This window comes from Mus caroli, unplaced genomic scaffold, assembly GCF_978045245.1.
Source record: "Mus caroli unplaced genomic scaffold, Mus_caroli_1 scaffold_8, whole genome shotgun sequence".
Classification (NCBI taxonomy): Eukaryota; Metazoa; Chordata; class Mammalia; order Rodentia; family Muridae; genus Mus; species Mus caroli.
In genome coordinates this window covers 114,325,608-114,395,889 of record NW_028227263.1, presented here as the reverse complement: position 1 = coordinate 114,395,889, position 70,282 = coordinate 114,325,608, and the positions used below count along the sequence as shown (strand labels likewise).

At 48.2% G+C, this 70,282-nt stretch overlaps 4 protein-coding genes across 5 annotated transcripts in view; all 4 read right to left on the bottom strand.

Annotated features, from left to right (window-relative positions):
• Positions 1-19,180: 19,180 nt before the first annotated feature.
• Ffar2 (free fatty acid receptor 2) lies at positions 19,181-21,449 on the bottom strand. Of its 2 annotated transcripts, none has more exons than XM_021166634.3 (2): positions 21,009-21,449; positions 19,181-20,619 (listed from the first exon to the last, which is right to left on the bottom strand). In XM_021166634.3, the coding sequence occupies exon 2, from the start codon at positions 20,441-20,443 to the stop codon at positions 19,451-19,453; it is 993 nt and encodes a 330-aa protein (XP_021022293.1). In that variant the 5' UTR covers positions 20,444-20,619; positions 21,009-21,449; the 3' UTR covers positions 19,181-19,450. The 2 variants fall into 2 exon arrangements, with proteins under 2 accessions (XP_021022293.1, XP_085698065.1); XM_085841939.1 differs by having other exon boundaries at positions 19,181-20,444.
• Positions 21,450-49,116: 27,667 nt separating this feature from the next.
• Ffar3 (free fatty acid receptor 3) lies at positions 49,117-50,076 on the bottom strand. The gene has a single exon (XM_021166640.2). The coding sequence runs from the start codon at positions 50,074-50,076 to the stop codon at positions 49,117-49,119; it is 960 nt and encodes a 319-aa protein (XP_021022299.1).
• A 4,913-nt stretch (positions 50,077-54,989) lies between these two features.
• Ffar1 (free fatty acid receptor 1) lies at positions 54,990-55,892 on the bottom strand. Its single transcript, XM_021166642.2, has one exon. It carries the CDS (start codon positions 55,890-55,892, stop codon positions 54,990-54,992), a length of 903 nt encoding a protein of 300 aa, XP_021022301.1.
• Positions 55,893-60,571: 4,679 nt separating this feature from the next.
• Cd22 (CD22 molecule) overlaps positions 60,572-70,282 on the bottom strand; it is a 13,932-nt gene continuing 4,221 nt past the window's right edge. Inside the window, exons 5-15 of the mRNA XM_021166581.3 lie at positions 69,651-69,971; positions 67,221-67,502; positions 66,822-67,085; positions 64,790-65,047; positions 64,301-64,564; positions 63,955-64,218; positions 62,503-62,599; positions 62,322-62,397; positions 62,002-62,120; positions 61,554-61,638; positions 60,572-61,198 (exon numbers count right to left, since the gene is read on the bottom strand). Coding sequence (XP_021022240.1) covers positions 61,067-61,198; positions 61,554-61,638; positions 62,002-62,120; positions 62,322-62,397; positions 62,503-62,599; positions 63,955-64,218; positions 64,301-64,564; positions 64,790-65,047; positions 66,822-67,085; positions 67,221-67,502; positions 69,651-69,971 — 2,162 coding nt within the window. The 3' untranslated portion in view covers positions 60,572-61,066. The remainder of the gene's footprint in view (positions 61,199-61,553; positions 61,639-62,001; positions 62,121-62,321; positions 62,398-62,502; positions 62,600-63,954; positions 64,219-64,300; positions 64,565-64,789; positions 65,048-66,821; positions 67,086-67,220; positions 67,503-69,650; positions 69,972-70,282) is intronic.

The window sequence follows — 70,282 nt, the reverse complement described above, 5'->3', positions numbered from 1 at the left end:
TGTCTGCTTCAGTAAAACATCCTCTCATAAGACAGTTTCCAGAAAAACATCACATGGCACAACTGAGTCTCCAAAGAAACCAGAAATTTTTACGGCAATTTCTGTTACTCATCTATTTAGTTGGTTTCTTGACTGTGGCTGAGCCCAGCTCCTTAGAGCTGCCAAGGGCAGACACTCTGACCTTAACAGCTCTAAAGGCATAGAGGGGTTCCAGTTTCTTGTGTGCCAGGATAGAGAGAAGGAAAAAAATAAACATGATAAGTCAATGTCATAGAGGATTTACTGATTCACTTGCTTAAGAAATAGTAAATTACAAGCTGAAGGGGGGCTGGGGCTCTGCCTCAGATCCAACTCAAAGTAAGTCATGTGCTAACCAGCCTTCTTAGAAACTCTAAGTTAGGGAACACAGGCCTGGAGTCCTACCATAGCTCGAGCTTAGCTTCGCTGAGAGTGTGTTTCTTTTGAGATTTGCTTGACAAGGATGCTCATTAATCCTCTCATCAGGAAAAGCATAAATCTGCCAGGCTAGCCACTACCTGGAAAAACAGTTCTGGTCTGTGTCAAAGGTAACGGCGACAGGCCTCTGTCCTGTGACTCCTCCCATTTGTCCAGTTGTGACAACAAACAAAAGCCTTGTACTTTCGGCTTCAGTAAAATCTATTTAGTTGGGGCTGAAGAAATAGCTCAATGGTTAAAAGCATTGGATGATGCTCTTGCAGAGGACCCAGGTTCAGTTCCCAGCACCTTATGGCCGCTCATAACCATCTGTAATTCCAGTTTCAGAGATCTGGTGCCCTCTTCTGGCCTCCCCAAGTACTGCATGCACATGATGCACTGACATACATACAGGCAAAACATCCATATACATCAAATAATGATAATAATAATAATAATAACAAGATATTTTAACGGATTCCTGCCTAATTGCTCAGATCATAACTTGGGGTGGGGACTTTAAAAAAGCCACCTGCAGATGCCTATATAAGTGGTAACAACTTTCTATTGGGGATGGTTCCTCTTTGGGCATTAGTGAGAAACAGCCACATGACTATTATTAAAGACTTTTTTCCTTATTAATAATCTTTGAGTGCTTGGAGTGAGTCCTCACTAGGAGGGTTTAATGTGCCAATTGCAAAGGACTCTGACAAAGACAAGCGGACATTTCAAAAGGAAGAACGGTGTATTAGCAAATGATGCAGTTCCCAGGGAGAAGGCCTGCGGAACAGGGAGAAAGCTCAGCAGCTCAAAGGTAAAGACAGAGCCGTCACATCACATCCTGAAGACTTTCTGGCTTTTGCATGGCTCAGAGTTCTTGCTCACTAGCTCGCCACTGCATGTCGTTCTACATACAATGTCACGCACCCTTGTCTTGTTAGCATCCTAAGACACCCCAAGGATAGCCGCTCAAGCTGTATGTTTTAGGATTACAAAAAGCCGCAGGTCCCTCAGGAGTTCTGTGTGCACGTGTGCATTGGAGAGCATCATAGTGTGCATGTACAGTCAAGAGGACAGCTCTGGGGCTTTGGGGACCGGTTTTCTCTTCCCAATGCCAGCATCAGAGATCAAAGCACATTGTCGGTTTTGTGTGTCAAGCCCTTTTATGTGCTGTGTGACCTTGCTGGACTCAGTGGTGTGCTGAGATCAGGCAGTGCCCTGCCCTAAATGAGCCCATATGTTGTAACATGGGAGTCTTTCAGACTGTTTCTTGCCCTGAGGGACTTCATTTTACAAGCAGTTTGGTTTGTTCCAGTCTTCATCGTGTGTGTGTGTGTGTGTGTGTGTGTGTGTGTGTGTGTGTGTGAGAGAGAGAGAGAGAGAGAGAGAGAGAGAGACTTTTTCCACCTTATTTTACCTCACAGTGACCCACACTCAAGTCCATGCTCAGGGTCCTAACAAAGGGTTTAAGCTTCAATCAAAGGTAAGAGGTCTTCGCAACTAAGCAACAGACCTATTCAGGGCTACTAGTCCATCACTGACCCATCTTCCTCTTGGCTTTGGTCTATAAAAATCAAGAAGAACATTCAATTGCATAAAGATCTTCTGTACCTTTTTTTTCAGGCTTATTTATTTTATATATTAGAGTACACTGTAGCTGTCCTGGAACTCACTCTATAGACCAGGCTAGCCTGGAACCCAGAGAGATCTACCTGTCTCTGCCTCCCAAGTATTGTAGGCATTTGCCACCACTGCCCAGATGCAAACTACCTTTGATTTCATTAAAAATCATTTCTAGATTATTAGCCTTGCAGAATTGCCTGTTACTACCGTGTATTTGACATCATGCCTCTTGTGAACCTCCATATGAGATATTTTTTATTTATAATTACGAGCGTGTGCTTTTGTGTGTGTGTGCTATGTACTCAGGCCCACAAGTATTTAGGGCCTATGTCAAAGTCTAAGAATGTGCAGCTTAGAGTCTTTAGCAGCTTAAGTCTGAGGGGGTTGGGGTTGTGTGGCTCAGTGGTAGAGCTCCTGCCTAGAAACCTCTAGTGAGAGGCAGGGGTGTGACTTGGTGGTAGAGCCCTGCCTAGAATCCTCCAGTGAGAGGCAGGGGTGTGACTCAGTGGTAGAGCCCTGCCTAGAATCCCCAGTGAGTGATGTGGCTCAGTGATAGAGCACCTATCTTGTATGTAGATGGGCCGGAGTTGACTCTCCTATGGCATATACATATACACAGACACACAGACACATAGACAGACACACACACATACACACACAGAGATATTATTAATTTTAAGAGTTATTATAGTTTTAAAATGAGTCTTTAACCTTAAGAGTTTATAATAATACAATTTACAGATCTAGTGACAAACTGATTTTGTGTCACAATCATCTGGAATGGTGAAGACACTGAGCTAAGTTGCTAATTATGGACGCTGCATGGCAGATACACAAAGGCTCACCACGCTGTGGTCTAACATTTGTGTATTTTAAATTTTCAAAAATTAAAGTTTTGATATACATTATTTTGAGACAGGATGTAGCTGCGCAGCCAAGGGTGTTCTGGAACAATCTATGTAGCCAGGTTGGCCTCAAATGTATTATTACCCTTCCATAGCCTCCGGGTGCTGCTGGGTGTGGTAGGAAGCACCACTGGTCTTACCTTATAACAAAAGGGTAAAGAGCACCAGGGCCTGGAGAGATGGCTCAGTGGCTAAGTGCACCAGCTGCTCCCGCGCAAGAGACAGGACGGACCTGGTTTACAGCACCCATGTGGCCGCTCACAACCTCTGTAACTCCAGTTCCAGGGATCTGACACCCTCTTCTGGTCTCTTTGGAAACTGCATGCGTGTGGTACACAGACATACATGCAGGCAAAGACTCATGTACATTTAAAAAAAAAAACTTAAAAAAAAGATTTATTTATGTATTTTATGTACCTGAGTGCTGCAGATAAACCAGAAAAGGGCATCAGATCCCATTACAGATGGTTGTAAGCCACCATGTGGTTGCTGTGAATTGAATTCAGGGTCCTCTGGAAGAGCAGACAGTGCTCTTAACTTCTGAGCCATCTCTCCAGCACCCCCCACCCCCCCACCAGCAAAAAAGAAAAAAAATCTTAAAAAAAGAAAGACTTTGACGACCAGAAGAGGAGACAGACAGGCATGAACACACATCACACTCACACTATAAATAGAGTCAGAGCTTTCTTATGTAGCTCAGGTTAGCCTTGACTTTTCTTGCCTCCTGCTTTAACCTCCCAACTACAGCATCACTCCCCACGTCTAAACAGCTCTTTATCAAATACATTCTGAAGTGGCACCTCAGGACACATTGGGTTCTATATGATTAGTTTTAATTTCATCTCTCTCTCTCTCTCTCTCTCTCTCTCTCTCTCTCTCTCTCTCTCTCTCTCTCTCTCTCTCTCTCTCTCTCTCTCTCTCCACCTGTTGATATGACAATTAGACAACTAAAGACTGGAGAACAGCTTTCACTGGTGGCTGGGGCAGTGCCGGGCTTCATTGAAGACTCTTAGCCCAGTGACGGGTGTGGAAAGAAAGCTGTGTAAACATCCTATACAGACTGCTTCCGTGGGAAGAGCCGAGTGCCTCCTGGAGCCCTGCTGGCAGGGTGGGAACGCACACCCTGCCCCTTAAGGAAGTGAGCTTAGCAATGGCTGTGGCCTGGAAACACAGATCTAGCTTGCCCCAGATTCCACGGTCCAATGCGGTCACAGCTTTGCAGTTGCATAACCAAAGAAAGTCATAAATCAAGATAGCTATTGAATATATTGCTGGAAGTGTCAGGTAGGCAGGGTAGCAACACAGAGACACCCTGTGTTGTGGGCCTAAGATACTGTCTGGAGGCATTCTTAACCCGGCAGAAGCCAGGGATCTGCTAAGTTACATTGCAAAAGGTTTCACTTCATAGGCACAGACATGTTAAGGCTTGGTCAGGCATGGTGGCATGAGCCTTTAATCCCAGCACTAGGGACAGCGAAGCAGGTGGATCTCTGACTTGGAGGCTAGTCTGGGCTACAGATCTAGACCAGCCAGAACTACATACTAAGTGTCACACAGCACAAAAGATAATACATCTGGCAGAGTTGGGCAGTGAGTGGCTTTTAAAGGTAGAGATAGCCCATAATTTGGCTCTGGATCTGCAACATTCCAACCCTCCACAACCTCCACAGGAAGTTCTAACCAGTCTTTAAGACGGGTGTGGCTTTTTCTTCTCAGAGCTGAACTCAGTTCATAGAGATACACGATAAACATAGAAAGAAGGAACTTTTAGAACACAGCCAACAAGCGCAACCCCATGCCATTCTTGGTAAGGTGTGGAGGAAGGTCTCTCAGAGCTTTGGGAATGAGTGACTGGCAGAGGGCCTGACTGACTCTGGCCAGTCCAGAACAGTGTCTGTAGTGTGTTGCTTTTCTGATGGGAGTGACTTAGAAAAGCAAGGGTTTATTTGGGCTTATGGTTTCTGAGGACTACGAGTCCATCTGGGAGAAGCAGGATGCTGAGGGCTAGAACTAGGTAGAGAGACTCTAAATGTCTTTAAACTCTCCATACCCCTTCCAACAAGGCCACACATCCTACCTCTTCAAGACATGGTGACCCCCACCCCACCTTGTACTCTGTAGCAATGTATCACCCCACAATAAATAAAGTATAATAAAAATTATTATAAAAATTATATTCGATGCATGATTTGTTTTTATAGGTCTATTTTTTATGTATGTGTCTTTCCGTGTTGTCTGAGTATTTGCCACATGTGTGTAGGTGACTGCACTGGCCAGAAGGGGTGCTAGATCCCCTGCAGCTGGAGTTACAGGCAGTTGTGAGTTGTCTGATGTGGGGACTGGGAGCTGAACTTGGTCCTCTCTTGAACTTGGTCCTCTGCCAGAGCAGCAAGCCCTCTAAGATGCTGTGACATCTCTCCAGCCCCATGTATTTCCTTTCATTGTCCCCGAAACCAGAACCTAGGACTTGTTCTTTTTTTTTTTTTTTTTTTTGGTTTTTCGAGACAGGGTTTCTCTGCGTAGCCCTGGCTGTCCTGGCACTCACTTTGTAGACCAGGCTGGCCTCGAACTCAGAAATCCGCCTGCCTCTGCCTCCCGAGTGCTGGGATTAAAGGCGTGCGCCACCACGCCCGGCTTTCTTTTTTCTTTTTTTTTTTTTTTTTTAAAGATTTATTTATAATTATATGTAAGTACACTGTAGCTGTCTTCAGACACACCAGAAGAGGGCATCAGCTCTCATTATGGATGATTGTGAGCCACCATGTGGTTTCTGGGATTTGAACTCAGGACCTTTGGAAGAACAGTCAATGCTCTTAACCACTGAGCCATCTCTTTAGCCCCTGAAACTGGCACCTAATGACAGTAAACTGCTTAGAAATAGGTACTCATAAATTGAAGAAGGATGTAAGAAGATACGCAGCACGGGAAAGCTGGAAGCTGGAAAACTTCTGACTGAGTGGTAACTGGTAATGGGCATGGCTGACTCGAGACCCTTGGACTGTAAGCTAATAGTGGGAAAAGCCAAGCACTGACCAAGAGGCCACTGTGAATTCCACAGGAGGCCCGGGAGCTGGCTGTGGCCATGGAGTCTCTAGACAATCAGCTGTGGTTTGTATGTGAGGTGTACTCATGGCGTCGGACAGCCAATGCCCAGCAGGGGGCGCTGTTTGGGAACTGTGCAGAAGGTTTAATAGGCATTAACTTAGCTTGAGGAAGTGGCTCTATAAGAGATGGACTTCCCCCTAACCCTGCACATATGTAGCTATGCAGCTTGGTGTTCATGCAGGTTCCCCAACAACTGGAGCCGGGGCTTACCATGACTGTTGCCTGTGGATCCTGTTCCCCTAACTGGGCTGCCTTGTCTGGCCTCAGTGGGAGAGGATGTGCCTGGTCCTGAGTGACTTGATATGCCAGAGTGGGTTGGTACCCAGGGGGTCCTACCTCTTTCCAGAGGAGAAGGGGATGGAGGAGGGCCTGCGTGAGGCCAGGACTAGGCGGAGAGGGCTGCAATCAGTATGTAAAGTGAATGAATGAATAGATGAATGGATGAATGGATGAATAAACAGGGAAAAAAAGAGAGATGAGCTTTAAGGGTGGTATCTAGGACACAGTTCCCGTCCGAGCAACAATGACACATTACTCAAGCTTCATGTCTCTTAAACCGCATAGGAGAGGAAAGGGTTTGTTTGGCTTGGGAATCGAAGGTACAGCCCATCATTTTAGGGAAGTCAAGGCAGGAACTGAAGCAGCTGGGCACATCGAATCCACAGCAAAGACAGACCACACATCTTTGCTTAGGCTTATGTCACGGTCAGCTTCTGAGGTCAACTTCCCAGAGTCAGCCTGGGAAGAGGGAGCCTCACCTGAGGAATTGCCTCCATCAGACTGAACCAGTGCCACATCTGGTAGACTCTTTTTTAAATTGCTAGTTGGTGCAGGAGGACCAGTCTACTGTGGGCGGGGTCACCCTGGGCTGGTAGTCCAAGGGGTATAAGAAGGCAGGCTGAGGAAGCCATGGGGAGCAAGCCAGAAAGGCTCAGCCTCAGCTCCTGCCTCCAGGTTCCTGCCCTGACTTTCCAAATGATGTGCTGTAAATTGTGAATAAATCCTTTCCTCCCCATGTTGCTTTTGGTCATGACTTTATTACAACAGAAGGTGAACTGGGGTATCTCAGTATCTTTTCACTTTTATGCATTTCAGGGCTCAACCCTGAGATGGTGCAGCTTACCAAGGGCTGGGCCAATCATCAATCAATAGAGCCGCTCCCAACTGCAGACATGCCCACAGGCCGCCATGATCTAGCTAACTCCTCCACTCACTCACTCACTCCTCCTCCTCCTCCTCCTTCACCTCCTCCTCCTCCTCTTCCTCCCAAGATTTACTGTAGCTATCTTCAGACACACCAGAATAGGGCGTCGGATCCCATTGCAGATGGTTGTGAGCCACCATGTGGTTGCTGGGAATTGAACATAAGACCTCTGGAAGAGCAGTCAGTGTTCTTAACTGCTGAAACGTCTCTCCAGCCCAGAGGCTCACTTCTTAAGTAATTGTACGTTGTCAAGTTGACACTTAAAACGGGCCAGTCCACGCATCCAGATACACAGAACTCTTCCCTCTTTGTGGGATGTGAGGCTGATTGCTCGCACCAAGCAACGGACTAGAGTTTTACCCTCTGGAGAGGGCTGCACAGCTGGCTGTGGAACAGTTGGAAGGGGGTGTGTCGTGTGAGTAGGGGGTGGGGAGAAATCTGGATATTGACGCTCCTGAGTTGTTTTTGTTTGTTTGTTTGTTAGTGTTTTGACTCCTAGTTGTTAGAAGCCCAACTTTCCCCCATAGAAAATTCAAGGGTTCTTTTTTTTTGGAAAATCTGATTGGCCCAAGAAGAAAAATCTCAAGCACATCAGAGCTTCCCCAACTCCACAGTTCGGTCAAATCATGCTATTCGGAAGCCTAATTCTCGGGTTTATAGCCTCCATTTGCCCCACAATGTTGTAGAAGATGCCCAGAGGGTCTCACTGGTGCCATTAACACCCTTCAAGAATGGGCTAAGAAAAGATTACAGAAAAGCATTTAGAAAGGTGTGTGGGGAGACCACACCACCTCCCTCTCTGCCAAGCTTGCTTTTTTGCTTGTTTTTGTTTTGTTTTTGAGACAGGGTTTCTCTGTGTAGCCTTGGCTGTCCTAGAACTCGCTCCATAGACCAGGTTGGCCTCAAATTTAGAGCTCTGCCTGCCTCTGCCTCCTGAGTGCTGGGATTAGAGGCGTTTGCCACCATTGCCCGGCTTCATTCTTCCCTTCATGCTTATTCACGTTGGTGGACATCAGCTGCCTCACACAGAGGCCCCCATGGTTAGGAAGTAGAGGGATCCCTTTACCCCACAGCTGACGGGGTCGCAGGGCCTGCTGTTGGAGCTTGAAATGGCTCCCGGTGTTGTAATACTTGTTCCTCTGTGGGTAGCACGGTTTGGGGAGGCTCTGGTGCTAGAAGGAGGTGGAGCTTGAGTATCAAATAAATAGCTCAGACCTGGCCCTAAGCTGTGGTCCAGTTCCCTCTCCCGTGCCTGTGGGTAGACCTAAGCTGTCCACCATGCTGTCCTTCATGTGATGGGCTGAAATGCCCTGAAGCCAGGACTCAAAATAAACCATTCTTCCTCTGAGAAGATCTCTCCGGGCACTTGTCATCAGCTTACAGAAGTGATGAACTTAGCTATCAGGAACTGAATCCTGTCAACTACCACACTTTTTTTTTGGTTTAAATATTTTTCATTTTTATGTATTTATGGATGTGTGGGGAGGGGTTATGTGTCACCTGAAGACAACATACTCGACTTGGTTTCTTTCCTTCTGGCACGTGGGTCTTGCGGAATTGAACTCAGGTCATCAGGCTTGTGAGGCATTGGTGATTAAGTGCTGAGCTATCTCGTTGGTATAGAGATGTCTTTTTTTGTTTGTTTGTTTTTTGTTTTTTTGTTTTTCGAGACAGGGTTTCTCTGTGTATCCCTGGCTGTCCTGGAACTCACTTTGTAGAACAGGCTGGCCTTGAACTCAGAAATCTGCCTGCCTCTGCCTCCCGAGTGCTGGGATTAAAGGCGTGTGCCACCATGCCCGGCTGGTCTAGAGATTTCTTTAAGAATATGATACCCAGCTGGCATAGTGGTGCTTGCCTTTAGTCCCAGGACTTGGGAGGCAGAAGCAGGCAGATCTTTGTGTGAGTTAAAGGCCATCCTGGTCTACATAGTGAGCTCCAGGACAGCCAGGGCTACTTAGTGAGACCCTCTGTGGCTGCTTGAATGCCCCCACCCCTGCTATAGGCTTATAGGGAGTGACACTATTGGAGTGGGTGTGGCCTTGTTGGAGTAGGTGTGGCCTTGTTGGAGGAATCATCACTGGCTTTGAGGTTTCAGATGCTCAAGCCAGGCTTAGTGTCACTCTCTTCCTGCCATGATGATAATGGACTGAACCTCTGAAACTGTAAGCCAGCCTCAATCAAATGTTTTCCTTTATAAGAGTAGCTATGGTTATGGTGTCTCCTCACAGCAATGGAATCCTAACTAAGACACACTGTTAAAAAAAACCAAAACAATGAAGAATATGAAATTGGTACCTTGGTGATATCCCTAAGGCCATGAGAGATTATACAACTGCCAAAGAGTTAGAGATTGAAATTAGTGCAAAGTCTGTAGAAAATGATGCAAATAAAAAAACCAAGGAATTGGGGCTGGAGAGATGGCTCATCGGTCAAGAGCACTGACTGCTTTTCCAGAGGTCCTGAGCTCAATTCCCAGCAACCACATGGTGGCTCACAACCACCTGTAATGGATCCAATGCCCTCTCCTGGTGTCTGAAGACAGTGACAGTGTACTCAAATAAATAAATCTTAAAAAACAAAAATGAAACAAAACAAAAAACCCAGGGAATTGATTATTCTAGGGGTGGAGGGAGAAAGATAAAGGGGAAATGTGTAGGGCAGGAAAAGGAACTGCAGTTGATTGTTGTGGTTCCTTCTGAGTGGACCTAATGCAGTCAGGATAATGTGAACACAGGATGTCATTCTGACATTTTTATGACATATTGGGAAGATGCAGGCTGGAAGGACCATGCATCCACACTGTGTTCATTATGTAAGAAAAGAAAAGTTAAATCATTATCACCAGCATCGAGTTAAGAGATCAAATCAGATATTAAAAGTTAAGAATGAGGGGCTGGTGAGATGGCTCAGTGGGTAAGAGCACCTGACTGCTCTTCCAAAGGTCCGGAGTTCAAATCCCAGCAACCACATGGTGGCTCACAACCATCTGTAATGAGATCTGACTCCCTCTTCTGGAAGTGTCTGAAGGCAGCTACAGTGTACTTACATATAATAAATAAATAAACCTTTTAAAAAAAGTTAAGAATGATAGCTATTAAAATGATATTAAGAATTATAATAAAGCCAGCACATTTCTTAAAGATAGGGTAAGTTAATATTTCCTTGAAAGGAGTCAGAAGCAGAAGCGACTGCCACTAGAAAGAGGGAGATTGCCATGTTGCATAGGACTAAGGATGGTAATATTTCACAGCAAACAGTTTGACTTGTTAGTGTGCTTGTAGGGATCTGTGTGTGTGCAGTTTCTCTCAAAGGCCAGAAGAGGGCGATGAATCCCCTTGCAGTTAGAGCTACAGGTGATTCTGAGCTGCTGTGTGGGTGCTGGAAACGGAACCTAAGTCCTCTGTGAGAGCAACAGGCACTGAGCACCTTCTCCAGTCCTTACCTATATTTTCTAAAACTAACAAGAAAGGTCAGGTGTGGTGGTTCACGTACTTGTTGTCATATTCCTTAGAGGCCCTCTGACATCTGACAATTGCTGGCACCTTGGCTGTTGCAGATCTAACGCCATACTCGGCCCGGCCCACGAGGCACTCGCTCACCTCGTTCAGACGGCGGCGGGTTGGTCTTAGACTCTTTCCTTGGAGCCTAACTTTTCCGGTTCTCCACTGGTGAGATTCGTCCACATCATTCTCAACCGTCTTGTTTAAAAGTAGCTGCCCACTGTGCCCAGAGAAGCCATTTCCCACCTTGGATTCGCTTTTCCTGTCTTCACAGTGTTCGGCATCCCCGCTGAGTGTCTTCTGTTTTCCTGCTCTCTTGCTTTTGTGGCAAGACCTCACAGTATGCTCCAGGCTTTTAGGTTTTCCTCCTTCCCTGGACTCTTTCCCTGCATTTCCTTCTATGTCCATATCCTCTTCCCCCTTCTTTTGTCTTTTTCTCCCTCCCTCCCTCCCTCCCTCCCTCCCTCCCTCCCTCCCTCCCTCCCTCCCTCCCTCCCTCCCTCCCTCCCTCCCTCTTTCTTTCTTTCTTTCTTTCTTTCTTTCTTTCTTTCTTTCTTTCTTTCTTTCTTTCTTTCTTTTTTTGAGACAAGATCTTCCAGTGCACCCCAGGCCACTCCGCCGCAGGCCATCTCCTGCCTTTGCCTCCAAAGTCACCTCCTCTTTTTCAAAAATCTTGTCTTCATACTTTTGTTCATTTGGGGGGGGGGTTGCATACACACTAACAGCAATCATCACACCATCATCTTTTTAAAAAAAGATTTATTTATTATTATAAGTAGTCTGTAGCTGTTTTCAGACACACCAGCAGAGGGCGTCAGATCTCATTATGAGATGGCTGTGAGCCACCATGTGGTTGTTGGGATTTGAACTCAGGACCTCTGGAAGAGTAGTCAGTGCTTTTACTCGCTGAGCCATCTCTCCAGCCCTCATATCATCTTCTAACTCAAGGATCATCATAGCTTCTTCTCCTGTGCTCCTCCTCTCCGTGTCCCCTGAGGTAAGTATTTGCTGTTCTGTCTGTCTGCCTTTCCCACTGAGTGCAAGCCACCTGTAAAAAGGACCCCAGGCTTCTTATCCACTGCGTGGTCGCTAGCATGGAGATCAGACCTGACACGTACTGGCCCTGGCCAGAGTTTGTGGATGTTCAAGTGGGCCTGTGCCTGTCATGATACCATAGAAACGGCACACAGCAGCACACATGTACAGTGAACACAGCTAAGTTTGGGACCTGTGTATTGACGTTCCTGTTTCCGTGAGGCTGGTCACCACTCAGGATGACAGATGGCAGGGGGTGGCAGGGCGTAGAGAGAGGGAGTTTGAGATTACCCTGGTGCTGAGGATAGCCCCTCCCTGGGTAAGCTGCAAGACCACAGCTGATAGGGTCCAGAACAGTGTCCCACCCCCATCAAGTCTTCTGCCTCAGCAGGCAGACGCTCCACCCATTGCCAAGTGGGTAACTGGATGAAGGCTACTGGTGGCTCTGCGATCTTTGCCCCAATTTCCTGGTTAGATGTGCAATTTGTAGATGAGAAATGGCCTCACTTCCTGTAACTACAGGAAAATAACGAGAAGGAAAAGAAAACAGGGCAAAAGTCTTTTTAACCCCAGGAGGTAAGAAGCAAGGCCAAGGAGGGAAAACATTCAGAGGCCCGGGGCTGAGAGGCAGGGAGGCCACGGCCAGTGGAATATCCTTTCTTCTGGACCGTTACCATCCCCCAACTGTCTGCAACCACAGACATGGACCAAAATGCCCACATCTTGTGTACACAAACTCTACTGTGGTTAGAGGTTTTGGAGCTTGGGGTATGGTGGCATCTCAAAGGGGAAGCCAGGGGTCAATGATACCCCACCTCTCCCCTCCAATCCCCCCCACCCCTACCCCACTCCTGCAGGCCTGCCTCCAGCTCCCTCCACTTCTGTTTCCTGCTGGCAGCTGCTGTCTGTGTTACTCATTAACCAGGCACTAATATTTCTGTTTACCCATCTGTCATCCTGCTGCAGGGAAGGGGATACAGACAGAGCCCCAGAATTCTACAGCCACCCAGATGCTCTTGGAGGAGGCACAGGCGGCAAGGCTGAACTAATGCTCATTGTGTTGAAAACCCTCTGCCAGACCCTCTGCGGCTTGTTGCTAGGGGTTGAGGAAGTTTCCTCTGCAGGGGTGTGATTGCCGGGTTAGTGTGCATGAGTCGCTCATCAGCAGCCCTTAACAAAATCATGCTCAGTTTCCTAACTTTGGCAAAAACTGGCCCCAGGGGTGAAGTGTTTATAGGACCCAGAAACTGACAAGAGCTGCAAACTGGGGCCTTTCCTTCCCTCCAACCTCCCCTCCCCTCCGCAGCCCCAATACACAGATCTACTTGTTAACTGTTTTTGGTTCTTGAGTCTTTTTTTTTTTTTCCTTAAGATTTTATTTTACTTTTGTTTTTTTTTTTTTTTTTGGCTTTTCGAGACAGGGTTTCTCTGTGTAGTCGTGGCTGTCCTGGAACTCACTCTATAGCCCAGGCTGGCCTCGAACTCAGAAATCCGCCTGCCTCTGCCTCCCGAGTGCTGGGATTAAAGGCGTGCGCCACCACGCCCGGCCGTTATTTTACTTTTAATTAAGTGTGTGTGTCTGTGTGTGGGTATGCGCTCATGTGTGCAGGTGCTCAAGGAGGCCAGAAGAGGGCGTCAGATCCCCTGGAGCTGGAGTTTCAGGTGACTGTGCCCACCAGACATGGGTGCTGGGGACTGAACTCCATCTTCTGTAAGTGTATTCTCTTAGACATCAAACTATCATCTCTCTGGCTTTAAATGGGTTTTAATTACTTTCTTCCCTGACTACAGAAGCCCCCAGGTAGCACAGGAGCCTTGTTTTTGTGTCCTCAGATCCCCATTCCCTCAGCTATGTGTCTAGCTTCTATGAGGGTCCTGGATCTGAGATGACCCAAATCAATGATATTTTTAGACTTTACAAAATTGGTGTTGGGGCTGGAGAGATAGCTCAGCAGGTAAGAGCACTGACTGCTCTTCCGAAGGTCCTGCGTTCAAATCGCACCAACCACATGATGGCTCACAACCATCCATAATGAGATCTGACGCCCTCTGCTGGTGTGTCTGAAGACAGCTACAGACTACTCACATATAATAATAAATAAATCTTTTAAAAACAAACAAACAAAATTGATATGAAAGCAATATACTCAGTAGAAACTTGACTCCAGTTATGAATTTTGACTTTTCTTAGGCTATGTATGCTGTGTGATTCTTCCTTGTGGCAGCTGGCCACAGCTCCCAGATAGCCCCAGAGTAATGCAGGGGACAGCCAAGGCTCAGTGTTGTGCCTCTAAGCGTGCATATTCTAGTAAGTGCATATTCTCTCTCTCCCCCACCCCTTCCCCTCCCCCCTCTCTCTCCCTGTATGTGTGTGTCTTTCTCATTCTCTCTCTCTCTCTCTCTCTCTCTCTTGGTGTCTTTCTGCCTGTCTCTATCTCTATGAGTCTCCATTGGTCTCTCTCTCTTTGCCTCTCTCTGTGTCTCTCTCAGACTCCCCCTCTTTCTCTTTTGCTCTTTATCTTTTTTAATGTGTGAGGTATGTGCACGTGTGTGTCCCTGTGTTAGGGAAAAAAACCCTCATTTGTGTGAGTGCATGTGTAGGCTAGAGGTCAACACTGGGTGACCTCATCAATGGTTCTTCACATTAGTTTTATTTTTAATTTAAACAATTATTTACTTTCATTTCATGTATGTGGGTGTTCTGTCTGCATGTATAAATCTGCACTAGGTGCATGCAGTGTCTACAGAAGCAGAAGAGGGCGCTGTATCTCCTGGGGCTGTTACAGGATTTTGTGAGCCACCATGTAGGTACTGGGAAAAGCAGTCTATGTTCTTTGGCACTAACATGAGTCTCCAGGCACCCCACCTCCCCACATTAGTTTTTGAGATGTGGTCTTTCATTAAACCTAAGGTCTGGAGCTTGGGCCAGCCTGGCCAGCATGCCCCCAGGACCCCTTCTCTGGTGCTGGAATTACAGATGTGTGCCACCACACCCAGCTGTTATGTGGGCTCTGGGCATCTAAAGCCAGGTCCTCATGTTTGCCCAGCAAGCACTTGACCCATGGAGCCATATCCAAGTTCTTACCCTGGCTTCCTCCCAAGTCCTGGGACTACTAGTACAGGCCACCATGGCTGGTTGACACTTGAGTTACTAGGTATTTCTGGGGTAATCGATCCATACTTGTTGCTCAAATAAGTCCCCATTTTCCAGAGTCCTTGGGCTGACAATACTGAGAGTGATCATGAATGCTAATTCCTTGTGAATGAGTGTCTACAGCTCCTCCCTACTATCTCAGACTTAACTCTCTTTGATTTTCCTTGGGCCCCCGCTGAGAGCAAAGTGACTCCCTTTTGTACATAGTTAGTGTGACTGATGGTAAGATTTCATTGTTAACTTGACGTGGAGTGTCTGTGTTTCCAGAAGACGCACTGTGACTTGGGGAGGGGAGGCGAGGAGCACCATTCCATGGTCTGAAGGATCCTGGGCTGAATAAAAATGGAGAGAATTAGCTAAGCTCCACCATTCATCTCTCTCTCTCTCTCTCTCTCTCTGCTTCCAGACTATCGATGTCATGTGACCAGCCACTTCACGCTCCCACTGCCTTGTGTCCCCACTGGGATGGACTGTTTCCCTCAATCCAGGTGCCAAAGTAAACTCTTTTCTGAGTGTGTGTATGTGTGTGTGTGTGTGTGTGTGTGTGTGTGTGTGTGTGTATGTGCTGTGTGTGCTCTGTGTGTGTGTGGTGTATACACAGAGAGGCCAGAGAAAGACTTTTGGTGTCCTCCTCTGTCCATCTTATTGCCAAGAGACTGACCTTCATTGAACCAGAAGTCCACCATTTTGTTTAGACTGCCTGGCTAACGAACTCTCAGGATTGGTTTGCCTCTGTCCTTCAAGCACACTTAGCCATGCCTGGCATGTTATGCATCTGCTGGGGATTCGAACCCAGATCCCCATGCTTGCACGGCAAGAACTCTCACCACTGAGACATCTTCCAAAGGCTTCCTTTTTTATGTTTTGTCCTAGCAACAAAACATAGTTCACAGTTAGCAAAATGTGGATGTGGTTGCTAAAGACCCAGGGAAGGCAGGCAGAGCTGGAGGTCCAGCAATTAGCTGGCTCAGTGCCTATCGGAAGTCTGATTACTCAGTGTCCCTGTCCGTGTCCGTGTGTGTGTGTGTGTGTGTGTGTGTGTGTGTGTGTGTGTGTGTGTGTTTGCTGTCTCTTCCTCCAACATTCGTGGAAATTGGGAGTGACCGTCTTCCTGAGGCAGTTAATGTGTTTGAACTGCTGGAGACATGACTTCTTGTCATGCTCTTTGCTTTACCCTGTGGGGCCACGCTGAACAGCGTCTTCCATAAAACAGGTATTATCATGTCCCAGCCACGTGGCCAAATAGCTAGACCACTCTGGTGCAAAGAGCAGGCATTGTGGGTTGTGGCCTCAGATTTGATCTCCTAACCTGGTGATCTTTACCGAAACCCTCTCCAGCCCCTTATCTATCCCAGTGCCTAGCAGTTAATGCTATCCACATTATCAGTGAGCTCCCAGTGCTGTTAACTTTCATGCTTTTAGATGCTACACACTTGCTCTGTGTGTAGCGATCTGGATGTTACAAGGGCCAAACCTCTGTGGCAAGCAGCTGCCACCTTAAGGAGTTCAGCTGTGCACCCTGGCCAAAGGGTCATCCCAGCTGGCTTTCTTGACTGTCCATACCCTTCATGGAGGGACTCTGGCCTGAGTACCCAGCATCTCTCTACCACTGGTGGTATGCAACCCTGCTTTAATTGAGTGAGGTGTTAGGAAGCGGCCAGACTATATTGCAGAGTGTTGGGGGTGGTGGTGAAGAGAAGGAGTCTCTATCTATGTGACTGTAGGTAAGCTGGATAAAACTTTTCAGGAACAGCTTGCTGGGGGGGTGGGCAGTACCCACACCCTTGTAATTTAGCTCTGTAAGGAAGTCCAATAAACTCCTTGGTTCCCCAGCGCGAACACTGGCAGGGTTGTGCCTCCCTTTGTCGTTGAGATGTTAGGAGATGGGTGTGCCCTAGTGCGTGTGGCAGCATGAGTGTGTTCTCATCTTCCATGTTGTCCAGGCAAGCTCTCTCCTGTCCTATCTGCAGGATAGTTGCTCACTCATGAGCTCCCAGGGCATCTTCCCATCTCTGACTGGAAACAGCACAGGAGTGTTCGGATTACAACTGTGTACCACATAGCTGACCTTTGAGTGTGAGCCCTATGGATCCAAACTCCGATCTGTGCAGCTTGTGTGTTTAACACTCTGAACCATGTTCTGGCCCTCAGCATCCTATCTGATTTTACGGCACTTGAATCCCTGAGTTACTGTGCTGACAATTAATTGCCTCTCAGTTCCGAGCAGGCTTCAGATCAGACCTAAGTGACAGTGCTATGCTGTTGCCAATTTAACTTTTATTCTTTCTTTTCATGCTGCCCAAACCAAATGAGCTTTAAAATTATTTTATGCTGGTTGGTTTTGTATGTTTACATGTGCACTTGACTGTGTATACACATTCCACGGGACACAGGAGGAGGTCAGAAAACAACCTGTGCAAGTCAGTTCTCTCCTTCCACGCTGTGGGTTCTGGAGATCCAACTCAGGTCGTCAGCTTTGGCAGTTAAGTGCCTTTACCCACCCAGCCATTTCGACCGCTCCCAGATGAGCTCATTTGCCAAGCTACCATGCCTCAGACTCACTGAGAGCTAGAACATTGCTTGAGTTTCTCTCCTGCCACATCAGCCTATACTTGGCTTTTAAATTATTTTCTTTTAACAAGTCATGATTTAGCCCCAGCCCTCAAGAGGTAGAGATAGGTGAGTTTCCGTAAATCTGAGGTCAACCTGGTCTATATAATGAGCTTATGACTAGCTAAGGCAACACAGTAAGACCCTGCCTCAAAAATAAATACGCTTTTAGTTTATTGTGTGTGTATGCATGTGTGCGCTTGTGCCTGTGTGTATGTGTGCCATAGAGATGCAATGTGGAGGTCAGAGGACAACTTTGGAGTCTGTTTTCTCCTTCCACTTTGTAAAGAGTAGGTAGATCTCTCGTCTCTGCCATGTTCGTAGCCCAGGCTTAGCTTGGCCCCTGTCTCTACCTCCCATTGCTTCAGCAGAGCTGGGATTATAGGTGCACACCACCACATCCCACCTATTGTGGGTTCCAAGAATCAAAATCAGGTCATTAGATTTATACAACTGAGTGCTTTTACCAGCCGAACCAATTTCATTGGCCCTTGGGTTTAATATATTATTTCCAGGACAGTCAAGGTGGTGTACCTATATTCTACCCTTGGGGACGGGGTAGAGGCAGGAGGATGAGTTAAAGATCACTCCTGGCTACACGGGGAACTCAAAGCCAACCTTAGCCACTTACAGAAGACTCTGTCTCAACAATTTTTCTTCTCTGATGATTTTAAGTTAACTTACTTTTAAAAGGGACAGGGTCTTCCTGTGTAGCCCGTAGCTGGCTTCAAACTCACAATCCTCCTGTCTCAACTTCTGCAGTGCTGGGCATGTTAGAGAATTAATTGCCTTAGGGAGGAAGGTCACTGGGCTCCTTGAGGGGAAATGAGTTAGGCAGGTGGATGAAGAAAGGGGAGAGGGCACAGGGCAGTGATCACTGCAGATCACACTGCAGTGATCTGCATTCTGGAGAGACTTGATACAAGAGAGTTGTGGGTTCTGAGCAGGAAGCAACAGGTTCAAAGCTGCCTGGTGGATCAGCAGTCCCAGGTGGGACTCACCCATATCCAACAGGACCTTATCAGCGCCCTCACCTCCTTGGCCCTCACAGTATTGTCATTTGAAGGTATGTGCCAAAACCTGTGAACATTTGCTTCAGACTTTCATAATCTTTATTTTTACCTGCCAAACCAGATCTTCTTTTTAATCCTTCCACTCAGGTCATTGTCAATGTCAGGCAGACGGGTACCAAGACATCTCCTAGACCCAGTGACTGGTGACACAGAGGATAAACATGTGACCCAGATCCCAGCATAACAGTGGAGACAAGACCGAAATATGAAAATCAGCAGAGCACATGTACAAAGGACAGCTCAATCGGATATAGAAAGGCCAAGATCGCCAGAGATGGGAGCCCTGTGTGTTGCCCGCCCTCAGCCCCTGCCCGCAAGGCTGTGGCTTAGAGCTTTCCCGGCATTCCTCTTCTTCCCACCATCTCCCCCCATCTTTTCCATTGGCTTCCTTCCAGCATCACCAGCCAGATCACTGTCTCTAGGTGGCATTTCCAAGCTTGAGGAAAAAATTACTTTTATTACTGCACTCCTATTAGTCACCTTGCTTCTGAGCCCCTGACCCCACTGTGAAAATACAGTGTAGGGGTGTAGCCATTCCTTCTTGTATCCTGGAGCTATTCTTCTCTGGGCAGGAAAATTCAGTCAAGTGGTTCTGCTGAGCTGAGAGGGCAGTGCAGATGGGTGTGTGTGTGGGTGCCTTTCTTTCTTTCTTTCTTTCTTTCTTTCTTTCTTTCTTTCTTTCTTTCTTTCTTTCTTTCTTTCTTTCTTTCTTTCTAAATCTTTTATCTTTTACCAAGTCTCAGGAGCTCTGCTAACCAGACCAACTTCTGGGTGACCCAGATGCTCGGGAAGATCCGGGGGACTCTCTACTCGGTGACAAAGTCAGAACTCTGTACCCCTTCTGCTTGGCTTCCACCCCTGTCCATCTTGGTCCCCTCCACTGTCTCTTTGGCTCCCCTGCCCAGCATAGAGGAGGCAGGATTGCGGAGCAGTAGCAAACCTTTCCCAAAAGCTCTGCGCACCACGGAGGAGGAGAAGTAGAACAATAATGGATCCAGGCTGGCATTGAGGGAGCTGAACACCACAGCCTCCACCCTCCACGAGGGGCTCTGCCTCAGGTAGAACCCCACCAGGTGGGACATGTTGTAGGGTCCAAAGCACACCAGGAAATTAAGAAGCGTCACCACAGCCAGGCCCACCGCCCGGCGTCGCCTCTGAGCCCCAACGTGGGGCTGCGTGAGCATGATCCACACGAAGCGCCAATAACAGAAGATGGTGACTGCCATGGGAACGAAAAACAGGACCAGGCACAGCTCCAGTCGTACGGGCAGTACCACATCCAGCTGCTCTTGGGTGAAGTTCTCGTAGCAGGTTATTTGGTTCTCAGTGCCCACCTGCTCGGTTGAGTTCAGGTACTGAACGATGATGACGATGGTGCAGTGGCCAAAGGACATGATCCAGGCCACCAGAGCAGCGATCACTCCATACAGTGGCCGGCGGGATAGCTTGTACTGCACCGGGAAGGCCACTCCCAGGTAGCGTTCCATGCTGATGCCGGCCAGCAGCCACGTGCTGCAGTAGATGCTGCTGTAGAAGCCGAAGCCCGTGAGCGCGCACACGATCTTTGGTAGGTACCAGCGGAAGTTGGATGCTGCTTCCACGATCCGGAAGGGCAGCAGCAGCAACAGGAGCAAGTCCGCCAGGGTCAGATTAAGCAGGAGGATGTGCACAGGGGCAGGCTGAGGCTGGCGAACCCGGCCCATGAAGGCCCGCAGGGCCAGCAGGTTGGCAGGGAGCCCAGTAAGAAAGATGAGAATGTAGGCCGTGAGGATCAAGGAACTGTGCCAGTCTGGGGTCATTCTGGAAGATGTGGGGGGAAAGGTGTAGGGTCAAGAGCTCCCCACCTGCAGTGCACACAGCCTGCAGACCCTCTTTCCGCAGAGTTCTGACTGCTCACATCCTCTCTGGTTCTCTCCTGTCCTCAGTCCAAAGCTGTCTGCTCTTCACCACCGCTTGCTCAAGCCACCTGCCAGAACTGCCCAGAGCAATTATTGACTTAGCCTTGGGCGGGATATTAAGCTGCAGTTATTACATTTGCCATCCTGTGTCTCTGGGGGAGACCAAGTTGACTTCCCACGGGAATTTCCCCTCTGCTTTCTAGGGCCCCTTTCCTCTGTAGCCTCACAGGTAATAGGAAGTAGCTGTGATCGGTTCCCTTCCTTGCTGCTGGCTGCGGCTGGGGGCTAAAGCCTGGTGGGAGAGAGGGGAAGGCAGCCATAGAAGCTGGGAGAGATCAGGGAGGTGTGTGTCTCGGGAGCAAAAGGGAACTTCCAGAAGGCAAGCCAACCCTGCTAACCCTGGCTCTCCTCAGCTTCAGGCGCCCACCCCCTGCCACCTCCCCAGCCTCCCAACCTGTTAGCTTACCTCCTTTGGCAAGTTCAGGGGTTTCTTCTACCTGGTTCTCCTCTGGTCCAGTGCTGTGGAACCTACCAAAACCGGGGAGCTAGGGTAGCCAGTTCCTTGCTTGTCCCCCCAAACCTCCAAATTTTAGATACACAGCCCAGAGAGCACAGGTGGCTGGCTTAAGCTTGGTGCTTTGACTGTATACAGGACTCCTCCTCTACAGGAGGTGACTTTGTTTCCACTTGGTTAGTAACTCTTGCTACAAACAAACAGTCACTCTCTCCCGGTCCTTTTCATTTCAAGGTCTATGGTTCCTCACACCCACCTCCACCCTCAGCCTCTGGGTCTGTGTTCTGACAGACATCCTGCAGCCTCCTCCTCACCCCACAGCTGCCTCTCAGATCCTCTCTCCCCTGCGTGCACACACCACACTGGCTTGCCTTGCCTGGTTTCAGAGCGAAGGTTTCTTGGGGGTTCCTGGTGCAAGAGGAGTTTTAGCAATTATTGCAGCCAATTTCATACAGAAAAAGGAGGGGGAGCCGAAAATCATAAGGAACTTGGTTGGTGGGAAGATCTTATACTAGCATGGGTCACATGACCAGAGAGAAAGAGGCAGGTCAGTAACTGAGCAGTATTTCCTCTCAAACCCAAAGTGGGGGAGGGGGTGGCGTTGGGGGGTGGGGGTGGGTGCTGCGGCTCTGTCCTCTCCCTGGAGATCTGTTCTATTCCGATTTCGACAGATTTTTCTGACCCTACTTCCTGTCTCCCTGCCCCCAAACCCTGAGACACTGCCCCCCTCCTATCCTCCCACCTGCCTCTCCACCCGCTCCCACCCTCACCCCCTACCCCTGTCAGATTCTTTTCTGTCTTCTGATTGGCTTCTTCAGAGCAATGTCTAGAAGGTCAATTTCATTCTCAGAATGAGGCTTCCCGTTTCCTGTGATTCCTCCCTTGTCTAACTTCTTTGTGGTCTCCTGGTGTCCACTCCAAGTTTCCTTCGGCCTTGAAGTTGAGACAGACCGGCTTTCCCTAGCTTGTGTCTTGTTTTTGGTGCACAGTTGGCCTTCTGCGGGCTGCCATCCAAGTCTCTGCACTGGGAACTTTGGGTCAGATCAGATTTTATGAACTTTCCTTTCCTTCTGCAAGCGAGCATGGGAATCCTAACTGCACTGCACATCCAGGGCCATCCAGTGAGGCTGAAGGCATGAGGCATCAGGGTCAGGGCCCCTGGTGCTCCCCCCAAGCCTCCGGCACCTTCCTAAAAGGTGAAAGTTAGGAGTGGGGCCATAGGCCTGGATCCTAACTACTCAACAGGCTAAGGCCAGCTAGGCTACAGATGACAGGCAGGGAGGCTCACTCTCTGTAAGGGGTCCCCTGTGGCTGCTCTCAGAAGAGCTGCATGCTCTGCATCCTCCCCTTCCTCCTCCTCTTCTCTCCCACCCCTTGGTTTCTCTATGTCCTCTCCTCTCCTCTGACCTGTTTAGTTACCTATGAGTTAGCCAGTCTTCCCAAGGCCTCCACAGGGCTGGAGAGATGTCTCAGTGGTTAGGAGCATTGGTTGCTCTTGCAGAGGACCTGAGTTCAGTTCCCAGCATCCACATGGCATGGCGGCTCACAATGTCTGTAACTCCAGTTTCAGGAGATTGGACGGTCTCTTCTGACCTCCATGAACACTGATCATACATGCTGTATGCAGACAAAACACTTACATATATTAAAGAAAAATCCCCCAAAACACATACATGAGAAAACAAGGGCAAGAACATGTTGCCTTCTCCACTCCTTCCCCATTCTTCCTTTCTCCCTCTGTCCCTCCCTTTTGTTTTTCTTTTTCTAGAATTAGAGATGGGTTCTAAGGTCATTTGAATTCTAGCCACACCCCAGCCCCCTCACTGGGGGATTCTAGGCAGGGGCTCTACCACTGAGCCACGCCCCCGGCCCCTCACTGTTCTCAGACCAGAGGGGGTTGTTTAAAACTTTCAAAGGCCTTCCCCTAGTAACCTACTTATACTAGCCAGGCCCAACCTTCTAAAATCTCCATAGCTTTCAAAATAGTCCTCAGGCAGCTGGGGACCCAGCAGTAAAAACAGGAGCCTGCAGGAGACATTTCAGATTCACACCATACAGGAGAACTAAGGAAGAAACCTGCTGTTCCTTGCTAGTGTGGTTTTGTGTTCATGATTTTTTAAATAAATATTCATGAAAACTTAGATTTAACCTCAGAGTAGAAGCTTATTGGAAAGCCAGGCTGGAGAAGCAGAACAGTCCCTTGTTTTCTGCCTGTCCCCTTGTGCTTCCCTCTGTGGCAATACTGTGTCACCTATAGCAAGACATCACTTGTCAGGCTCATGGAATTTACAGAGGAAGCCCTCAGCACACAAGGCAGAGCCAACAACCGCATGGACCTCGGGTTCTATGGCCCTAGGAGTCCTTCCTGGCATGAGATTTAAATCAAGGCCTAAAACAGCTGTCAGCGTTGCCTCTGAGACACACAATTAGACCCATCATTGTGTTAGGTGGCACCCTAGCTGCTGTAATTGGGCAGAATTGAGACATGACACTATTTCATAATATAGGCATCCAATCATCCACAACAGTGTAATATAGGGGTCTGGGGCTCCAAAATCAAAGCGATAATGCCCACATAGCAGGTGGTGGCAGGATGTGAACTTGCTGTGTGCTTCAGTGCTGGTCCAGGCACGAGCCCAGGCCCACAGAGGCAGGTGTCAAAGCAGTGGAGGCAAGATAGGGTCAGAGATGTTGCCCTGGGCTGGGGTCTCCAGATGCCTGGGAAGGGGGCAGTAGACGTGAAGCATTATGGCACACACCTGTAATCCCAGCACTTAGGAGTGCAGGCTGAAGCATCCCGAGTTTGCAGCCGGCCTGGGCTACATAGCATGACCCTGTCTCTTGAGTCGGATGATTTTCAAAGTTCCTCGACGAGTCCCAGGGCAGCCCATGTCTTCACGGTCCAACCAAAATGAAGCTGGAGCTCCAGCCATCACATCTGTGTTCCTGGGATGTTCCACATGTCACACTCCCTAACCCGCATCTGTCCGCTGCCTGCTCCGACTCCCTCCTTCTCTCGGCCACCTCTTCCTTTCATCGGCTACATGGCCAGAGTTCCCACGGGAATCAGAGCGACAGCAGGAGCACCCGCCGGTGCTATGTCCCTGAATCAACTCATTTCTTTGTTTGCTTAATCTCACAAAGACGGATCCTTCCCACGTGACCAGGAACCTTGCAAACCTCTGGCTGCCCAGTCTCCATGGGTCCCTGTGAGCATGGCTGTGAGGCAGGTCAGGCAGCCTCACCATCTCCGTTACTGCTCACAGCCCGTGCTCTGTGCCGACACTGATACCTGACAGGTAGTCCCCAAGAATGACATCAGGGGATTTGATAGGGTTTCTATTAATAAAGCTAAAACACCATGTCCAAAAGCAAGTTGGAGAGAAAAGGGCTTATGCCATTTTATGTTCAACTGTCTACCATTGAGGAAAGGCAGGCCTGGAACTCAGGGCAGAAACCGAAGCAGACACTGTGGAGGAACTTGCTCACTAGCGGTACCTCAAAGTTTGCTCAATAGGCTTAATTACCCAACCCAGAGCCACCAGCCAAAGGGTGGCGCCACACACAGCGGGCTTGGCACTTCCATACTAATTATTAATTGAAAAAAATGTAGAATTGCCTGCGATTCAATCTGATGGAGGCATTTTCTCAATTGAGATTCCCCCTCTTCCCAAATGACTCTAGCTTGTGTTAAGTTGACATAAAACTAACCGCGCCAGAGGGCTTTCGACAGTCCATCCAAGGGAAGGTCAAAGGGCACTTGTCATAATCATGAACAACCACCCGTTAGGTCTCCCCTGACACTACCCTCCCCATCACGTAACAGGTTGACCCTTCTAGCTCGGTGGCCCCAGTGCTGGGGTGACAAGGCTTTCCTCAGAGGAGACCTGCCCACTCTGCTTCCTCAGGACACTGCCCTCACAGCGCTCACTGATGGCTCCCAGAAATCCAAGTGCTGGTTCTCTCTTCCTTTCTTTTAAAAATTTTTGTTGTTGTTTTGTTTTGTTTTTAAGACAGCATTTTTTCTGCTTATTGTTAGCTGTCCTGGACTTCACTCTGTAGACCAGGTTGGCCTTGAACTTGAGATCAGCTTTATTCTGTCTCCTGAGTTAAAGGCATGAACCATCTGGTTCTTGGTTTTATTTTATTTTATTTTATTTTTGTTTTTTTTTCGAGACAGGGTTTCTCTGTGTAGCCCTGGCTGTTCTGGAACTCACTCTGTAGACCAGGCTGGCTTCAGACTCAAGAGATCTGCCTCCCTGGGATTAAATGCGTCACACTTTTTTTTTTTTTTTAAAGCAGGGTTTCTTGTAGCCAAAGCTGGCTTCAAATATGTTGTATAACAGAAAGTGGCTGTGCACTTAAGCTGTGCGACACTATTCCTGGGGAGATGTGAACCCCAAGTAGGGAACTTATGATGGACCAAAGTAGTTGAGAGCTACACTGTGATCCACAAACAGAGAGAAATACTGGGCCTGGCTTCTGAAACTTCAAAGCCCACTTCCCAGAGACATACTTCCTCCAGCAAAGATATACCTACTCCAACAAGGCCACACCTACGAACCCTTCTCAAAATCCTTCTCAAATAACGCCAATTCCTGATGGCTAAACATTTAAATATATGAACCATTCCCATTCAACCACCACAGCTGGTCCCTGCTTCTTCCAGGATGCTTGGTCTGAGCCTCTTCAACCTAGTGCAGCTTGTCTCAGAGCCTTATGTGCAGACTGGCTTGTCTAAGAGTAACTCTCAACTAAGCAGTCTTAACTGCTTACAGACCCTATAAGGAGAAAGGGCCATGGAGGGAATGTTCCAGTGTGCCTGTGGAGGTCAGAGGTCAACTTTCCAGAGCCATCTCTCCCCCCTTCCCTGTATCTTTTGACTGACAGCACATTTGGGTTTCCCATCTGTCTTGCTTCTATTTTTTTCTATAGCTGTTCACATCTCTGGATTTGAATGAATGCCACAGACTTCTTGTCAAGAAAATATCTGGGCCAGAAGCACACCCCCACCCCTACCTCACCCCACCCCACCCCTACCACTGAGTTCTGCCTCCTTCTCTACCCACTGTTGCCTATGCAGGGAGACCACAGGCCCAGATTCTCAACTCTGCGACAGAGGTCAAGTCTCAGCAGGTCCCGTGACCTTCCAACTTGTGCTGGTGCCTTTCTACCAGTTACCACCTTGGCAACCTTGGCTGCTGTTCCTGTGTTCTGGTCTGCTCCTGTCCAGCTGGTAAGCCTGGAAAACCAGGAAGGATTGGGAGGTACAGGTGGAGAAGGAAAAATCCAAACTGAGGTGTGGGGCGGGGCGGGGCGGGGCGGGGTTCTTACTGATTTCCAGGTCAGCCTCGAGGCCTTCTTTTTTTTTTTTTTTTTTTTTTTTACAAGCCCCTGGACTGTTAAAACCGAGAAACCTCTTGCCTCTATGACGGGTTCCACCCCTCCCTATCCAGTGTACATATCTTCCCTGCAGCTGCTGGAAGCCATTCTACAAACTGACTTCTCCATGGGGTTGTCTTTAATTTTGCATTGCTGGCACTTGAACTCGGGGCTTCCTGAGTACTTCAAAAGTGCTCAGCCACAGAACCACAACACCAGCCTACATAGTATTAAGGGATTTTATTTATTCGTATTTGAGAGCATGGAGGGAAGGTACCTGTGTACTGTGGAGGTCAGAGGTCAACTTTCCAGAGTCAGCCCTGTTTTATTATATCTCTGGGTCAGTCCTAGGGGATCAAAGCTAGGTTGTCTGGCTTGGATTCAAGCACCTTTACCTGTTGAGCCATCTCTTAGACCCAAAAATACTTACACACACACACACACACACACACACACACACACTGAACTGAGTCTTCTCAGTTCTCTCTCACTCTCCACTTTTGGGTCTCAGGGGTCTAATTCAGGTTGGTAGTCTTGGCATCAAGCACTTTTACCAACCGAGCCATCTCACCAGCCCAGAAATATTTATATATTTATCCCTGGTGTGTTTCCCAGCCCTGACTAAGGACAGAAGGTAGTGGGATCTGGGGTCTGTATCTATCTAATCCCATCTGCTAGGAAGGGTGAGGTGGCAAGATCTAAGTTTGAGACCAGCCTGGACAATTTAGCAAGATTCTATGCCCACACCCACGACACGAGTCTCCAAAGAGGCTACACCCACCCAACCCTCCCAAACAGTTCCACCAAACAGGGACAAAGCATTCAAATCTATAAGCCTGTGGGGGCCACTCTCATGCAGACCACATGCAGGTTTAGGAGTCAGAGCAGCTCTCAGGTGGCTCTGTCAAGTTGCCCAACCTAAAGCTGATTCCTAAGACTGACTTATCCAGCTTGGAGGCTGGAACCTGGGTGGCTTCATAACCTTGGGCAGGCTAGCTCATGTTCTCCAGCCTCAGTTCCTCCCCTGTGGAATGGGGGTGACAATCCACTTATATAGTAGGGTTGCCATGAGGCCAGATTGAGCATGGATTTGTCTGTACATGTGTGTACATATACATGCACATATAATCATATGACTGTGCGTGAACACAAATATGTGTATGATGTGTATGCCACAGTGAATGCACTTGTTCCTTGGTGTTCCGGAAGGCCTGGTTCCAAGAATCCCTGAAGACATCAAACTTCACAGATGCTCAAGTCCCATATATAAGATGGGGCAGACTGTGGCAATGTACAACTCCCAGATACTCAGAAAGCTGAGGCAGGAGGTTGGTGTAAGCCCAGGAGTTCAATGTCAGCCTGGGGAAATGGCATGAGACTATCTTACAGATTGACCAATGGAATATTCAGCAGGTGCCTGTTTATCCTTGGGACTGGTCAACACTTCCTGTCAGTATTGAGGTGGGGTAAGGTAGGCTCCTCTGGAAGGAGTTTCATCCTTAGGGAAAACCAAAACTCTATCTAGCACCTGTGCCTGCACCAGGCATCCAGATGTCTCTCCATTGACAGTGAACTCTGGGCTAATCCATGCATGAATGCTTTCCCACAGACGAACAAGCAAAAGTAGCCCAGGGCCTGCACTTTTCGCTTTGTCCTTTATTCCCATTTCGTTACAAAAATCCAAGTCACAGATAGGTACAAGGCTTGGTGCTGAGGATCCAGGGTCACTGATATAGGTGAAATGCAACCCCACCACCCCACCCCACACCCCCTACCCACCCCCAACCCCATCACTCCCCTACTCCGATAATGCAGCCTCCTGCTACATCCACTCCAGTAGTGACAAGTGCATCAGGCCCCGAAAACCTGGGCGCTGTCCCGAGGCGAAAAGTTCACAGAACCTTAGTCTCCTGGAACCGTGGCATCCTGTATAAAGAATGCTCCAATGTCCTTGCTTTAGTTGGTAAACAGATCTGTGTGCTTTCCCTTAATATTGCTTTATTACAAGTGCTCCTAAGGATTGATATTTTGACATATAGCTAAGTTAGATTCTAGGCAGTCCTTGATCCGACCTTGGGCATGGATAGCTAAGTCACTGTCCTACACAGAAATTTACCATTATCTAGGAAGAAGGAAGTTTATGACCTAAAGAGGAACCAGAGTAGATACTTAGAACTATAGATAGCTGTGTTACACCCTTATACAAGAATTTACAGCGGCCTAGGGGGAAGGTGAACTATACTATAGACTAGAGTAGGAACTATGGCAAGGGCACGAAGAAGCCCTTGACCCTGGCTTCTAAGATTAAGTGGTCCTTGGGTGGAGCTGTTTTTGATCCCAGTTGTTAACTTTGAGTTTTACCCCAGTTGGTTCCTGCCCGTTCTTCCCTGTTTGCATTCCTCTGTTTTGTGTAAGAATCCAGTAACCTCTTTGTACCTGGCCGGTGTGTCACCTAACTTCCCTATTTTCTTCTGTATAAAAAGTTTGATGCTCGATTTGACAAATTACATTCAGATCCACACTCCCTTGTGTCAAGTCTGTCTGTCAATTCCTGCCGACTCCTTGTCCACCTGCACTAGAGACCCGTTCCACGCAGACAGGGGACCAAAAGGGTCTGCGGCAGCCTCCGAACTTGGACCCCAGCTGCTGTTGCTATTTAGTGAGATTGTGGACCTTTGAGGGGTGTCCTCCCTCTGGGTGTCTCTGGTGGTTATTTGGTTGGTTGCAGTGTTAAGTGACATCACTAACCCAGAACTGCACTGAAGGCTCTGTGTGGAATGGGGAGGCTGGTTTTAGGCCTTCACGGCTGTATCACAGGAATGCAGCATCTTACCTCTCCGCTTGGTGACAACTTAGGTAGTGTGGCCACGCTCACTGGAGCATTAGAATTAGCTGCGGTGTGAAGTGAGAATTTTGGTTCCCTAAAAAATAAAACAAACAAACAAACAACGCCAGTTATATTATGAAAACCAGCTATATTATGTGAATATGTTTTTGCTTTAATCCCAGGTGTGGGCTATGGGGCTGCTTCACAGCAGGTGACTGTGATTTATGCCATGAACTAGGAGAGGTGTGATTTTTGCCCAGCAGCAGAACATTTACGTTTGGACTTCTGGGAACTTTTGAGAGGGTGTAAATTGGAGAACTCCACGAGGGGCCTAGGGTGCACCCTCAGAGGAGGCTGCTGCTGGTTCCTGCTGCTGTGGTTTGTCAAGTGGTTTGAGCAAAGAGATGAGAAGAAGTTGGAGATGTTCTGATGATGAAGACTGGGCTTTTCCCCAGGAGCCTGACATCCGTAAGCAGTAGGAAGCCGTCTAAAGAGGTCTGTGCCCCCTTCCTGTCTAACCTTCTGTCTATCCTACCTACTGTTGGGGTTTGGAAGGAATAAGGATTGTATTAGGGTTCTCTAGAGTCACAGAACTTATGGAATGTGTGCATATATATATATATATATATATATATATATATATATATATATATGAATTTATTTGAATGATTTACAGTCTGTAGTCAACTAACCCAACAACAGGCAGCTGTGCATGGGAAGTCCAAGAATCTAGTAGTTGCTCAGTCCCACGAGACTAGGTGTTTGCCATCACGCCTGGATTTGGAACTTGCTCTGTCCCAGACTGGCCTTGAAATTAGAGATCTGCTTGCCTCTGTCTCCTAGAATTAAAGGCATGTACTACCTTGCCTGGGCCTAAGCTTTTCATAGCCACTATGGCTCAAGATCTGAATCCCAGGTGTGCCCTCCATTTCTGGATTGTAGTTCAACCCAGATATAGTCAAGCTGACAACCAGGAATAGCCATCACAAGGTGGGATAAGGGTTGGAAGGGTGGTAGATATAAGAACCTAATAAAGAAGAGCAAAAAGCGCACCCACAGTATTTCCCTACCATTGACCGCTCATCAGATACGCTCCGCCTTTCTTCCGCAAGGGAGGCCATTTTGAGTGCTGGAGACATGAGTGAACAAGATAGACCTTGAGCAAGGGGACAGACAGACAGACTGGGTGGCAATAAGAGCTATCTGGGGTAAGCTGGGAAAGGGGTGCTCAAGTCGCAGGATATGTTGAGGAGAGCATCTAGGTCTAAACTAGCTAGACTGATCCTGCAGCAGGTACAGGCTTTCCTGTACTGAGAAGCAAGAAGGGGCCACTATGGCTGAGCCAGGGACCTGAACTGGCTGCCCACCCTCTAGAACTGAAGGAGGCTGCAGAAAAGCAAACTAGAAGTGTGATCCCTTGAAGGGCTGTCCGTCCTCTATGTCCACTCCATGTCGTATCTTCTTTTCTGGTCTTGATGAGTCTTGATGGGCTGCAGCAGCCAATCAGAGTCCACAGCTCCCTCTTACCAGCCAATCAGAGCCCGCAGCTCTCTCGGATCGCAGTCCACACAGGGCTTCAGTGTCTGACTTCCGGTGTCTGACTGCTAGGCGGCACATCTGAAGTCACTAGGTTGTCATCACTAGCTCTTACCTGTGCTGCTTAGGGACTTCCTAGGTGGACCTTTGTTTTATGGCTTCCCCCCTGGACCTTTCCCCACACAGCTGCAGAACATCCGTTTTAAAAGGCAACTTGAAACCGCCTCCTGTGAAGGACACAATTTAATAGCTTTAAGTGGAATTTTCCAGTTAGACATGGTGGTGTACACCTACACGTAGGACCCTGAGACAGGAGAATTACTATGAGTTTGAGAATCTGGGCTACACAGCAAGTGCCAGGCCAGCTTGGGATACACTAGCAAGAGCTTATCTCAACAAAAACAACAACAAAGTAAAAGGAGGGTAGGGTATGCACCCATTTGACCCAATAGATTGACACCTGCCAGTTATTTCATGGAGGACTTTCCCATGTGCTCAAACAAATATGTCCATCAGGGTATGTTTGGTTTGTTCTTTTGCAATTTTGTGACATCAAAAGATTACAAACAGCCTATGTCTGTTAGTATATGTTTGGTTTGTTCTTTCGCAATTTTGTGACACTAAAAGATGACAAACAGTCTGTCCATCAGTAAAGTATCTGCTTCCATGAACACTATGACATCTCCTTTTACTCTCTCACTATTTCCCAGAATCCTCTCTTCCTGCCAGTGTCCCACCTCCTATTTCCTGCCTCAGTTCATTGGCCATCAGCTTTTTTTTTTTCTTTCTTTCTTTCTTTTTTTTTTTTTTTTGGTTTTTTTAAAAGATTTATTATATGTAATATTTAAATATTTATTATATGTAAGTACACTGTAGCTGTCTTCAGACACTCCAGAAGAGGGCACCAGATTCCGCTGCAGATGGTTGTGAGCCACCATGTGGTTGCTGGGATTTGAACTCTGGACCTTTGGAAGAGCAGTCAGGTGCTCTTACCCACTGAGCCATCTCACCAGCCCAGTTTTTGGTTTTTCGAGACAGGGTTTCTCTGTGTAGCCCTGGATGTCCTGGAACTCACTCTGTAGACCAGGCTGGCCTCGAACTCAGAAATCCACCTGCCTCTGCCTCCCGAGTGCTGGGATTAAAGACGTGCACCACCACGCCCTGCAGGCCATCAGCTTTTTTCTTGACTGGTGATGCTTATAAAAAATTCTCTCTACAGTGTGTCATTGTGGGTGGACTTTGAGGTCTCAGATGCTCAAGCCACACCCAGTGTGACAGTTCTCTTCCTGTTGCCTGTGGAGCCAGATGTAGAACTCCCAGCTACCTCTGCCTGCCAGACATCATGTCTGCCTGCACACTGTCATGCTTCCCACAATGATATCAGTGGACTAAACCTCTTACCTGTAAGCCAGCCCCACTTAAACGTTTTCCTTTATAAGAGTTAATGATGGCCAGAGTGTCTCTTCACAGCAATAAAAACCCTAAGACAATCCCTTATGCTAAGGAAGACATGGTAACTGAGGGTTCAGTTTATGACTGCAGGAGATTATGACTTGCTTGTATCACAGCAGGAAGCAGCGAAGGGCCTAGAAGAGAGTAAGGGTTACCATTCTTAGAGGCCAACCTAGTTGCATGTCTTTACAAGCCACGATCCCCACCCTGAATGTTCTACAATCCCTAACACAGCTCTTCTCACTGAGGACCAAGTACTCAAACACATGAGCCCGGGAGGGACACTTCACATTCAGACGATCTTAGAGGATGTGAGGTAGGAGCTAGAAGCTGTCTGGGGACATCTGCAACATAGGGAAAGCAAGTCCTGAGTGATCCGTGGTTTGTCCAAAGCAGCCAGGGAGGCCAGAGTGTCCATGAGGAGCCTGAATGGGGCAGAGATAGGAGAATGAAGTCCAGGCAGTCAGCAGAACCTGGATCCTGTGGACCCTAAGCCATGTCGGGATGCAGAATGGTGAGCAGGGAGTGAGGGGAAGCAGAGGTGGACTCAGTTTGGTGCGTGGAAGAGGATTGTGGGAGGGGACACTCACTAACTGCTTTCAGCAGCAGTGGAAAGCTTGGGAAGGGACACTGAGTGTCTCTGCAGATTCGTTGCTACTACGAAGAAAGCTTTGAGCTGGAGACATAGATCTCTGATGTGGCACACTTGTCTATTAGGAAGGGGCTCTGAGTACATCCCCCCAACACTGCAGAAACATAGGAAAAAGATAACCATCCCAAGGGAAAGGCTGGAGGGATGGCTCAGATGCAAAGGACACAGGCTGCTCTTCTACAAGTTCAGTTCCCAGAATCCACCGGGTAGCTCACAACCACTTGTAACTCCAGTACCAGGGGATCTGATGTCTTCTTCTGGCCTCCAAGGGCGCCATCCGTGCATCTGGTACACATATATACATGTAGGCACACATTCATATACATAAAATTTTTTAAATCTCTCTCTCTTTTTTTTTTTTTTATTTCTGTAGAAGTGAAGTCTGGTTCTACCTCCCAGCCCACGCTCCTCAAAATAAGATCGATCCTCTTGTGGTTTGGGAACCCTAAAACCCGCCTATGTCTCTTCTATCCAGACATTGGCTGTTGGCATCTTTATTCACCAATCAGAAATAACTTGAGGGCAAGGTCACATAGTGTCACTTGGATCTATGTGCAGACTCTCATCTCTGGGACAACCAGGTCTTGGGCACTTGCATTTAGTATTACAATACATAGCAACAGACCAAACCTCAACAGCAACCAGCACAGCTAATGCTATTGGTTCACATAGGGTAAAAGCCTAGAACCTGGCAGCCCCAACCAATTAGAAAGTGTCTCTCACCCTCACTGCTCCATCAAAGCGACAAGCAATAGCCAAAAGCAGTGAAAGGCTATTTGTTCCGTGTGGTTACACTGGGAAGAGGAATATAGAGGTCTAGTGATGCCCGAGTCCATTTTCTTGGGGGTCCTGCATAAGATTTAAGTTTAAATAAATGGCCAAAGGTCTGCATCACTAAGCACTTGGTTCAGAGTGTGATCCCGTCCATCAGTGATCCATCACTATCTGGCTCCGCCTCCCCTACAAAGTTCTCTGACAAGCTGTTCGAGCTGTGACATCCTTTCATGGGAGGCAAGCAAGCTTTCCGTCCAGCCAGCAGCAGACTTCATCCAACTTTTTCCTATCATGAGACACCTACAAAAGTTCCAATTCCTCTAGTGTCAGGGATACCCCCACCCCACCCCAACCCCCCATCTTCCATCCCCATCTTCCCAAACCCCAGCCTTGAAATGATTCAACCTCTGTTTCTCTGCCCAACCTATAACCTTAAGGGCAAATGGTTCTGTACTGCCTGCTCTTGGAATGGCAATCATGCCTATGTTTCAGGAGGTCCTGTTAGCACTCTGGAGGCCATTCTGCTGGCCTGCCTTTGGGGACCTGGCAATGGCTTACCATCATCACCTGCCTCAGCTGCCATTTGCAGCAGTGTGGGTTGTGTATAAAAGAGAACTCTAGTTTTCTCTCTCTTTTCACCCAGCAGGTCTCTTTCTCCCTGTCTGTCCTTCTCTGCCTTCCCCTCTCTACTCTGCCCTCATGGCCCTGCTCCCGTCTGTCTGCCTGTCTACATGTCCACTCCTCTGCCTCAACCTATTTTCCAGGTTCTCACTCCTCTCCCTTCCCTCAATAACCCCCCTTTGCATGCATAATTTCTCAGGGGCACACCTGGGCACAGCCCCCATGGTCCCATAAAGATGACTAACTTGATATGCTTATGTTCTGTTCCTGTAAGCCGCCTATCTTATCTCCCAAATTCCCCATTTGGAAAGCCTCCTACCCCTGAGCTATAAAAACCTTGTTTCCCCTCACATCAGGGACTCTTTCTAAAATCCTGACTTGTGGTGAGACTGGCCTGTCCCGGGTGCACCTCTAAAATAAGGCTTGGTTGAACTAGACAATCACGGACTTGGTCTTTCTCCTTGCAATTTTCGGGCTTAACTCTGCCATGGCCAGCTAGCCACACACCACACACTGTTCAGCCACGCTCCCCTAAACCAATGGTTGTCCGCTGAATAAACAGGACCGATATACATACGGAAGAAGGAGGGCTTAGCCACCAGCCTCACGGCAGCTGCTTCTATGGGTCACTTAGCTTGTGAGCCCTGCCGGCACATGATACATTGTAGCAGCATCTCTGTGTTGTTTAAATTCTGTCTTGTTCCAACTGCTAATAGGTGGATAACTCTGGGAGTGCAGATCTTCTTAGCAGGGCAGGCCTACAGTGCTGACTCTTAATTGAAGCAACTGAAGCCAAGTTTGGCTCATTTAGGGCCTTAATGATAAGACATTGAGTGGCTTGGAGATTTTCCAAGGAATAAAGGAAGCCGAGCAGCCAGGGCGAGATGAAAAGTCTTCTCACCAACACAGTCCAGTTAAGACCTCCATATACACCTACCTGCATTTGGACCTGAAGCTGCAGAGCCACATGTCAAGTAATTCTTGCTTTATCTTTCTTGTGCCATGAGCTACGGATGCAGACTTTGACTCTCTCCAGTTCGATAAAACCAGGGACTTTGGAGAAAAAGGTCCAGCATCCTTAGATCTCTGATGGGAGATGGGCTCTGTTTCCTGCTCAGGTCCATGCCCTGATGGTTCCCTAAACATGAGATGCAGGCACTAGACTGTATAGAAAGTTGGAAGAGTGGAGTGACCATCTAGAAACCTTTGGATACCTCAGAACTGCTGTGCTTTGAATGTGGAATGTCCTCTGCAGACTTGTGTGTTTGTTATCTGGGATGGATGTGGACCCTTGAGGAGTTGGAGCCTTGCTGGGGGAAGAGGGTCATTGGGAAGTGAGTCTTGATATATAACAGCCTAGCCTGTTCCTGTTCACTTCCCCTGCTCCCCGGCTGTGGATGCAACAGGACCTGCTGGCCCCCTCTCCTGTACCCTTCCCTCCCTCCTGCCTCATGTCTTTCCTACCACAGTGGACTGTACCTCTTTAAACTGTGCACCACAAGAAACCCTCCCTGAAGTTGCTTCTTGTCAGGTATTTTATGATAGCAATGAGGAGGCAACAGGGAAAGGATTAAAGTAGAAGGTGGGCGACTTAAAGATCAGCTCTGAAGAGTTGGTAGGAGAGGGGCAGGAGGACGTTGTCACAGCAGCATTTGGGAGGTAGAGCAGGCAGATCAGGAGTTCAAGGTCATCCTTAATGACAGGAGATCCTTCTTATAAACACAGCATCAGGGTCAGCAAGATGATGGAGTGGGGAAAGAGTGTGCTGTTTTAATTCTCTGCTGGCAGCTTAGACTACACAGAAGGCAGAAAAAGGAGTGGCCATTTGGGTGGGTGGGGGGAGGGGGTTCTTTACTGTGGCTTCGTTTACAGCTGCCAAGGCTGCAAAATGGAGTTTGATCCCTGGAACTCACAGGGTGGAAGGAGAAAACTGATTTCCAAAGTTGACCTCTGCCTATGCACTATCACACACACACACACACACACACACACACTACAAAGTATATACATGCACGCACATACACACATACACACATGTGCACACAAGCACACATATATGTACATACGCACACATGCACACCACCACACACACATATACACACACACATACACACACACACACACACACACACACATGGATGTACTTGCTAAGGGGGAAAGCATGTAATCAAAATAAAAACAAAAGAGGAGTATAGGGATTATGAAGCCAAGGTAGGCTCTGAGTGTGCCAGCCAAGGAGGTGGCCTGTGACCCCAGAAGTGTCTTTCAGAGGCTAACTCAGCCTAGGCCATTGCCATTTTCCAACCTTTATTTTATTTTCATTTTTTTTATGTTTATGGGTATTTTGCCTACATGTATGTTGTCCCATGTGCATGTAGTGCTCATGGTAGCCAGAAAATGGTGTCAAGTTCCCTGGAACTGGAGTTACAGAAGGCTGTGAGCCACCACGTGGTTGCTGGGAACTGAACCTGGGTTCTCAGCAACAGCAACAAGAGTTCTTAATCACTGAACCATCTCTCCAGTCCCCACTTCCCTTTTTTGTAACGCTCAGCTTGTAGGGAAAAAAAAGTGATACTGCTAAAAGGGGGTTACCAAACCACATAGTTATTACATGGTCATGTCATAGTCTTAGCGGGAAATGGGGGGGGGGCTGCGTTGCTTGCAATATAGTAATAGTTCTAAGGTTTTTCTTGGTTTGGGAATGGACTATGGATTTAAAACTTGGGTTTTCTAGTGTGTCTCAGTCAGGCAACACTCTGCAAAAGCAATGGTGAGGCCTGGCTCAGATGCCCTGAGGCCTGCTGTTAGGGCTCTGATGTGAGTGGTAGCTCTGGTCCTGCCAGCCAGTAGCTTCACAAGATACTGATGGAGATACTGCATGCCCAAGAGGCAAATTACAGCAGAACTCAATTCTTCTAGAGAAATTGCTCTTGAAAAACCTCCTCCCTTCTTCCCAATAAATCTTTTATACCATGGAGTTTCAGCTTGTTTGTTTTGTGGGGAAAGAAATTTGACTCAAGATCTTATGCATGCTAAGCAAACCCTCAACCACTGAGTCACTGGGGGATTCTTCCTCTCTGTTGACTGGGAAGGAGGTGTTGTCATGCTCAGTGATGTAACCCCTATTTCAGCTAACCTCCCTGACACCTGTGTTTTCAAGCAACTTTCTTTCTCTCTCTCTGCCTCACTGTCTAGTCTAACTTGGCCAGTGTTTCTGTTGCTATGGTAAACACTCTGACCTGAAGCATCTTATTAGGGGAGGACAAGTTTGTTTCAGCTTGTAGATCACAGTCCATCACTCACTGAGGCAAATCAGGACAGTGAAGGAAGGCTGGCTCACTCACAGGCACAGCCACCTGCTTAAGAAGACAGCCCTAAGATGTCACTGGACCTGACGCCTCTAGTCTCTGTGAGAACTGTACCTATGCACACAACCCCCCTTTCCCATAATTAAAAATAAATCTTAAAAAAAAAAAAACAAAAAACAAAAATCTGAGCCTGGCAGTGGTGGCGCATGGCTTTAATCCCAGCACTTGGGAGGCAGAGGCAGGCAGATTTCTGAGTTTGAGGCCAGTCTAGTCTACAGAGTGACAGCCAGGGCTACACAGAGAAACCCTGTCTTGAAAAACCAAAACCAACCAACCAACCAACCAACCAAACAAACAAACAAACAAAAACCTGTTTAAAACTCTGACGACTAACAATAATAATAATAATAATAATAATAATAATAGCCAAGCATGAGTTCACACCTGTCATCCCAGCATTTAAGATGTAGCGACAGGAGGATCAGATTCAAGGCAATCTTTGGCTACAGGGTATGGCTGGCACACACTGCCCTCTACTCTGACCTGTCCAGCCCAGGGGCCAAGCATCCCCTCCCTCAGAGGCTCTTTCCTATATAATCTAAACATTTTGGTTTCTCCCAGTTTTTTCTCTCTCCCTATATGCGCAGACTCACTCTTTCTTTCTCTTCCCCTCCCCTGTGCCTTCCTCACCAAGGTGACTTCCCTGGCCTTGTTCCTTAGGATCAATGAACCCACTTGAGAGCAACTTCCCCCATTCCCATAAGTCTGTCTTTATATACTCTAATCTGACCTGAGTTGGCTCATTTCACCTGCAGAGACTAATTTATTAGAGACCATGTCTAAAACAAACAAACAAACAAACAAACATCCCAGGTATGGTGCTGCATGCCTTTGATCTCATTACTGGGGAGGCAGAGGTTCTCAGATCTCTGATTTCAAGGCCAGCCTATACTACATAATGAGATTATGTCGTGTTGAGAGTAAGAGCAAGAGAGAGTGCGAACTGGTAGACCTGAGGGGGGAAAAAACTATTTCCATGACTGTCTGGTTAAAACAAGCTGTATTGAGAACTGACTGGCCGGCTGCCTCTCCCCAAGTAGAAATTTCAGAGGGCAGCCCCGACTGGCTTTTGAGGTCTCTTTTATGGTTAAGGGTTAGGGATGGTTGAAACCATCTGTTGAGATAATTGGACAGAAGAGTGGGGGACCCAGGGCTCAAGGCTCCCTGTGGGGTGGGTAAGGGTAGGAAATGCATGATGTGAAAGAGAGGCAACAATGTATCTAGGAAGACATATTCTCGTAAGATAAAAGGGTAGTCAAATATGCCAGGTTAAGCAAGGTAAGGGGTAGACATACATCCTGGGGTCACAAGTTCAGCATAGGTTGAGAAACGTGGTTTGCAGTATTCACCAGGCTGAGGAAACAGAAACTCATTCTTGTAAGGTGTGGAAACTTAGTAACAAAGTAGGACAATGTGGCTCCTGGTTTGGTTTCCCAAAAGCCAAAAGCAACTCAGGGAAGAACAACAAACTCCAATAGTATGAGCTGTATGGAAAGAAGAAAGGCCCAGGGAACACCGGGCTTCCAGTGTTTCAGGAAAAGCCTAGGCAGGGGATCATCAGCACACTGAAAGATCCCAGTCTTCCCACACAGATGATCTTCACCAAACCCTTGCAAGTCAAATAAGGAAAGGCAATTACAGGAGGAATTGCAAATGACTCCCATACATTATGCAAATGCTTCCTCTGGGGCTAATATTTGCTGCAAATCAGACCCAGGCCTCCGTGAAAGGCAGTAGCTCTCTACCACCCTGCTATAACCCAGCTCCCCACCTCTGTCTTTCTCTGGGAGATTAGAATTAGAATAATGAAGAGTAATGGATTTATGGGTCCGCTTGTCTGGGCTATCATGCCTGGCTGTATCCCTGGCGTTTCCATGAGGCTATTTTAGAATAAGATTTACACTTAAGAGGTGGTATGTTGCAGTGTGTCTCATCCAGTCAGTTAAAGGCCTAAAGAAGACAAAAGGCTGGCCTCCTCCAACGAGGACTTCACCAGCAGAAGGCATTGCGCTGTCACCTGCAACTCCAGCTCTTTCCGGTTTGCCCCTGATAACCTTTGCACACATACCAGCAAGCATGTGTGAATGCTCCTGGTTCTCTAGAGAGTCCTAGCACTGGCAGTTACTAACTTTTAAGTATTGAGTTTAAAAGCTGCTTACTATACAAGATTTTCTCTTGTCAGCAGAGTTGCAGGGGCTTCTCAAACCATGTGGAAAGGGAGGGGCTGATTCTGCCACAGAAAGATCAATATTTTAAATTCATGCAGCATTTCTAGTCGGAGAATATGGGGGGTCTCAAACTTGGGACAAGTGGCTGAGGTGTCTGGTTAGCATATAAAAGCTGACCTGGCCGCCAGGTTCTCCCAGCATCCCCCTTCTGTCCCTACCTCTTATAGGGTGTGGCTAATGTACCCTGGCCCCACCTAAACTTCTCCAGCCCAGGGACTGGGCTACCCTTCCCTTTTCTGGTATAATCCAGCCATTTTGGTTATCTGCCCTTTTTGGTCTACCTTTTACCCTCCTGGTCTCTTGGCTCCACTCTCTTACCTCCTTTTCTCACCTGGCAAAGGGTCATGTCCACTCTGGACTCTCTCAGATGCCCCTGCCTCTTGCTACGCTCTCCCTCATAGCCACAATAAACTTTCTCCTCCACCACCCCTAGGAGCAGGCATGTTCTTCCTTTTTTATCTCTTCATTTTTTCATTCAAAGAGATGGCTCAGAGGTTAAAAGGATCTTAGATTGTCCTCTGATCTCTATGTGTACACACACACACACACACACACACAGAGAAAGAGAGAGAGAGAGAGAGAGAGAGACATGCAAACATGTACCTGTACACCTGTGCACTACATTGTGAGGCTGTGTCTCGAAACAGTAAAACTAGCAATGGTCCTGGTACCAAGGGATGGCCATGGTGGTAAAGAAAGCACCTCAGGGATTGGCTGCTGTAAGCTTCCTCATTCAGTGAGAAGAGTCACAACACACAAATGAGTACACAGAAGTAAATCCCAGTCACAATGCAAGGCGAGATCACATCAAAGAGAAGGGACTTTTGAGGTTGGGCAAGGAAGACAACACTGCCTCTCCACAGAGGGTCACTCAGGGGTCAAACTGCCAGACAGCAAGCTTTGTGGAGACTGTGTGCTTATCATTTGCAGGAAATACAAATGCTGTGTGTTTTCTCTCTTATCTGGAGATCTTAAAAGGGGAGAGATAAGACAGAAAGCACTCTGTGTATAGGTTTGAATGTGTCACAGGGGGACCAATTCCTTTGTACAATTAGCATATCCTTAAGAAACTAAAGCTGGAGACTAGAGAGATGGCTCAGGGATTAAGCAACTGTATGGTGACTTACAACTGTCTGCAACTCCAGTTCCAGGAGATCCTATGGCCTCCCCGGGCACCTGGCATGCAAGTGAGTGCACAAACATACATGCAGGCAAAACCTTACACATAAAGGTTTTTACAAAAGAGAGAGAGAGAGAGAGAGAGAGAGAGAAAGAGAGAGAGAGAGAGAGAGAGAGAGAGAGAGAGAGAGAGAGAGAGAGAGAGAGAGAGAGAGAGAAGAAAAAGAAAGGAAAGAAAATCTGGTATGTACTTATAACCCCATCACTTATGGAACTGAAGTAATTATTGTGAATTTGAGACTTGCCTGGGCCACACAGTGAGATTCTGTCTCAAAACACACACACACACACACACACACACACACACACACACACACAGGTGTGTGTCTTCTATAGCCATCTCCGTGAGTAGAGATACAGTCCTCAGAGAAGCTCCACAGGGTGAGCAGAGACTTTGACCTGAGAACAGACACAGGAACACTTCTGAAAAGTCAGCATGTTCCTTGCCCCACTTAACAATGGGGACACGTTCTGAGAAACCGAGTTAGTGGATTCCAGGGGCCTGTGGACACCACAGAGTCCACCACAGGCTCACATAAGCTCCATTGTCAAGGTCAGTCCCTCCATGTGGCTTTTTGAGGCAATAAAGACACAACTACCTGTTTGATTCCTCAAGCTTACAACTCCAGCCCCTGGGAGGCAGGGGGTTGGGGGCTTAGGCGTTAGGATGGTGGGAGAGACCTTGATGAGTCTGGCATTGGTCCAGGCTATATAGCAAGATTCTGGTTCAGAATAAGGGGCCTGTGGGATGCCTGTCAGCAGGTGAAGGTGCTTGCTGAGGGGCTTGGTCCCTTGGGTTCAATCCCCAGGGACCCACATGCTCAGGGAGAGAGCTCATTTCCACCAGCATGGGCCTCCACATACACACCACACACGCTCCTCCAAAATGAGCAAATGATAGACTGTCCATTACAATAAAACGATGCTCCAAATCTGCAAGATGCGCAGGGTTGGGTATGAGCACGATGCACTGTAGGAAGTTTTGTTCCTGGGTGTGGTCTGCTGGAGCCTGTGCCCCCAGCCCTCAGAAGGTGAAGGGAGGGAATGAGTCAGGCGTTCAAGGTCATTCTCTGCTACAGGCTGAGATTGAAGCCAGCCTGCAGGATACACAAGACCACAATTCAAAAGTCAAACAAGACAGAAGATTTTAACTTTAGTTTTGAGATATTTATCTACTTGTTTATTTGGGTGAGGTGGGGAGTCTCTGTGTGTGTGGAAATCAAAGGACAACTTAGTTAGTTCTTCCTCCCGTGTGTGTTCTGGGAACAAATTCAGATTTTCAGGCAGGAAGATACCAGATGTCAACTTCTGACATTCATGAGCATATGTATGGGCACACATAAACAAGTGCACACAATACTGCCTCACCCACATACTCCCTTCATACACACGCACACACACACACACACACACACACACACCACACCCCATACACACACTCAACCTTACTGAGGCAAGAATATTCATTCACTCTAAACTTAATGGCTTTGACTCAGGACTTGACATTCCAGCTCTATAGAGTTATAGCATTTCTCCATGGCTCTATAATGTCCCAGGGGCATCCTCCCTGTCTGTATCTCCATTTTTGCTCTTCCAAGCCCATGACAATCACTGATCTGCTTCCTGTCAAGGAATATCCCATAAAAGAAGGATAGTTGAAACAAGGAAGGTGGAGTCCTCCTTGGAGCTCAAGAGCAAACAGAGCAGGAAAGAGAGGCCACAGGGAGGAGGGTCCCCTGCAGGGCAGTGGGTGGGGACGGTGGTGCTCTGGTTAAACTTTCAGAGAGTAAGCTGATATGTTTTGTAATGTGGAGGCCGGTGCAGTGGGCCCATGCTGAGGCATCATCCTCTGGGGTACCAGTCATTCGATGGGTCTATTATAAAATGAAGTTTATTTGAGAGCATGAGAAAGGGGGCTGAGAAGGGAGCAGAGGCGGAGAAAGAGAGGGGACAGAGAAGGACAGAGAAGAGAGAGAGAGAAAGAAGGGGAGAGAAGAGGGGGACAGAGGCAGAGGGAGGGAGGGAGGGAGAGAGAGAGAGAGAGAGAGAGAGAGAGAGAGAGAGAGAGAGAGAGAGAGAGAGAGAGCTTTTATAGCAAGCCAGGCTCCTACCTGGCTGTTGCTAGGTAACTGTTGGGCTGTGCCTAGAAGAAATATTAACATTCCTCCATTTCGGTTTAATTTAAAAATGAGAAAGTAGAGAGAGGTGATGGTCAAGCGGGAATAGGGTCATCATGATCTTTAGCTCCTTCCTATTGTCTTTGGTGTGACTGTTTTGTCTCTGGGAACCTAAGAAAATTGGGATGGGCATGTTGGTCTAGTCTTAGGAGAGTTGGTTGATTCCTGGGTGTCCAGGGTCTGTGGAACCATCTGTTAGTAGGAAGGTGCAGGCCCAGTAGAAAAAGTGAGAGCAGACTGGAGCACCTGTGGGCGGCTTCTCTAGAGCTATCCTGGATGTCGTTTTTTGAGTAAATGCCTGGACTTGGCAAGTTGTTAAAATGTACATATATATTAGAGGCAGAAAATAAAGTTAAGTAGGTTTGGGAGGAAAAAAAATGCTTTCTTAGGTATACATTTGAAACCCTTAGGTCTTGGTGGTTGGGGTGAGAGGAGTCCCAAAACCAGAGAACAGAGGAGGAATTCTACCCTCTGGAATAGGCAACAGGTAGGAACTTAGGCTATTGATTGGCAGGTGTACTTACCTAGATGGAGTCTATTTGTTCTATGAGAGGTAGATCTGTGTGTTCCCATGAGCTTAGAAGTTTACAAAAGAGATAAATTTGTTAACAACATGAACAATCTTTAAGGTGAGCTGAGGGGAGACCAAAACCTTTCATGGAGCAGAAGGGGCAAGAGGGGCTTTCTCCATCTGTCTGGAAGACTGAATGTATATTAATTTAGCAAAATGAGAAACATTTTTTTTAAGTTTACATTTAAAAGACAATGGAAACTTTAATAATTTGGCCTTGTGCTATAGTTGGCCATATAGATTAAGCATGCGAAACACCTTAGTTTCTAAGTCTATGGTTAAAAGACAATGAAAGGAAACTTAAATTTGTAACTATGATAGTTGATCATATAGATTGAGCATGCGAAACACTTTAAGTCTATAGTTAGAAGTAAACCAAAGGAAGCTTAAAATTTGAACTTGTGATTATGAAAGTGGATTGTATAGTGGAATGTTTTATTAGGATTAGGCTAATTTATCAGAACTCCATTGGTTGATGTCAGGATTTTGAACCTTTGAAGTCTCAGGATAACAGGGTCATAGGAAGGGAAGAAATATGAAGCATACTGTACCTTAAATCATTTATCATCATTCAAGTTTGTATGTCTGTCAACCTTTATATCTTAAGATTACCGATCTTAAAACGCCTTCCTAGACCCTCATTTATATCTTCATAACTTAAGCCTTTTAGTTGATTATTTACCATGAGACATAGGGTTAATCACTGGGAAGCAGTCACTAAAAACTTTGTTTTTTAAGATAAGGAAGTGGCAGAAGGCTACATCTACAAAAGGCTATGTGTGAAACTTGTCTATCTTTTGTCACCAAGCCTGTGAGCAAGGCAAACCTGTCTGTCTGTTTGATAAGAGATCTGGTAGTCTTAACTAGTTAACAGATTGACTAATGAGCTAACATGGTGGATCACCTTGAAGTAAGGAGCTAGTTGTCTGGTTTCTAGCTGTCAAGCTGCAGGTAGTTTACCTGTCAACGTAATCAGAAGTCTGGGAAGAATAAGTTATAATCTAGATGTTATATATTAGTTAAAATGACAGTGTTGGTCTATAGTCCACTCCCTAAACAGTTTTCCCCAGGTGCCTATGGTCTCCATCACAACCTGGGCAGAGGCAGTCTGGCCATCAGGCCCAGAAGATAAGAAGCCTTTTCCTGTGAAGGAGAAACATGGGAGAAATGACTCACCTTGTCCTAGGCAATAGGAGACATTTAATTCTCCAGGTGTTCTCTGTTTGTCCACAGTTTAGACCAAGTCCTGATAGTGGACAAGGCAATGGGGCAGTCTTCCTCAGTGGTTATCATACCACAATCCAGGGAGAGTCCTTTATTGCTGTGCCCATATCTTCTTGCAGACCTTTGTGGGTCACTGTTAGGATTTGGGAGTCTTTGTCTGTCATAGTAAGCTTAAACAGTAACATTCTATTTAGCAGATCTCTGACAAGATTAAGAGTCAGTATCGGGGCTGGAGAGATGGCTCAGTGGTTAAGAGCTCCGACTGCTCTTCCAAAGGTCCCAAGTTCAAATCCCAGCAACCACATGGTGGCTCACAACCATCCGTAATGAGATCTGACTCCCTCTTCTGGAGTGTCTGAAGACAGCTACAGTGTACTTACATATAATCAATAAATAAATCTTAAAAAAAAAAGAGTCAGTATCTAGTATGTATGTATATCTGAGTTAGACAATTTTTTAATTATTTGCTTTAGATTGAATCTAGCAAACAAGAAGCTACATTGTAACTTAATAACAGTAGCAAAAATAAGGCTAAACATCTTTAAGACAGTGATCTTCAGCTTTTTTAATGTTGTAAACCTTTAAAGTAATATTAAAATTACTATTTATCGAGGCAGGATAGAAACTATATGAAAATCTTAACTGGAAAGTGTCTTTGGAGATCTGTTTTTAAAAGTCAGGTTGTTCTAAAGTAAGATGGTGGTGAAACAGTGACTGCCCATAATAAAGATGGTGGACAGTCATGTGACTGCCTTCAACTAAGATGGCACTAAAACTAAAGTCAGTCATGTGATTACCCTTGGTTAAGATGGCACTGCAACTGTAGCTATGCCTCTCCTCCCCTCCCCTACTTACAAAAGGTGGTGGGAGTCACACGTTACATCCTAGAATGGAATGGCATTTATTTACAGAAGTGTGGCTATGAGATGAATAGTTAGACATATAAAGAGACAAATAGACACGTTTCCCACCCACCCCCCCTCCCGGCAAGCAGGGCATTATGTGCATGTGAGGAGATCTCACCCTACCAACGCAGTAGCCTCTACTGCCATGCCATGTCAGTCCCAGCAGCTAGGCAGGTCTAGGCCAGTGTACTGCAGAGGCTGGGCTGCTTGTGTGCCTAGGGACCTAGTAACCACCCAGCCCTTTTCCTGCCACAGCTGGCTAAGAGCTGGTATAAACCAGAATGGAAAAGAAATCAGAAATAAAACTTTCCCAGGAAGTAGAGCTTTAAGACTCCCCACTGGAGTAAACAGATGGCAGCAGGGTGAGGCAGAGTGAGTTAAGTCTGAAACAAGATCTGGAGAGTGTTTTTAGAGTCTCAGGAGCAGGGAGCGAGAATGAGAGAAGAAGCTACTTGGATCAAGGATAGGACCTGAGTTGGGGATCAGGAGGAATAAAGAGGTTTGGAGTGAGGTAGGAAAAAGCTTGTACATAGAAAACCTTCCATTTTTCTGGACCACTGGCAAGAGCTGTAAAAATTCTTTCAAAAGTGCAATTAAGTGGCCACTTAGAGTCATTATCTAGAGGGTATTTAGTGTGTGAATTTGGAAGCCTTTAAGTCTAGAAGGCGTCCCAGTAGGGAGTCTGGAGGTAATGTCAAAGAGGAGATACCCATCGAGTGAGAATACAAGTTATTATTTCTATCCCTAGGTGACCCGAGGATAGACTAATAACAGAACCTGTTGCACAGGCTACATTGTCAGCTTGTCATGTGACAACTAGAGGCTGGGGGTTGGTGCCCCAGAGACCAGATCACCCAGTGCTGGGATTTCTGAGTAAAAAGGGAGGAGCCCTGTCTCGAAAAGAGAGAAATCTCACCCAAAAGTCTAAGAGGCCCTAAGTCAGGGGATCATTGAGAAGGGTCAGCCTTGGAGACTGTGAATACCTTCGTCCCCAAGGACACCAGAGGGTGGCTGGGAACTCAACAGCCCTCTGTTGGGACCAGGGGCCGTTTGCACCAACCAGTGGGGTAGATTACCAAATTGCTGATGTTTAGATGGAGAGATTTAGCAATCCGATGGCTGGAAAGCCCATGCAGCAGCGAGACCGTGAACCTTCAAGTTTGTGAACCCAGGGCTTGGGACCATTGATGTGTTTTGTGAAACACAGTATGATGCCTTATTGGATGCTGAGGTATCCCCCTAGTACCAGACATACAACAGATCTAATATAAAATGGCGCTTATTTGGGGGCATGAGGTGGGGGCTAAGAAGGGAGTGAAGGCAGAGAAAGAGAGGGGACAGAGAAAGACAGAGAGGGAGAGAAAGAAAGAAGGGAAAAAAAGCCAGCCAGGAACACACACGGAGAGAAGGGAGGGGGACAGAGAGGAAGGGAGAGAGAGAGAGAAAGTCTAGAGAGAGAGAAACAGAGGGAGGCCAAATAGTCTTTTTATAGGGAGCCAGGCTTGTACCTGATCATTGTTAGGTAACTGTTGGATAAAGCCTAGAAAAAAAATGCTAACATAAATAAGAGTTAATTTACTTATTCAGCCATACTGAGGATCAAATTGAGGTTCCTGTACTTGCTAGGCAAGGAATCCATGATGGGGCTCTATTCCTAGCCCTTATTTTATTTGGAGACGGTCTTAATCTGTAGCCCAGGCTATCCTTAAATTTAGGATCCTGATAGGTGTCTACCTCTATTCTCTGCCTGGAATTATTTTGGTAATGACTCTCAGGCAGCAGTTCTCAACCTGTGGGTGGAGACCCCTTATTTTTGCAGGAGTCACCTAACCACAGGAAAAACACAGATACTTACATTTTGATTCATAAAGTAGCAACATTACAGTTATGGAGTCACAACAAAGTAGTTTTATGGTTGGGGGTCACCACAACACGAGGAAGTATGTTAAAGGGTCGCAGCATTGGGAAAGTTAAGAACAACAGCCAGGAGTTGGAAAGATGACTGTGGGGTCTAAGCAGAGAGACCCTCCAGCTGACACTTATCAGAAAGGGTGGAGGTGCCTGGGAGTGGAAGCCTCAAAGCCCTGCTCTCCCAGCCTTGTAAATCATCCTGTTGGGCATCTGCAAGCATCTACACTCCTGCTTCATGCCCTGAGTTAGAATCGCTCTTGGCTGGGGAGCTGGGCTGAGGCATAAGCTCCCCCAAGTCCCTGTCTCCAGGTCCCATTTAACCCTGAGAATCTTTTTCCCTGTCCCATCTCCTTGCTCCCCAGGAGACAGCTTTGGCACTTCGGAATACACCTTTCCTTTTTTCACCCACAGAGCAGCTATATAGGTTTCTACACTGAAGTCCATTTTCAGTCACCAAATGAGCTACATCCCTAGCCCTAAAAAAAAAAAAAAAAAAATTAAAGATAAAACTGTCACTAGTTCTATCCCTCCAGCCCCATCCTCTGCAGGCACCTGGGCTTTTGTTCCATTCCGTTCCTTCAGCGTGTGAGTGGTCCTTCCATCCACCATATACCCTACCCAGAAAAGCCAAGGAGATAAGGAAACATTATTTTCTTTTTCCTAGGTACCGAATTTATTTGGATAATTTTTCTAATTGCCTACTATTGTTCATAAGCATCCCAGAAGATGTGACTTTACAGAAGAGTGAGAACTGTCTGGAGACTGCTCACAAGGGCAGGTTGTTCCCCAATCCCTGGAATCCCACCTCCCCCATTCTGAGGAGCTAGGAGGAGTCAGCGGCTTGCACCCCCCGCACCCCTACACACCCACACCCCAAGTTCCCAGCTCAGTTCCAGCCCTGGGCAATCCCTTTCTCTTCCACCCAGGGAGGCTCTGAAGCTGGATGGCCACGGCAGACGCTTGGCTCTTCCTTCTAGAGAAGTCTCTAATCCCCACAACTTTTCAGAGTGAAATTCGGGGCTTATGAGAGGATAGGAAGGAGGGCGGCAAGGAGAGTCCCGAATGTGAGCGCACCCAGGGCAATCTGAGTGACAGCAATGTCTGCAGCCTGTCACAGTGCACTCTAGTCCTTCTGAGCTAGGGAATGACCTGCAGACACACTGGAGCCTACTCCTTCCTGCCCCTGGAGAGCTCTCCGCCAGCCATAGCACCGAGCCAATGGTTCCACCCCCTCCTGCGGTCCACTCTTTTCTCTAGCTCGGACACTCCTTGGATGGCTCTTCTCCATTCTTTACCTTCACTTCCAGGCTGACTTCCTGAGTCCAAGGCACACAAGCTCTGAGCAGCCTCCCCAGGAGTTGATGAAAGTCGGCTTGGAACTTGGAGGAAGAAAAGTAGAAAACCAGGGGGTCGATACAAGAGTTGAGGGTGCTGAGGAGGAGCACGTAGCTCCGCCAGGACGGACTCTCACGGCTGATGTAGCCCACCACATGGGACATATTATAGGGGCCGAAGCAGACGAAGAAGATGAGCAGTGTGGCTGCAAGAAGCCCCATTATCCTCTTGCGCCGGCGCCGGCTGGCTCCCCGGCTCAGAATCCACACCAGGCGACTGTAGCAGTAACTGGTGATACACAGGGGCACCATGAAAAGGACCACAGCCATCTCTAGTCGCACAGGCAGGAGGATGGCCAGCTGGTCCTCCCGGAATTCCAGGTAGCAGGTTCCATTGGTCCCCTGGCTATAGGTTGCATTTCCCCAGTATTCAGTGACGTAAACCACGCTACAGTGAGCCGATGCCAGGAACCAACAGACTACACTGACCAGACCGGCCTGGGCCAGCCGGGGCCGGGTTTTGTACCACAGTGGATAGGCCACGCTCAGAAAACGTTCGATGCTCACCGCCGTCAGGAAGAGGGAGGTGAGGTAAATAGTGGTAAAGAAAAGGAACCCAGAAAGGGGACAGAAGATGAAGGGCAGAAGCCATCTCATGCCACATGCTGCCTCCACCATGCGAAACGGCAGGAAGAGGAGCAGGAGCAGGTCCGAAATGGTCAAGTTTAGCAAAAGTAAGTCCACAGCCACTGGGCGTCGGCGCAGCTTGCCCACGAAGACCACCAGGGCCATCACGTTGAGGGGGAGTCCCACGAGGAACACCAACAGGTACACGGAAAAGAAAAGCCAGTGACTGCCAAGAAAGACGCTTGTCCCCATGGTCACAGATGCTAATGAGACAGAGAGGAATGTGTTGAGAGTTGGGGTTCCCTCTCTGGGAGACTCTTACCCATCAGGCAAGATTGTTGTCAACACTGCCTACACCCCACCACCATAGCTTCATATGCTCTCCCCTGCAGGTGGTCCTTCCTACTTCCCTGGTTTCCTGTCCCACACCCAGTGCCCGACATCACCAAGGTGCCACCTCTGTATGTAACCCTCAACCCCACACTCACCAGAGTATTGGAGAACTGGCACTCTGCTGCCCAGCACCCGGCTGGCTCCTGCAGCACCAGGGTAGTGAGCTAGCTGTCCAGCAGAAATGATAAAGACTTGATGGTGCCTATGACGTCACTCCACTCGCTGCAGAACTGCACAAAAGATGCTTTGAGCTAGCTATCAGGGCTGTGTCCATATGCAAAAAGAAAGGACAAATTCCAAGGATGTGTGCATCTCTGCGCAGATGGTCAGTGGCAGAGAGGACCTTCCTCCATCCTGCTTTGCCTTTATCTCCTTCTCTTGGATCTCTCAAGTGCCTTTTTAGAACGATGCATATCTAGTGCTCATCAGAGTGGGAAGTAGAAGGCACAAATGGAGGGCTGGGATCTGCAGTCAGCTCTGTTTCCTGCTAACGCTGTGATCTGGGAAGGAATGAGTTCAACCCTGTGTCTCCCGCTCTATAAAACAGAGGTACTAATTTAATTTCATAGATTAAAGCATGTACGTTGGCCTGGGATATAGTTCGGTGGAAAGAGCACTTAGACTGGGCTCAGTTGGTGGAACACTTGCCGATCCTGCCTGAAGCCCTGAGTTCCAGCCCCAGCACAGAGAGCAGTGTGTGTGTGGTGGTGCATACCTGTAATCCAGAAGTTAGGGAGGAAGATCAGGAGTTCAGGGTCACCATCAACTCCTGGCTACACACACTTTGAGGCTAACCTGGGCTAAATGAAACCCTGTCCCAAATAAAACAAAGCATGCTAAGTACATAAAATAGAGTCTGCCTCTCTTCCTGAGGGGGTCCTTGTGGTGCAGGAAAAGATCTGGGATGATGGTGGTGAAGGTGCTGGTGCTGGTGCAGACAATGGTAACAGCAGTTATCTTTCAATGGGGGCATAATCCACAACAGGCCCTCCAGGGTACCACTGTTTTATGTCTACCATCCTTTCACTCATGACAGGGAGGTGGCTCTTCAGGTCTCCTTCCTTCTTAGGCATCCCTTCGGTGGGGTAGGGTGGGGGCACATGTTTTGCATCTGGCTCTGTTTTTCTTCAAAGATAGCATAACCATTTGCTCACACACTTATGGAACAGAGCACCAAACCAACAGGCGCACACCAGAATGGCTGTCAGCAGAACACTAGTCAGAACCAAGTTCTGGCAAAGATAGAGGGACAACACAGTGTTTGTTGATGGCTGAGGGGAATGCACCATGGGGTAGCACTTTGGAAATCAATTCGGTTCAACTAAAAAGTTGAACATACATTTACACAATAACAATAATTCTGCTATGAATATTTATTGAAGAGACTTGAACCCGCGCACATTCTCAAATGCTGGCTCATGAGTCATCCTCATCCCAGACCTAGTGACCTTGGCTCACAGGTGGAAATGACCCCTCAATAGACAGACACATCGGGATAATGGCATAGTCAGGGGTGAACTACCCAAGCACACCACATGGATGAACCCTAAAACGTGTGCTAAGTGAAGCAAGCTAGGCATAGCAGGCTCTGTCTCACACAGTTTCATTTGCATGAAATGTCCAGAATAGGAAAAAATTTTAAAACAGAAAGTAGATTAGTAATTGGGAGATAGAGAGATAATGGTGTAAGAAACAGAAGGGATTTTTCTGGGGCTGTGAAAATAGAGTACATATTTGCAAATTTTTTTTAAAGATTGGCTTGTATACTTAGCATGGATAAATTTCCTGACATTGTTAAAGGTGCTACTGTGAACCAAGCAGTTTTTCTTGCTTTGGGGCTTGCATTAAGTGAAAGACTAAATAATAAAGATGTAGATGCTAAAAGGAGGCTCTGTCTCCTGGGGGAGTTGGATCTCAAGAGATCTAGTTGGAGGTGGGTTGGCTCCACTCAGCAGAGGAAGCCTGAGTGAATCACTCTGCTCTCATGGGCCCCAGGAAGGAAGTGGATTGTCCCCCAAGTGGGAGAAAGGCCAGGTAACTGGGAGCAGTGGCCCCACCCCAGCAGGTGCCCCAGGGCAGCGGGACAGAGGTTTCTAACCACTATGGGGCAGGCAGAGGTGCTACACCGACTTTTACCAAGAGTCTCTGGTGCCCTCACTGCCCAGGGGCCGTGTCTATTACTTCTGACTTTCATGGTGAATGCAAACATGAACTTAAAGAAGGAGGACATGACTACTCTAAAGGAGGAAGAAGATTTTTACTGTAGATATAAGGGAGAAAGCAGACAGAGGGAAGAGAGTCCAGGCTGACGGTGGCCAGCAGACTAAACTGGACAGTGAGAGGAGAGAGTGGGAGGGGGAGCAAGAGAAAAGCCCCTGTCAAAGACAACCCAGTCAAGAGGCCAAAAGACTGGTGTAGCCAGGTGGCTGAGTTATATAGGGATCAAGCTAGGGGAAGGGGAGCCCAGGCCCTAGGAGGTTAGGGTAGGGGCATGCCGAGAAGTGCTAGAGGAGTCACAGGTACAGATGGATGCTGGGAGAGCTGGCCAGCATCTGCTGTGATATGTTAAATAGTCACCCCAGCCATTACTACAGTCTGGCTCTCTACATAGTTACCAAATAAGCAACACAGAACTTCTTTGGCAAGAGATCAAAGTATCTATGCATTCAGCAAATGTTTGCTGAGCACCTACTACATGCTGATTGCTGAATGCCTACTATGTGCTGCTCTGTTTTCTAAGTGCTGTGGATCTACTGCTCAAAAACCCTACATTCAAATGAATTTAAAGCCTCAAAGAGGTCGTTTCTTTCTCTTTCTTCTTTTTCTCTTTCTTTCTTTCTTTCTTTTTCTCTTTCTTTTTCTCTCTCTCTCTCTCTTTCTTCCTTTCTTTCTTTCTTTCTTTCTTTCTTTCTTTCTTTCTTTCTTTCTTTCTTTCTTTCTTTCTTTCTTTCTTCCTTCCTTCCTTCCTTCCTTCCTTCCTTTCTTTCTTTCTTTCTTTCTTTCTTTCTTTCTTTCTTTCTTTCTTTCTTGTTTTGTTTTTGTTTTTGAGACAGGGTCTCACTATATAGTCCTGGCTGCCCTTGAACTCACCAAGTAGACCAGGATGGCTTTGACCTCACAGAGGTCCACTTGCCCCAAGGAATACTTTGTATGAACCCGTTCAGGTGCTCTGGCCACTCTTCTGTTAATCCTCATTAGAGGCTTTATTCTCATGAGAAGAACAAGCTTGATTCTGATATCTAGCCTCCCCAGAGATGCCCAAGTGTCTGTCTCCTTCACGGCCACTCTCCTCTGGCCTCCCTCTCATGGGCTGGGGTGTGCCTCCCCTCCTTCAAATGATGATCAATATAGCTGACACCACTAGTTTTTCTACATGTCCATTAAGCCTTAGGGGTCCTACTTGGAAGGACCACATTCCAGCTCATCTATGCTATAGGGCAACAAGAACGTTTCCTACCATCCCCAAAATGAAGGTGGTCAGCACCATAGCTAATTCACGCTGTATTTGAGGGAAGGCATCCCTTGTCTGGGAGTACTGCTTTGCACCCCAGAGCAGTTAGCTGAAGGAGTGTGTGGTATCTGCTCAAATCTGAAAAGATGCTCCCTGGACAAGCAAACATGCTACAGAATGGCATGGGTGTTGGCTCCCTCTGCTGGGCACTGAGTCTGGCTCACAACCTGCCCATCTGGGCACCTGGCTGAAATCAACAGTTTGCGTGAGATGGGGGAACTGTGTCCTGTGCCAACAGTCTCAGGTTCTCTGGACGTTGAGGCAGGAGAATCACTTGAGCCCAGGAGTTCAAGATTACACCTAAACTCTTGTCTGCTAAAACAAATGTGTATGGTGCGTGCGTGCATGTGTGTGTGTGCGTGCGTGCGTGCGTGCGTGCGTGCGTGTGTGTGTGTGTGTGTGTGTGTGTGTGTGTGTGTGTGGTGTGTGTGGTGTGTATGGAGTGGTGGTGGTGAAGTACCTGGATAAAGATCAGCCACTGAGCACTTGCCTAGCAGGTTGAAGGATCTGGAGTCTATCTCCAATAATACACACACACACACACACACACACACACACACACGAAGAGGCAGGGGTGCTATGTTTGACGAGGAAATGAGACACCCTGAAGGATGAGACTCGGAGTGGTACCTGCAACTACCTACTCCTCTCCACAGTTGCCTCTGATGGAGCTCAGGTCGGCAAAGCCCCTTCTTTCCCTGTTTCAAACCAGTCCCTCCCCCTACCCCCTACCCCCATCCCCTCCCCCCACCCCCCATCACCCCTACTCCCCCACCCCCCACCCCCGTTTCGCTGAAACTGAACGTTCAGTGCTGTCCCCTAGTGGATTCAGCGTGGTATGGCAGGGCCATGATGCTGCCTCTTTTCTTCAGACATGAAAATGTTCTTATCTCAGGGAAACACTCCCAAACTGGGTCATGATGGTGGTATTCCTCTTGATCAGGAGTGAGCTTCCCTTCACCCCCAGGAGAGGACTGCGCACTGCCTACGGCAGGCAGTTAGGACAATACAGGCCAGAAGCAGTTGGGAGCAGGCTGAGGTGTGTCAGGCAGACATACTGTCCCTTGTTGTCCAGCACGTGGCCTCCATTCTCTTCCTACACGGACATTGTCCTCTCCAGGTGGAACCCTTCCCATGAGTGGCTTCTGCGATGGCTTTGGGCCAGGCCTCCTGAGTTGTGGTGGATCTGCCCTCTTGGGAGCCTGGCAGAGTCAAGAGTCATCCAATTCCACTCAGTGCCCCTTGCCCCCAGAGGTGGCTGCTACTTCTGAATTGTTCCTCTTTGAGTCCTCGTCACACATACTGTTCCTCGTCCAGGACCTGTTCCCAAGTAGCCAGTGACCAGTGGGTTGAGTACCACACTCCAGGCTCCTGTGATGAGTCCCAACTTCCTCCAGGAGCCTCCTAGGTCCGGGTTTATGAAACTAGCCACATTGGAAGCGTTATAGGGCCCCAGGCAGAGCAGGAGTGTGAGGAGAGCGCCTCCGGCCACCCAAGCTGCCCTGAGCTTCCGTTTGTGGCTCAGGCCCGAGTGCACCAGGGCCCGGAGGCAGCCCACATAGCAGAAGGCAGTGATGACCAAAGGCAGAAAGAAGAGCAGAATGGAGAAACTGAGGCGGGCAGGGCGGGCAGAGTCAGGATCCCAGGCTTCCAGGCAGACCGGGGAGCCATTCACAGGTATGTTGATGCCCAGGGAACTGGTACTGTTGTCCAGCCAGCTTCCGGAAGTCTCCAAGCCAAGGGCCAGCCCCAGGTGGCAGAGGACAAGGGCCCATATAGCCACACACACACCCCAGGAATAGCGGGGCCTCCGGATGGCTTGGTACCCGAAGGGGAAGGCAGCCCCCAGGTAGCGGCCAGCGCTGAGAGCAGCCAGGAAGCCTCCGCCTGCGTAGAGGGGAGCAAAGTGGGCCAAGGCAAAGACTGGACAGAAGGGGAGCGGCAGGGGCCAAGCCCCAGAAGCCAGGGCCTCCACAGCCTTCAGGGGCAGGGTGATGGCCAGTAGGAGATCAGAGCAGCCCAGATGGAGAGTGTAGACCAAGCTGGGAGTGAGTCGCAGTTTTGCGTGGGACACTGCGCCTCGGATGGCTAACAAGTTCAATGGAAAGCCCAGCGCAAAGGCAGATACATAGAGGGCGAAGGAGAGCTGTGGGGGCAGGTCCATGAGGCCGAGTGGTTGCTGGTCGCTACTGTTCCTCCTGTTCACTGTACTCAGCTCATCTGCAGAGAAAAGAATGTCACAACTGGCGTTCCTCCTGCCCAGAGCACCAGAAGCTAGTCCTAGAGTCACTGAGGATGCCAAGGCCCACAGAAGGAAATGGCCGCCGGATAGCAACCGAACTCGGATCAGCATCAAGGAGTCCAAGCGCTCAGTCCCCAGCTGCTTCTCCACAGCACCGCTCTTAGGATGAAGATAACGATTGGGTGTAACAGGAAGAGAAAGAAGGTTCCAGAGCTAAGGCAACGATGTCTGATCCCTGAGACTCTGGGGAATGAGGAGCAGAGGGAAGTCAGAACCAGGCTGTATGGGGCGACAGAGACCCCAAGTTCACTCCTTGTCCCTTACTCTGTGACCAGAGTTTCTGTAACCCTTCAAAAGGAAAGAACCCTCACCAGAGAAATCAGGGGCTGCCTTGAGGGATGACTCGGCAGTTAGAGAGAGCTTGCTGCTCTTCCAGGAGACCTGAGTTCGGATCCTGGCACCCACATCAGTCACTCACAGTCACCATAACTGCACACACATACACAGTTGTTTTTGGTTTTAAGAGAGAAAGCCCGGAGTGGTGGTGCACACCTTTAATTTCAGCCCTCAGAAGACAGAAACAAGAAGATCTCTGTGAGTTTGAGGCCAGCCTGGTCAACAGAGCAAGTTGTAGAGCAGCTAGTGCTACACACACACACACACACACACACACACACACACACACACGAGAGAGAGAGAGAGAGAGAGAGAGAGAGAGAGAGAGAGAGAGAGAACAGTGTTGGGTACTAGCTACATTAGGCATGGAGAGGCAGGCAAAGCAGGTACTAAGGGAACAGACAGCCCCAAAGGCAGGCCAGGCCAGTTCCCATCAGTATATTACACCTCAGGGAACATCTTAGGCACAGAAACCCAGAATAGAGAGGAACCGTTGAAAACGGGACTCACCTCTCAGTGTTGCCGGATGTCTCTGAGACTCAGGAGTCCCCTTGCCGGGATTCTGGATGATGCCAGGGATGGGCAGTGAGCTGGAAGGGAGAGAAGGGCGGGGTGGCCATTAGCTGGAGTGCTCGCAGCCTGGATGAGCAGCTGATGGGGCATCCTATGCTGGTCTGCAGGAGATGAGGGTGGACCCAGGAGCAAGAGGAAGGATTGGGGTATGATTGACTTGGGTGAAGACCTTAAAGAAGCAGGGTTTGTGGGGTGTGGCATTGTACCGTCCCGATGCACCCACTGCCCATCCAGACCCACTGAGAGCTGATTCTGCCCCACTGCTGGATGAGTTCATAGGCAGAGCCCCTGCTTGATTGACTCATTTCTAGGTAATAACAATAATTCTGGAGACTTCAGTCACCCAAAGGAGGTACATGTTGTCATTCATAGAAGAACAGCAAAAGAATCTCTTAGTGGCCTAAGCCTGGTGCTACGATCTGTTATTCTAGCTATTCTGAAAGTTGATGTAGGAGGATCACAAACTCAAGGCCAACCTGAGCTACAGAGTGAGTTCAAGTTCAGCCTACAGAGCTTAATGACACTGTCTCAAAATGAGTACCAGTGACGGGGCTGGGGGCATGGCTTGGTGGTGCACCACCTGCCGAGACTCTATGAATGAGGGGCTGGGGGTACGCACAGCTCAGTGGTAGAATGCTTTCCTAGTGTACACAAGGTCCTGGGTTCCATGCCTAGACCCACAGTTGCTTTTTTATTAATTTCTGTTTCGCCTGCGTATACATACATTGGCAGTTCTAGTCTAATTCTACACAGTGACATTTTCACTGAGGGTCTGCAATCTTCCCTATGCAAGCTGCCTTGTGGCCCTTCACTGTCCCTCTGACCATACGACCCTGTGTCTGCTATCCCTGCTAAAAGGCTGCCCTCATGTGTGCCGAGGTCTGATGGGTTCATGGTGCCTCATAGGTGCTCTGATCCTGGGGGAACGGCTTAATTTAGGGCAAAAGTCTGCTTGTGCTCTGGAGTCCGGGCCTCTGGACTTCCTGACCACCTGCTCTTCACGCCTCAGCAAAGCTGTTGACAGCCACATCTCGTGGTCAATGGGTCATGAAGTAGCTTTATATCAGCAGCTGGGCTTGGGAACAGGATAAGGAGGTACTTGGTGGTTGCCAGGAAGCCTAATCCAGATCTCGTCAGCCTCAGGGCTGCTTTCTGCTCCTTGGAGTAGACCTTGTCCTCAAGGGGTCTTTGGAGACTCCAGGCTTGATTAAAAGCTTCACGGCATTGGCTCCGTGCTTTATAATTCTTGCACCCCAACAATGGACTATCCCAGGTGTGGGGTTTATTATTGTTGTTTTGTGTCATGAGAGGAAGTCTCAAGCAGTCTAGGTCTGTCTCAAATTTGCTGGGTAGTGGAAGATGACCTTGAACTTTCTATGCCCTCTACTTTCCCCATGCTAGGATTATTGGCAGCAATACCATGCCCGATTTATCTAGTGCTGGACATAGAACAAATGGATTCGTGCCTGTGAGGCAGACGCTCTACACATTGAGCCAGTGTGTGAATAGATACCAAATGCTTGCCATAAATATTAATGAATAATTAATTAGTAGTTGAATATTGCTTAACTTCATTGAGAGTATAGAAGCCCCTAAAACCTTCCTTCTCTCATTTAAACGGTGTTTTGTTTTGTGTTTTAGTGTAAAAATAAATAAATGTTAAAAAAATGGGGATACCTGAAGAAATCACTCTGAAAGTATTGAACATTCTTAACTACTGAGACACTTCTCCAGCCCCCAAAATATTAATTTTACATCTGTGTGTGTCTATGTGTGCATACATGCCAGAGTGTGCAGGTACCATTTGGGGGAGTCAGTTCTGTCCTTCTACCACGTGGGCCCTGGGGATTGAACTCAGGTTGTTGGGTTTTGGAGGCAGGCACCTTTGACCACAGAGCCTTCTCATCAGCCCTTCATTTAAACAGCATTTAAAGTCCCTAGCCAGGCAGTGGTGACGCACGCCTTTAATCCCAGCACTTGGGAGGCAGAGGCAGGCAGATTTCTGAATTTGAGGCCAGCCTGGTCTATAGAGTAAGTTCCAGGACAGCCAGGGCTATACAGAGAAACCCTGTCTCGAAAAACAAAAAACAACAATAATAAAATAAAATAAAATAAAATAAGTCCCACTAGCCTCCAGAAGAGTTAACAGTGCGCACCTGAGATCAACCTGGGGACAAAGAAGAAATCAGCACTTTCCTCTGGCTCTGGGGAAAGATGAGAAGGGAGGGAGGGAAGGGGACCCTCCTGGGTGACAGGAGTCGCAGGTCCTTGCCTTTGTGGTTGGTCAAGCCCACCTCACTCACTCCTTAGGCTGAACTGGTGAATGGGGAAAGCTGGTCCTAGGACCTGGGATCATTGGAGCCAATAGCAAACTGGGGAGATCCAGGGGGTCTTAGGTGGTAAAAGAACCTGGCAGGTCCCCGCTTAGGACTGCTGGAAGGAGGAATCCACTTCCCCTTATTCCTTTGCTGTTGTTTTTGAGACTGTGTCTCTAGTTGTAGTCCAGGTTGGCTTCAAACTAGTGATGGGAATTTGGGGTTGAGGTTTTAGGAGTTTTGTCTTCTACACTTGGCTTCTCAGTGTTCCCACCACTGAATAAACTTCACTTCCTTGAACCACACATGTAGTAACGAATAACAACATCTTCATCTTGGAGAAACAGAAGACTCAAGATGTGCATGCATCAATACTCACCCCAGCTACAAAGCCAATAGCCTTTCCCAGAAACAAAGCTAACAGCTCCTGGTGGTGCAGGTGTGTCACCCAGCTACTTGGGAGGCACAGGCAGGAGAATTCTAAGTTACAGGCCTGCCTGAGCTACAGAGTAGTTGAGATACTATTTTACAATAAATAGGAGGCCAGAAGTATGACTCAGTACTAGAACTAGAATCCCCCAGTGAGGGGCTGGGGGTGTGGCTCAGTGGCAGAGCATCTGCCTACTTCAAGTGAGTATTTGCTATGTGTCTTAGTTAGGGTTTTACTGCTGTGAACAGACAACTATGACCAAAGCAACGCTGATAAGGACATTCAATTGGGGCTAGCTTACAGGTTCAGAGGTTCAGTCCATTATCACCAAGCAGAAGGATGGCAGCATCCAGGTTGGCATGGTGCAGGAGGAGCTGAGAGTTCTACATCTTCATGTGCTAGGAGAAAACTGGCTAAAGCCCATGCCCACAATGACATACCGACTCCAACAAGGCCATGCCTCCTAATATTACCACTCCCTAGGCCAAGCATATTCAAACCATCACAGCTGGCATGCATGAAACCCTAAGTTCAATACCAACACTGTGAGACAATGGTGCCCCTAGGGACTGATTTGATAGTGAGATTATCCTGAGTCTTTCCCCCTCCCTCCAGACACCAAGAGACCATGCCCATCTCCATGTTTCCAGTATGATCAATCACCAATACAAAAGAATTCATGTGACAGCTGCACCACTTTTAATATGAAGCACTTATTGAATTATATATATGTCCATTCCATTCTGTCTGCTAATGTCCAGGACCCCGGAAGGAAGGCACCATCTCCACAGGTCCAACATCGTTGTAGGAGAAAAGCCAACTGGGGACAGTGCCCCTTGCTTCCTTACTTCTGTCCTTCCTCGGGATTTCTCCCCAGGGCCAGAAAGTGGGTAGTAAGATTAGTGAACGGGGTAGAGTATCAAGGGGTCAAAGAAGAAGAAATGTTAGTGACGATTACAACAGGAACACATCCAGCTGAAGTGAGTGAAGCACAGGATGGAGCAGATGGTGGGTGCCTGCGGTTGGAGAAGCAGATGCCGCACAATGTGTGAGGGAGGATCACCAGCCAGAGAAGGCCGGTTAGGTCTGGCCAGACCCAGGTTGTTTTTTGTTTGGTTGGTTGGTTGGTTTTTTGTTTTTCCAATACAGGGTTTCCTTGAAAAACCCTGGCTGTCCTGGAACTCACTCTGTAGAGCAGGCTGGCCTCGAACTCAGAAATCTGCCCGCCTCTGCCTCCCGAGTGCTGGCATTAAAGGCGTGTGCCACATGCACGCCTGAGTCCGTGCCCAGGGAGCTGCCGGTGCCTTAGCATCTGAGCTGCAGCAGCTGAAGGGGTTGTCTTCTTTAGGCTCAAGAACCCGAAACTGCAGCCGCTACCCACCTCAGTGCTTGAGGGTCACATAGTCTACGTCTTCCTTTGCCTGGGGCCGCTTACCAGCCCCAAATTGAACCAGCTCTGAGTAATGGATGCTCTCATCCTCCGGGAAGCTCGGATTCACATTCTCATAATCACCCTGCGAAGCATATGAAGGTGAAGCAGGCCTGGATGACCAGCCTTCCTCCATTCCCTTTCAAGCCTTCTCCCACTGGGTCCCCAATGTCCAAAATGTGGGGTCTGTGGGAGGTGACTATATTGATGGGTTAATAGATAATCAAGGCAGAGACTGTTTTAGGGAGTTGAGTTCTCTGTGGCATATGCCCCAGCTGTGAAATAAGCTTCTTTCCATTATAAACTACCAGGTCTTGCATATTCAATTATAGCAATGGAAAATAGACTTAAGTCTGCCACCATCCCCAATTTCACTGTCTGTGTGTCCCATGACCGGCTCTCAGTTGAGATCCCAGCCTTCCATAGCTCTGTCCTCTTACCATAGGCCGCTTCTGTACCACCGAGTAAGTGACCGTGTCGCTGTTGTTTGGAGGAGGAGCCTGTGTTGCTGGGGTCCCTGCATCTCTGAGAGAAAGGAGATGGCTACACATGCATGAGCTTTCCCAGCAGTGCTTCAACCCCAGCCCCTTAGGAGAGGATTTCTCTGTGCATAGCACCACAGCAGCAGCTAATGAAAATGGCTGTGTGAATGTATCACAACACTGTCAACCCGCCATGCAGCCTGGCTCTGGACACCAGCTTCTGAACTAAAGACACACGTCCCTTCTGAGGCCTGTTATCTTGTCATGCAGCAAGAATAAGGGAATGAGTGTACGTGTATGGTGGAGCCTGGTACAGGCCCGGCACAAAGAGGGCAGACTAGGACACACTGTTTTCCTCCCACGCCCCTTGAGAGTCACAGCTACCAAACTCCAGTACCCTCTTTACCCAGCGTTGTGCGTGTCGCTCTCTGGAAAGCGCAAGATGGCGTAACTAACGGTGTCATCCATCGCCGGATTGTAGCATCCCTGGGATTGGGGGCCTTCTGAGAGAGGGGTCCTTCTAGCCTGGAAGATGCAAAGTTGAAGCTATGGCTCTCTTCTCTGACCCCATGCCTTGCCCCTGGCCTTTGACCCCACAATTCCCTGGAGGTTTTTTTCTCAGTGCTTCTCCAGCACTGAGACTGCAGATGCCCGTGTGTCCTCAAGCCCTTTTCTCATCTGTTGTCTCCAAGGGCTACCCTGGATCTCATCTTCCTCTCATCTTACCTTTTTGTTCCTCACAAAAAAGCTCTGGCCACTGGAATTTTCCTGAAGCCCCTGCTGGCTGCGGTTTTGCTTCCATCTAAGGATCAAGGGGTTTGTGAGGGCAGGTGGGGATGATCCTGGCAGGCTGCGGGCTGTGGGGAGGGGACAGGAAGAGGAGGGGCAGCAGACAGACAGGGCTCACTTTTTCTGGATTTTCATCCCCCAGATGGCCAGGATGCAGATAGCCAGGCAGAACCCTAGTCCCAAGGCGACCCGCTTGCCGATGGTCTCTGGACTGTCTGGTGAAGAAAGGTAAACAGGCCCACTCTGCCTTGTGAAGACAGAGAGAGAGAGAGCATTCTGTCCTTATTCTTTCACAAAGCCTGGTCCTTCTTGCCTGCAGATTTCCTCCTCATATGGGAGACGGATAGAGAAGGGGATGGAGAAGAAGTCCCTGTCTTCCCACCCCTGATAGCAGAGAAGAGACAAATCTTTGCCTCTAGCAAGAGCTACTCCATAGTCAGCTCTCACAGAAAGCCTGTGACCCTTGAGTTGGTTGCTGCCCTGAAACCCTGACAACAGTTTGATCAGACAGTCAAAACTTAAAGTGCACCCAGGCAGACTCTGCTCCAACACAAGCCTGGTCCCTGGCTTGTCCTTGCAGGTGTGTCCACAGCAAGGGTTTCAGTACGTCTCTGCCTTGAAGAGGGTGCTAGGGAGATGGGATGGGCTACAGTCATTTGAAAGAGGCAAGCACAAACTGGGCACGGTTACTCCTATCTGTAATCCCCACACTCAGGAGGCTGAGCCTGGAGTTCAAGGCCAACCTGGGCTGCATAGCAAGACCCTTATCTCAAACAAGAAAGTGTGGGTGGGTTTTGTAGGAAAGGGAGATTTTCTTTTTAAGATTTATTTATTATATGTAAGTACACTGAAGCTGTCTTCAGACACATCAGAAGAGGGCATCAGATCTCATTACATGTAGTTGCTGGGAATTGAACTCAGAACCTCTGGAAGAGCAGTCAGTGCTCTTACCTGCTGAGCCATCTCTCCAGCCCAGGAGATGGGGTTCTTTTGTTTTGTTTTTCTACATAGCCCAGGCTGGCACTGGCCTTCACATGGTATCGCCACTCCAACCTCTCAAGGCCCTGTTCAGCTTCCTTTTTGTGCTTGAAAAGATTTTTTTAAAAAACTATATGCTAGTATTATCTTGTTTAAAACACTAAAATATCAAAAGATAAGAAATAAGGATCTTAGCTGGGTGGTGGTGGCGAACACCTTTAGTCACAGAACTTGGGAGGCAGAGACAGGTGGATCTCTGTGAGTTCATGGCCAGCCTGGTCTATAGAGCAAGTTCTGGGACAGCCAGGACTGCACAGGGAAACCCTTCCTTGAAAAGCAAAAATAAAACAAAACAAAACAAAACAACCAAAATAAAAAAAAAATTAAAAAAAAAATAAAAGAACTAAGGGTCTCATCCATCAAGGGCGAGATTGGCATGTAGAAGAAAGGAGGAAGGCAGGCCGGTAGAGCAGGGGACTTTCCACTCAGGTCACAGGGTATGTCTGAACTAGACACAGGAGAAGGAAGAAGGAAGGGACTGCAGCTCCCAGGACAGGGGAGGGACCAAGGGAAGACAGCAAGGGGAACTTACAGTAGACAGTGAGGGTGCTGGGTGGTGACTCTCCTGTGCCTATCCCATTGGTCCCTTTGCAACGGTAGGAACCCGTGTGTTGGACCTCCAGGGGTTCCAGTCTCAGTTTCTGGCCTGAGGAGTGGAGGTCTTGGCCACTGGAGTCAAACCAGGTGTACTGTGAGATGGGCGGATTGGCATCACTCTCACAGGACAAGGTGGCCTTCTTCCCCTCCATCACACGTTCCCCAGGGCTGATGGACACACGCAGCCTCCTAGGAGCATCTGTAAAGGAGACCCTGAGTCAGGCCGGGTCAGCGGGTCACTTCATCATCTTCTCATTTAGGCCCCAGCTCCAGTCACTCACACAGCACTTGGAGGTTCCAGGCCTGTGACAAGGTATCTCCGATGGAGTTGTTGACCATGCAGTTATAATTTCCAGAATCTTCTGGGGAGATGGAGCTGAAGTGCAGGTGTTTCCCTTCCTGCACGAGACTCCCATTCTTCTTCCAGAAGAAGCGGACCTCTGCAGGGTTGCTCCCTGCGAAGTCGCATCGGAGGAGGACACGCTGCCCAGCGTGGATCTCTGATGCAGGGCTGACCTTCAGTACCTTCACGGCTCTGGGGGCATCTGCAGGGCCACAGCCTCAGGTGATGTTTTGGTTCTCTTCCCTTCTTGATGTCCCCAAAGCTTCCTGTGCCCTTGATTAGGACATCCTGTCTCCTTGGCGCTGAGCCCTGTGCGTCCTCCCTCGACCCTCTCTTTTGGCCTGTGGTCTGAGTCCCCATCCCCTCCCCTCACTCTCCCACCCACAGATCTCAATGTGATCTCCTCCTGGGCACCTCTATCACTCACAGTGGACATTCAGGCTGACAGGGAAGGCCCACGAACACTTGTGGTTGCAGGCAGCACAGCTGACAGGCATGGAATCCCATGTCACTTTCTGAATCCTCAGCACTCCGGGTTTGAGCTCACTCCCAGAACCTTGAGGGTCCCATATGTAGAAGGTGACGTTTGGATTGCTGGAGTTGTACCTACAGACCAGGGTCACATTGTCTCCTTCCAGAATTGGTGTGAAGCTCTGAATCACTGTGGTCACCGCCTTGGGAGCATCTTAGGGTAGAATGGAGAGGCAAGCAAAGCATGATTTCTTTTCTTTCCCTTTGCAAGCACCAGACACCACACGGGAGGTCTTACACGGGCTAGGCAAGAGCTCTACCACTGAATGAACTACATCGCTAGCCCTAACCTATTTCTCTTTTTTTCTTTCTTTCTTTCTTTCTTTCTTTCTTTCTTTCTTTCTTTCTTTCTTTCTTTCTTTCTTTCTTTCTTTCTTTCTTCTTTTTTTTGTTTTGGATTTTCAAGACAGGGTTTCTCTGTGTAGCCCTGGCTGTCCTGGAACTCACTTTGTAGACCAGGCTGGCCTCGAACTCAGAAATCTGCCTGCCTCTGCCTCCCGAGTGCTGGGATTAAAGGTGTGCGCCACCACGCCTATTTTTTCTTTTTAACCTTTTATTTTTGAGTCATGGTCTTCTTAATTTGCACAGGTCAGCCTTGAACTTGAATAGCCCCTGAATAGCAGAAAAGGCCGACTTGCACCACCCTGGGCCAGTTGCAAGGCTGGTTTTCACAGAGCTTTTTCACATTGTCCCCAAATGCATCCTCTCCTGTTCCCTCTTACACCTGTGAAGCACACTGCCAGAGCCCATGCTGTTTAAAGCTGTGTGACAGTGGCCTGTAGGCCCCTATCAAGTTGGGCACCTAGCCTTCTAGAATCTTCCCAAAGGATACCCTTAGAGCAGCCAGTGGTGTGATACTTAGCTACTGCTGTTCAGAGTATGGGTAGCCCTGTCTGTATCCAAGCCACTAGGGACCCAACAAACACTACCCTGGAAGCATCTCCAAAGCAAGCTGGGCTGTGCTGCCAAACCGTGGGGCAGAATGGTGAGATGGTCCCTCCGGCTCTCAGATCTATCAGGGCCTCACCCATTGCCTACGAATGTTATGTCTCCATGCCTCACATCGCCCAGGCAGGCCTCAAACTTGCTAGAGAGCCAAGGTGACCTTGAATTTACGATCCTCCTGCCTTGTGTCTTAAGTGCTGAGATTTCGGGTATGTGCCACTACATTTGTTTCTTTTATGCGGGGCCGGATGAATCCAGAGCTGTATGTGTGCTAAGTATTCTACCAAGGGAGCCAAACCCCCAGCTTCTCTCTGGGGGATTTTAAGCAGGGGCTGTACCACTGAGCCACGCCCCCAGCCCCTCACTGGGAGATTCTAGGCAGGGGCTGTACCACTGAGCCACGCCCCCAGCCCCTCACTGGGGGATTCCAGACTAGCGTTTGGTTGCTGAGTCCCTTACAGGTATATTATAGGTTGTATTCTGTCATTGAGCTACATCTCTGGTCCTCTTTCTACTTTTGAGCCAGTCTTACTAAGTTGCCTAGGCTGACCTTGAATTTACTCTGCCTCCCAGGCAGGCCTCACGTTTGTGATTCTTCAGCTTCCCCAGTAGCTGGGATGACAGATCTAGGCCACCAGGCTGGTGAGATTCATTCATTCATTCATTCATTCAACAAACATCTACTAAGTGCCATAAGCTGAGGCTCTTGGTCACTGTCTAGAATGCAGCTGTGAAGCTCCAGGTGCCTGGTTGCTTGTCTTCCAAACTCCCTCCCACTCCCTCATTCTACACCCCCTCACCCCCACACCTATCACTCCCTATACTCCACACCCCCACACCCCACACCATCACTCCCTATACCCCCACACCCCAACACCCGCTACACCCCCCTCACTCTTACAACCCTTCACCCTACACCCTATTTGCCTTCCTTCTCTAATTCCCTCTTTCCTCTAAAACCCGGAAGTCAGTTGGCCGCTCACAATGGACATCCAGCTTAGCTTCCTGGTCTATCCGTCCAGGACCCAGACGGTTCTCTGCCAAGCAAGAGTAATTCCCAGCGTGCCACAGGGAGACTTTACGGATGTGGAGCTTCTCTTGGGTGTCTCCAGGTATATGTTTCCTGTTGTGATACCAGGTGTAGTTTGTTGCACTCGGACTGGCCAGTGAGTCACAAATCAGCTCTACTGACTGTCCCTCTTCAGCGGGGGAAGGGTGGATGTGAACCCTGGAGGGTTCTGGAGCATCTGAAAGAATGTATGGCCACAGGACAGGTGAGCAGAGCCTGCTAACGTGGACAGGCAGCCACCTGAACCTCTGGTATCATCCCTTGAGGACCCTGCTAACTCCGCACCTCCCTCACCAGCTTCAAGGAAACTCACAGTACACCGTGAGTTCCACTTCTTCTGACTTTCCTGGGCCTATGTCGTTGGAAGCCTGGCACCGGTATTTCCCTCTCATGTCCTTGGTCACTGAATGCAGAGTTAGCTTGGACATCTGTTGTTCCTGTTCCTGATCCTGATCCTCTAGGGGGCGCCCATCCTTGAACCAAGACACCGCCGTCCTGAGTTTCGGGTTGCTGCTGTTAACCCGGCATGTCATGGTCACAGAGTTGTCCTCTTCCACCTCTGTGGGATTGACCTTGATCTCCAGCTTCGGGGCATCTGCGGGAAACGAGAAGCAGTTGCGGAAAGCACAAGGAATGCTCGGTGGCTGCACTGTTATTCCGACAGCAGTAGCACGCACATCTGTGGTTCCACCCAGGTGACTGCCCCAGCTCCTCACTTGTCTGCCTGCTCTCATTTCTCCCGTCCCCTACCCTTGTTGTCTCTGCCGGCACCCCGAGTATCCTTAGCATCGTCAAAGACTGGCACTGAAGCTGTCTATCCACTGGGCTTGTACAGCCCAGGGGACCAGCCCTCTCTACTTCCTTCCCCGCTTAGCTGAAGGCTCAGGCTGCGGTGGGTACACGATGCTCCCCCTTTTGTGGACCTTTGTGCTTGTTTCTTCCTCTCCATCGGAACTTCTTTGCCTGTTCTCTATCATGTCAGCTGAGGTCTGCACCTTCCTCACATGAGGCTCTATCCTTCTAATCACCCACCTCCTTTTTACCATTTTGAGGTATTTGTGTGTGCCCGAGAGTGCGCAGGTGACTATGGTCAGACAACAAGCAAAGGCCACCACACCCACTTGTTTTGTTTTGTTGGCTTTTTGTTCTTCCAGACGGGGTTTCTCCGTGTAGCCTTGGCTGTCCTGGAACTCACTCTGTAGACCAGGCTGGCCTCGAACTCAGATCCACCTGCCTCTGCCTCCCGAGTGCTAGGATTACACCACACGCTGCTTACATTCAATGTTTAAAATGTGAGCTCTGGGATTCAGACTCAAGTCCTCATTCTTGTAAGGCAAATACATAAAAAAAAAAAAAGTTTGTTTTCTTTTCTTTGTGTGTATCTGTGTCAGAGGGACTAAAGGCCTCAGATCCTGTGGAGAGAAAGCTCTTGGTGGTTGTCAGCTGCCTGGTGTGGATGCTATGAATCGAATTCAGGTCCTCTGCAAGATCAGTAAGTGCTCTAAACCATTGAACTATCTTTCCTAAGTACTTAAAAATATATATTATGGGACTGGAGAGATGGGTCAGCAGTTAAGAGCACTGGTTGCTCTTCCAGAGGACTGGGGTTTCCAGCATCTACAGGGAGGCTCACAACTGTCTGTAACTCCAGTTCCAGGGCATCCAACACCCTCTTCTGGGCTCCACAAACACCATTCTTGTGATCCACACCATTCTTGTGATCCGTGCACTGGCATACATTCAGGCAAAACATTCACACACATACAAATAAAAAATTAAAAGTCTTTTAAGATTGAATAAACAGTATATCACATAGTACTAAGCTTTAAAAAAAAATTCTAAGGGGGTTTGTTAGATTGGCTAGACAAATTCAGACCTCTTTTTCTATTAATATACATATCTCCTCCTGGCAATTCTGCTCTATGTTTCTTATGTGTCTCTTCCATTGCAACTGTTAATCCACACAAGCAGAACCTGTGTGCTCAGCCTAAGCTGGCATTCAAGACAAGACTGGCACCCAATCAATTCACAGGCTTGGGTGTTTGTTTTAAGGTAGGGTCTGATTGGCTTAGAACTCACTATGTAGACCAGGCTAACCTCAAATTCACAGAGCTCCACCTACTTCTGCCTCATGAGTGCTGGGTTTAAACGTATGTAGCACCATGCCAGGCCCCACAGTAAATATTCATTCAGTGGGTGAATGAATGGGTGAATGAAGCATAAAATAATGATGTGAAAACTTACATGTATGGAGAACAATGAACCCTAAGGAGATGATCCTCAAAGCATGCTGTGGCTTCAGAATTGATTGATTAATTGACTGATTGATGGATGGATTGATTGATTGATGCTGGAGGTTAGTCCAGGATCTCACAAGTGCTAAGCAAGCACCATACCACTGAGCTACATCTCTAGCCCTTAGTTTTTGAGACCACAGTGTTTTACTCTGTGGTCCAAGCTTGTCTCAATCTTGAGATCCCCTGCTGAGTGCCCAATTCCAGGCCTGCATTACCACACTTAACTAGGTTGCCTTATTGTTCAGGCTAAGGCAGAGGCTAAAATGAGCCTGTGTCTTGAGACAGAGGACTAACAGAAAAGACAGCATGGCGGGCTTGTGCCACCGCAGAAACAGGTGACTGACAGCTAAACCTTCAGCGGACACATGCTCTTCCCACCCTGGGTACAACGCGACAGGATTTAGGAAGAAGGTGACAGGTAGCATCCTTCCCACCCGGAGACTCACACTTAACATCCAGACGCACAGTGCTCTCAGAGAGCACCTCGGAGGAGTGCTGGACTCGGCACTTCACGCTCTTTCCGTGGTCCGTCCACTTTGGTTGGAAGGTGAGCTTGCTCTCTGTATAGACATTCTTAATGGAGGAGGTGACAGAAGAGGTGATGGAGGTGACAAAAGAAGTGATGGAGGTGATCTCAGAATCTTCCAGGAACCACTGCAAGAGGATGTCATACCCAAAGCAGGAGAAATTCAGTCCACAGGTCAGAGTGACACTTTGGGATTCCCGGATTTCTGATGGCATCTGGATGTAAGGTTGGAACGGTTTCTCTAAGGGGAAAGAAGAGAGAGGCCTGCTTGCTGGAGATGGGACACAGACTGGCTGTCCACCCCTGACTTCAGGCATCCTTTCCCATGTGACCCCAGAAGAAGCTCTTCAAGGCTAGCCTTTCTTTAGTCAGTTTGACTACTCCGGAAGGTCTTGGGAACACAAGCCTGCTGGGAAATTGTGTCTAACATTGACTTTGTTTCTCACTTTCTCCTTCCATTATGTTCCTAATGGCCTCAGGATCACCCAGGGTGATTTGATTGATTGATTGATTGATTGATTGATTGATTTAATTCTCCATGTATCATTGGTG

Coding starts and splice junctions, on each gene's coding strand:
- Ffar2 (XM_021166634.3), bottom strand. CDS start 20,443: ATGACCCCAGACTGGCACAGTTCCTTGATCCTCACGGCCTACATTCTC.
- Ffar3 (XM_021166640.2), bottom strand. CDS start 50,076: ATGGGGACAAGCGTCTTTCTTGGCAGTCACTGGCTTTTCTTTTCCGTG.
- Ffar1 (XM_021166642.2), bottom strand. CDS start 55,892: ATGGACCTGCCCCCACAGCTCTCCTTCGCCCTCTATGTATCTGCCTTT.